Here is a 72,089-nt window from a genome sequence, read left to right as displayed (position 1 = left end):
GAGGGCTGTGTTTCCTCTCCTTTTTTCTACTTTGACACCTCTTTTCATGTCACCCTACTCCTCAAAGAGGAGGAAGAAAAAGATTAAGAGAGCAGACATGACTATAGCCTCTTAAATTCAATTAAAACCCTGAAATATTTGTAGAATTAAGCAGACAATACAGAAAAGAAACAGTGAGTTTATCTAAAACATGAGAAGAGAGCTTCTTATAAATTGCTATAACTTCAACTTATGACCAGAACAAAAGTATTTCTGAAGCAGTACCCTAAGGCTATTTACTGTCTCCTTGATCTATGAAGTTTGTGGTTTTGATTGTGTGTGATTATGTTCAGGAGAATGACCTTTAGTGGCAAAGCGTATTGTAATGTAATGAGGATGTGTCAGTCGGTAGGAGTACAGTGATGAGACAAGGCCAGGCAACTTGTGGTTAGAGCATCGATCTGCCGGCACAGTGAGCATAGGGGAGAATCTGAAATATTTCACTTCCTTCTCCGAATGCACACAAAGATGAGGGATCTGAAGACGCTGGTCTGAGGCAAACTCAAATAACGACACTAAGAATCAAAGTATACGAACCCATTATATAAACAGCAACATATCAAAATGTCTATTGTAAACCTTTTGTGCTAATAAAAACTTACTGTATATGAAGTAAACTTCTTAAGTAAACCTTAAAAAGCCCAATAAGCTTTCTTAAGGATGGAATATGACAGTTTTATACCATATCATTAATTATTAAAGAAGAAAAGATGAAAACAGTTGGAGTGGAGGTGAAAGTAGAGGTGTTGCAGATTGATATGGTGATGGATTCTCTTACCTCCGCCTTCTCATTAACTCTGGCTGAGGTAATATGACCTGGGAGAGATTTTCACCTCCTCCTTCAGCACTAACACCGGGTCTCTAAGCCCTGCTCGGTAAGCCCCTATCTCATAAAGCACAATTAACTGGACCAATCAGACAGGCTTAAAGTCACTCCTCTAGTGCCTTAACTCCTAATTAACCAAAATACATCATCAGCGATGAATCAGCCCCGTGGATTTCAATCATAATCATAGTCGCTTATAATGTAGTAATTTGCTGTGACTTTTCCTCAAGGACTACTTGGTGTAATTTGGGTAATAGGAATTAAAATCTATATTTTTTGTCAGGTTTGTTTTTTTCTGCAAGTAAGAAAGTACATACGGCAAGGAAAATAAGTATCAAGCACGGCAACCTTTTTTGAAGTAAGTACTTCTAATGAGGCATGTGACATAAAATTCATACCAGATGTCAGTAACAACCAAGTAATCCACGCATAAAAATTGATAAAAAAAAAAAAAAGTCCATAAATGAAGGTAATTGTAATAGAGAGAAATGGCACGGGGAATAAGTACTGAACACACAGACTGAGCTTCCTTCAGTAGTTTTTACAAGTATTTGTTGATGAGGACAGTTTGAAGATGTATCCTATATGGAGAATTTGACCAACTGGATTGCTTAGCTGTAATTCACACCCAAGGGTGTGAATTACCATCACTGTCTTCAAATCATAAACCTTATGTGGGTTAGTTCTTTTATCATAGTATTTTGGTTGGCTTCAGATTGAGTTGGTTGGGCCATGCTATCTTTATTTGTTAGGGCGTTTTTTTTTTTTGCTGTGTGTTTGTGATTGTTGCCTTGCAAAAAATTATCTATTTAGCCTCTTTTCATCTGTATATTCTTGTAAAGAATGTCTATCGTACATTTCTCCATTTATCCTTTCCTCATGTGCCAGTACCACGCACTGAAAAACACCCCCATGTGTGGTTGGTTGTTTAAGGGGAAGTGATGTCAGTAACGCGTTACAAAGTTACTGATGAACTTTTTTCAGTAACCACTTTTATCAGTAACGAGTAATCCAATGCGTTGCTCTTTCAAATCCAGTAGTCAGACTACAGTTACTTATCAAAATTACCTACTGCGTGTTACTGCGACAGAAATGTAAACAATGGAGAGAGATGCGCATTTGTTGGTAGAAAATCAGGGCTGTGCGCTGCGCTCTGACAACAAAACGCAGGGCTGTAAAGCAGAACCTGGAGGCTGGGGGCTTTGAAATCCTTCTTAGAGTTTTCCAGACAATAGTGGAGTACAGAAAAACACGCACAAATTACGAACTTTTTTTTGTACCGTTGTAACCATTAAAAAAATCTCCTCTTCAGTTCAACCTTATAAGTGGAGACACATTGTTGATGTTACCATTATAAAATAGCTTACAATTAAGTATTGGCAAAGATCAATGTCATTTTCGCAGGTGGCGGAGTGTTTTTGTTGTCAGCTGCTGAAAGTAATAAAAAGTTACTTTTAATGTAACTTAGTTAATTTCCAAATGAAGTAGTCAGTAATCTAACTAAGTTACTTTTTCAAGGAGTAATCAGTAATATGATTAAAGTTGCTTTTTCAAAGTAACTATGCCATCACTGTTAAGGTGTGATATACAGTGCCAATAAAATCTGCAGGATTTTAACCTTCTGTTTCATGTTGTCTTTCAGTGTTTCACTGGCTTGTTCAAATGTTTTGCATCAGACTTTAAGCAAATTGTAAAACTAATTTCTTCAGCAGTCATGTGCAGTGACTGTCAATAAAGGCCACTGTTGTTGAGTGCATTTATTGTTTTCTTGTAAAAACTGTACATTCTAATACCAAGTCATCCTAAAGCACTTTGCTAGTGTTCTTTGGCACATCTCTTCTTCTTTAGACTCCCTATGTCAGAAATCATGCTAGAAGCATCTGGTCGTGATGGCTTATGTTGAAATTATGTTTTCACTGGAGCATTTAGAAGTTATGTCTAACAGCATGATTTGCAACAATATGGAAAAAAATTTATAAGCCACCAGTTAAAACTAACCCAGCTGATATTAATTTCCCTAGAAATCGATAGTATTAATTTATCAAAATACTAAAACTTCCAGCTCTTCTTGGTCTTGTCAACAGAGACTTTTGCAGCTTCTTTTATTTGGGTGTTAAATAATTTTTTCTTTATATTTCACCTACTGAACCATAATTAATTTATTTTAAATTTGTTGCATTTTAGTTGGTTCCTACCAAGCCCCTCAAAAAATTATGTCATTAGTCCAATTAGAATTGTCTTTCTATTGAGTGGAAACATTGCTGTTTTCAATACTTAATTGACGCTCTGTATAGAATTACAATTTTAGTTGAACGTGGTATGTGGTCGTAAGAACTAGTTTATCTCTGAGGTGTATGCCTTAACTATGGACGCGTAGCAGTGAAACATTAATCACTAAAGTATTATGGCTGATATTCTTGGACAGCACATTAATTCAGGTGGCTATTAGGCTGCCTTGCAGCAAAACTTCAAAAAAAGGTCCACATTGAAATTCAGTTGACAGTGCACAGTGTGCAAAAAGCTAACTATGGCGTTACTGCAAAACAAATTGCTGATATGAGTATAACCAGTGTGAGTATGCATAGTGCAGCCGGTGCTACGAAACACAGTAGACTTTGGTGGACAGTAGGTTTAGTCATTCTGGACTGGCACCATGTCTTCAGTGTATTCCTTGTCAACAAAGACAGACACTCTACCTGTAGATGGAAATAAAGAAAAGCTGAAGAAACACCAATTAGAATGGCTCGCTCTCCTGCACTCCCTCAGAAAAGCCTGGCTCTGCTAAAGGTCAGCCTGAAATTTGAATGACAGGGCCAAAGTCTTTTACTCATAATTTTTGTGTTTGCAATAGATTTCAGAGCAATTCACAGCCTTAAAGGCCTTAAGTGGAACAGCAATTAATTGTAATGAATAATCTGACAAATCTGGTTGACATATGGCCACTAATACTCCTCCTTTCTAGAGAGAGCAGTGGAGGGATTAGATTACCTCAAATGAAATCTGGGAGCGCGGTGCCATCTGCATGTACAGAGAGAGGCAGCACACGTAGAACAGGACGTGGGTGAAACCAGGGTCTGCTCCCTGTCGCACGAGTTCCCTGAACCTCACCACCAACTGATTTGGGAATTGAGGCTACTTTCCTCCCCCACTCTCACCTTATTGAGCCAGCTGCTTCTCATGAAATGAAACGCAATAATGCCGCAGCATTGCCAAAATCGAACCCAGTGAGAAAAGCAAACAAACATGACAGAAGTGATAAGTGTTATGTAAACATATAAACAACACCACCACCGTGTCGAGCCATCTGAGCACATGGAAGTCTGAACTTTATTAAAAGCATTTAGAAGTGTGCTGAATTGTCCGACTCACATGCATGCCTCATTATTATCATACTTAGAATTTATCTGGCACAAAAAGTAGATCCATTTTTTTGTAAACTATCAAAAAGTTAACTATTGGTTGAATGAATGAATACAGCTAAAAACATTAAGTCACCTGTACAACATAAGGCAACTTATTAACTTTGAGTGATTAATAGAATATTGTAAAGCATGGTCTGTATAGTACTTTAAATAGCACCTATATGATAAAAATAGCCCAGACCTCAGTTCTGTGAAACAATGTATTAGAGGGAGTGTGCTGCTGTGTCAACAGAGCCAATGGGTGCAGTGGCGTCACAATGTAAACTCCTGCTAAAAGCCTGATAAAGAGGTGGCATTCTGCAGCGCCACTATTAGCAGCCAGCTGACATAAGCAAATGCATCAGCACATTCATTTACAGCAAGGAAATTCCATTTTTGCTACACACTTAGGCTTTTTCAATTTTTTAGCATCCAACACTTTGTCAGAAAAATTGCATAGGGATACAGAGCATTATTTGTGTCACACTCTTTCATACTTATATTACTTACCTTGGAGGACATAGGTAAGTAATATAGTTTCCTATATTTCTTTGCAAATTCATTTCTCATAGCAGCTCAGAGGTTTTTTCCTATGTTGAAGCATTTTTTTTGTCCATGCTGGAAATACTTTTCCTGCAGAAATACATCCATTTTATAACTAAAACTTGTCAAATATGGACGATTTCAGATTCCCTGCATCAATTAATAAATATTTTTTTTATTATTATTAAGAACTCCACTGAATGAACTTTATATCATAAAAAATAGATTTATCACAGGAGTGACTTAGCATTAGCATGCTACATCCGCAAACTCATCTGTATGTAAAGATGTTACTATTCCTCACTTTATGTGCAAAGGCAAGTATGAGGTTATTCCACCAAACTGGTTCCAGTGGCCAATAGTACTTCTGCTTGTTTTGCATCAGTTCGTTCTCTTTCCTTCACCACGTGCCCTGACTCCACAAAGGCCACATTAAATTGGCATTTTTTTGTGAAGTTTTGTTGAATTGAACAGCTATTTTAAAAATCTGAGTACATTTTGACCATATTTTAGTTAGCATTTCCAAATTTACTGAGTAATTAATATAAATATGATTGTATTATCAACAAGAATATTACAGTTTTTTTAATCATAATTCAAAATACATTCATTTCTAGATCCAAGAAAAACAAGCAAATTTTCTGCCTCTGTACTAATTTCAGTCTATGAAACCAAGTTTCTACAAACAGGTATAAAAGGTGGAGATAATTCAATCCTTTGTCCCTCTTTCATTGTACAAAGTTCCAGTTAAAATTAGCATCTCTGCAATAAACCTCCCCAGCTCAGTGAGACTCATGTCAGATGTGTTTTTTTATGATCCCAGACACTTTTTAGAGGTGGTAACTTGGACCCGAGAAAAAGAGCCAAATTTTAGGCACGTCACAGAAACATACTGTACACGTGTAGGCATGAGGTGTGAGAATTCACAGAGAGTAGCTGATGAGTGGAGGTGGCACTCGTAGACAGTGCTTCTGCTCACATCTGCTTAACCATCATCAGTGTGACACAAACTCACCTAGAAAACACGCACTAATCACCTAATCCCAAGTCAGCGGGTGTCAGCTCGCATTATCAGTCAACCACTGCCTGCCTTATGATCATCACTTTAGCCCCATTGTAACTCTGATACAGAACACTGGGTTGGCTCCATTAAACTCTACCTGACAGAAGGTGGAAAAAACAACAATGTGTAATCACCCTTTTCTTCCCATAAAATACATTCTGAGCGGATAGTTCAGGAGCCCGGTCCCATATTGAGTTGCGGGAATAAATAGGAATAAGGAGCCTTTTCCAAGTGGGGCTGCTGTGTGGCTAGCATAATTGCCAGGGAACAGGTCTTAATTTAAACAGGGGGTAATTATCATGCAGAGCATACCCACCCAGAATGTTTGCATAACTATCACAAGCGTTTTCATAAATGATGCTTTAATTAGTCTTAATTAGAATTTGTTTAAGTCAGCAGGGAATGCAGGGCCCGTGAAATGATGTATGTAATAAGCATCAGGGCCTGCTCTGTTTTTTTCCTTACTTGGGGAATAGAGCTGACAAAATCACATCACATTAAATTGATTCAGTCAGAATTAAAATTCTTATGGTATTAATTAAATGTGGGAAGATCTCATTAGCAGGCTGTGTGGTGAGGGAGAGACCCTCTCTGCCAGCAGATGTGACGGTGTCAGAGCTGCTGTACATGCTCGCCATTAGGGCCCCCAGACAAGGAGAAAGTGACGATGGAGAGAGGAACGAAGGAAGGAGGCGAGGAAGAAGGAGGGGAGAATGACAGTAGACAAATGAATGGAAATGGATGGAGGACAATGGCAGGGAAGGAGAAATGGATGGAGAAGAGGAAAGATAAGGGAGATAAAATGAGAATAAAAGTGAGAGAAAGAGAGAAAGAAAGCAAGAGCAAGTCTGTGCCTGGGAGTGCAGAAGAAGGAACGCACATTAATAGGCTGTAGCCTTCTGACCATCTATAGCTTTATTTAGCTTCATTTGGTCTATTTGGTTCGAGGAATTCAATAAGAGGAGAGCTAATGACTTGACCAGATACCCTGTTATCAGCACTGATGAGACACCCTCTCTGCTTGACTCTTTTTACAGCTACAGTAGTCTAATAGGCCTCGGGAAGATTGCTACCCAGAGAGCAAACCTTCCCTGTGGAAATATAGAACATGATTGTGCCACAGGGAGAGCTGCTTGGCTCTAACAGAGCTCACCTGATCCCACTGAATCATTATTGACAGTCTTTTTAAAGAGCTGAATAGTAGGCCTCAACTACACATCTCTGGTTATTTTTCAAAGATGATTTTACCTCCATTTGAAGAAATGAATCAGGCATAAAAGGGATATAATTAAATAAATAAAAAATAAAAACCCTAAAAATGTTTGCCAAAATATACATACCTTTGCTTGGTTAGTCAATTTTAATAAGATTCAAAATTATAAGAAAGGAATCATTTCTAGACATGGTTGCTTGTGAGTTTTCCAAATTGATCTTTGTGTGTTTGTTTGAGTGCTGATGATAACCCCTTTGTCATTGTGTTTTCTTGTAGCTCTGGACATTTCATAGCTCATATTTTCCTAATGTTTTGTACTGACAATGCATACAATCATACTGTCCAGGAGGATGTTGCAAATCAGTTTTCAAAACCAACATCTTAGCTCATTTTCTGTAATTTACTCATAATCCCTATTATTAAGGGAACATAGTTTTATGACACTAATATTCTCTATCCATTCAGGGGGATGGTTGTGAATCATGTATTTTCCAGGCACATGGTACTGTTTTAAACCATAATAATCAAGGAATTATGTTACCTTCAGTTGTTATGAAAATGCTGTATTTACCAAATAAAATTTAAAAAAGAAATAAACTAAAGCAACTTGTGACACGTTGAAACTGGGCCTCTGTCTCTTTAAGTACCTCCTACCCTTTCCAACACTCCACTTTCAGGAAGTCATGAGAGCAATGCTTCTTCATGATGCCATTTACAACAGTTTGTAGGAAACTTATAGCTGGTAAGATAAACTCAGCAGATGTGCAGCTCCTGCAGTTGTTTGCTAATTTCTGCTGCTGCTGGTCTGGTTGAACTGTGTGGGGCGAAAACACATCTAGGGACCGCACCTCAGCTCTCCCTGTGGCAAAATCATGTTCTATATTTCCACAGGGAAGGTTTGCTCTCTGGGTAGCAATCTTCCCGAGGCCTATTAGACTACTGTAGCTGTAAAAAGAATCAAGCAGAGAGGGAGTCTCATCAGTGCATGTGTGTAACCTGTTACATACACATGCAACAGGGTATCTGGTCAAGTCATTAGCTCTCCTCGTATTGATTGTTAAGGCATCCCTAAATGGGTGCCAGAGGGAGATTCAAGGATTTCTCAAATATGCATGTATGAGTCAAAGCAACACTCATTGGGAATGTGTTTGATGAACTATGACATCTTAACATATTAAAATGCTCAAAATAGTAGTTTTGCATGATACCTTTAACTTGTTCAGATGCTGACTGAAGTTGGTGAAATAACTTTATTATTCTTACTTAAACAGGCTCTTTACTGCGATGAGTTTAAAGGCCACTCGGAAAGGAAGAATCAAATTTCCTGAAAGCAAAATGAAGAGACAGATTACATAAAAGAGCATTTCTATATGTATGTCTTTTAGTTTTATAATGCTAAAAGTAAAGCATGTGGCCATATGGAACATTATTACATTTGGATGAAGAAAATCCTGCAAGCCTGAGTCTTCTTATGCACTTCTTTGTTCTCACTTCTTCCTACTATTTTATTTTTATATTTGTATCATGTTCGAATAAATTTCATTTCATTTCAAGGATGTCAGTGTCATGTATCGGGGTGCTTTGCTATGGGAGGAATTGGTGCATTTTACAAACTAAATGGCATAGGTAGAAAAAAATATTATGTAGAAATATTGAAAGAGTATCTCAGAACATCAGTCAGGAATTAAAGCTCTGGTACTTTGGGGAGCATTTTAACCAGCTGTCCTGCTTGGACCTTGACATAAATTTTACCGTATCATATGGTAAGCAGAAGATGTTAAGCTTTGTGGGAGGCCTGTAGAGCTAGAATCAGAAGTAGAATGAAATAAAAATAAATCATTTTAATGGTTATACACATGTAAATTGCAGATATTTTCTATAGTGTTAGTAATTATGGGTCAGAAAACAGCCTTGCTGAAATGTCAATGAGACTAAATAACACAAACCTGTGCACTTTTTATAGTCAATAAAATATACATTCCTGAAAGAAATGTCTTTATATCCAAACTGGCTCTGAAAAAAACACCTAAGGCCTACAGTATATGAGCCAAGCATTGTAAACACCGACAACCCTGCCCCAAATAGAATCCAATGAAAATGATAATGGAGGAAACAATGGCTTCGGGCAATGTAGCAGCAACCCTGCACTCCCAGTGTTACAAGGCATCACTTTCCCTTTATTAGAAGTAAGCATGACTGTTAGTAGGTCCTGCATAAATATTTGGGGTAAATACACAATATATCATTTTTCTTCACACTTGAATTGCATTATGATTTCCATGCAGACTCAGGTGAACAGGGGTCAAGGGACTAAATTAAGTGGGTCGTGGAAGCAGCTGCATTGGTTTCTCTCTTTAACCATGCTTGGCTGGTTAAGCTATCAAAAGCCGCTTGTACATGCATCATAAAAAACTGTGTGTGTGTGTTTAAAGTGGTATTAAAATGCTGTTGACCCTTAAAATTAGAAAGGGAAACGTGCAACTCTTTGCATGGCAATTATTTCATGTCCGTCCAAAGCACAGTGGAGTGGGAACGTATGACAGAGGCCTCTTGGAAATTTATTGACAGGCACAGAAGTGAGTTGTTTCGGTTATGACAATGGAGCGCGATGACATCACGCCATAAAAGCCCTCCACAGGGTCACTCAGCGTGTGCCATGCATGTTTGTTATGCATGAATATATAAAAGATGGAGTGGTTTAGGGCTTGACATTGCTTTCCTGTGATGTAATGGATTCGCTGCTATGCAAAGGGTCCTTTTTCTTTCTTTTCTTTGGTGCATTTCACAGTGTTTCTAATGGGTGCTCCAAAATTTAAAGTCTTGATTGAGCATGTTCTTAAGGAGAAATAATATATTGTCAATGGTCCTTGTGACAAAAAGCCTATTTGACTAAAAGCAGAATTCTGTTAGAAAAATTACTGTAACAATTACTGTTGTAGAGCATAATTTTTTAAGCACATCTTGATTTCAGAATTGTTAAAATCTGGATACATGTCAAAGACCAAAAATAGTTATTCTGCCTTTCTCATATTCGTATTCAGATTTTATTCAAAACTATTTCTCTTTCTTACCCATAAGCAAAACATTTTGTTCCTATGTACTTAACCATCGCAGTTTACTTATATTCATAGTTAAGTACTTTTGATGGGTTACATAGATGAATAATCATAAAAATTATACATTCTTACTTATATTTTAATAAAATTCTATGTTATGATGAAAGATTTTTATAAATCACCCAATTTCCATTAATTGTGGTTCTACTCTCCATTTGAGCCTATTAAAGTACATGTAATGTATTCAATATTAATGATTATGGTGACTAACCACACTACATGAATTCAAGAAGTTGTCCAGTTGAAGACAACTATTTTTGCAGTAGACTATCAGAAGAAAGAAAGTCTTTGGTTGTTACATCTATGAATAGTGGAGGTCGCAAATTGACAAAACATTGTTGGAAAAAGTCCCATTGCAGATGGTTCCTTTCTGTGCCTGAGAAAGTAATACAAAAAAATTTGCAAAATGGCAAAGGTACAAAATGATCAGGATGCATTTGCTTTTTGCAAAATTCAAATTTAATTTCTCATTGTGTTCTAGTTTCCGACTGAAGTCATAAAAAACTAAGTTGAGTCTTTGTTCCATTTCCAGTTTAAATGACATGAATTCAGAAATGAAAGCAAGCTGTTATGTAAGCTACAGGTCATAGCTTTTACAATTTGTTTGTGCAGCTATTGCTTCATATTGACCGCACTGATGTCTCTTCAACTGAATGATGTGTTTAATTGAACGCGGCCATTTTGATCAGAATTGAATTAACTAGCTTCTGACATCACCTCTTGTAAAGTATACTGCTGACTAACAAGGAACTTCATGGGAATGTTCCTGTACTTGTGAGATATGCCATCCTACCTGTCCTCGAGATTTTGTTGTTTCAATATCTTGACTTGTTTATAGAACTGATTGGAGCTTTGCAGCTATAGTCCCTAAATATTTTTATTTTTTTTTGTTGACAACTGCCTCTGCATATTATGCAGTCTCTAATACTTGTCTTCTTTAAATCTACTCTAATTCAGTGTGAAATTTCACAAACAATAATTTTTACTTACTTTAAACCCTATAAAGGTGTATAAAAAATTCTGACAAGCACAGTTTTGTTTATTCCAGTTTGCTTTAAAATTCACAACACTATCATACTTTTCTGTAAATATGTCATTTATTTTATTAGCGGTGTGTATCAGTTGCCCTACTCTATATGTGTACAGTCAATCATTAAACTTAGCACAGGCCATTATGATAATTTACCTTGCTTAAAATAATTAGCCGTTGTATATTCATTAGCCTTTTAATTGGTTAACTCTGGGGACTGTGAGTAATTTCAGTCAGTTAAATACACTAATCACACACCACATACACACACCAGTTCCCCACACAGAAATCCAAGTAACCTCCCCCCTGTGAACTTTTATAGAGAACTCTTCCACCAATCTTACTGGAGCTTTCAATACAGCTGTCAGTTTTGGCCAGAACAGCCAGCTTTAACTCAGAATTTGTAGCTTTGTCCTTAGCGAGAGGAAGTACCTGTGACATCTGCACTGACATGCTGGAGATAATCCTCCATGTGATTGTCAGACAAATTGAGGGTCAGCAGCGTTTCAGACGGGGGAACGAGGCGAGGGACATGGAGGAAATGTTCAATCACGGGCCAACCCATTCGGGAGCCTCCCTTTTCAGCCACTCCAGCCTTACGGTTCATCTCTCCTTTCACACTCTCGCTCTCTCTTTCCCTGCCCACAGCTGCCGGGCTTCCACAGGGAGGAAGCTGTATTATGGCTAGGTTAATTTACTGATTAATATCCAGCCACTAGATCCAGCTTTCCCCAGATGGCCAATTAAAAACTACAACTGGCAGAACGCAGCGGCCTGGCAGCAGGTTGCCATTGGGCCCAGGGCCGGAGGCTGTGACAGAAGGTGTGGGTCCTGTGTAGGCCGGAAAAAGAGTCATTGACTCGTCTTCCTCGTTGACTCTTCACATCATGATACTGAGTTGAAAAAAGTAAAAGCTGTAGGGATGTTGAGAAAACACCAGACTCTTCACTAAAACTACATCAAAACAATGTTTTGCTTACTGCAATTGTGATTTACAGTGAGTTATATGAACATGTAAATATTTATATATTATTTATTGGTATCATTACATGTATGACATATTGTCTAAAGAAAGTAGTTACATCTCTAAGCTGTTACCCTCTTACTTCTCCTACCTTTGTACATTAAGCTGGCCTGTTATTAAATTATTCCTTAGAGCGAATATCTTCTTCAGGGTTTGTCCTTTGAATTTTTGTCCTGGCCAAAGTCATATATTGCCTCCATTATCTGTGTTTGAGACTTGCAAAACTGACCCAAATGAGTCACTCCTCGAAGTCGTTTTAGTTAACTGTAGGGAATCTCAGCCAGCAAGAGGTTCATGCATGTGCAGAGAGGCTTTCAATGTAGTTGAGAGGGTCTGCAAAACCTGGAGACAAAGTTGTTCCTCCGGTCTATAAGTGTAGGACCTGGCAAAAGACGGACAGAAAGCTGCTGCACCAATGCAGTTTTTCTTTGTCATTACGAACAGTAAAAATCACATTGCCAGGAAAAAATAAATAATTTTAGAACAAAAAACTAGCACCAATGACAATTTTGCAAAACAAACACAAAATAGGCCATCATTTTAAAAAAACTTAACAAAATGTAGCAATGTGGTTTGCTAGCTGACTACGGGTGACATGACATGAATGAGATGCCGGTTGACCAACAGTGGGTGGCCTTAAAGCTGAGATTCCCCCATTAAGCATTTTAGAATCCATGAATCCAAATCTTGGGATCACTTCAAGTTATTTTATGTCAACTGTATAGCAGCTACTTTAATTGTGTGGTAGTTTGAAGTGTTTTCTAAATCCAACTGAATAGAATTGTACAATTAACGCTCATCTTAGTGTGAGAGATCAAGATGCATCTTGAATTGAATTACCTGCCAAAAACGGTTGATTTTAAATATATGATTAAGGGTTGAGTACTGAATGTACATGTCCTGTTGCAAAACGCTGCTGTGACTTGATATAAATTGCCAATTGTTTTGACTAGGTTGTTTAATGTTGTTTGATTCAATTTGTTGAGTTTTCAATGTTGCACTGCCATGCTGTTGTCTAACCCAGGACTCCCCTACAAAAGAGATTCATACATTTTAGGGATTACAACTGGTAATTCCAAAAATTGTATTGCATTACAAATAATATTGCATTGGAATAATTCAGAAATTCACAAAAAGCTTGCACTAAAGACATTTTTATCAGTATTACAGGGTAAATTATTGATGATTGATGCTTATTATCCTCTAAGATTGTGTCTTCCTATATATAAAAATGTAATCAAATTGAAACATATTGCTTCTTGACAGTGAATATTATCTGTTACCTAAGGTAATTATAAATAAATTGAAAAAGAATATTTTTAATAACTCCATACTTTTCTCTAAAAAGAATATACAGAATCAACTCATCTGCTTACCTCATTAATCAAACACATATAATTACCACTTACTGTTATCTTTGTTTAATATATAGTCGCAATTGTGTGAACATATGGTGCATATAGGTTGACACATAATATAATTTAGTTTTAATTTACACTGAGTTCAATATCCTGTATAAATATGACAAAAACTGTAACGGTGATATCTAATAAAAGATTTGAAATGTAGTTTTTGCAAATCACCGTTAGTGCGATTCAGACACAAATTTAGCTACTCGAGATTAGAGGTAATATGCAGACTAAAATGAAACAGTGCTAATTTCGCTTTAATATCCTCCACAATATGAGACAGAGCTACATGTAGGTAGAGACCATCTGAATTGAATACAGGTCTTGGTTTTCATAGATACAACGCATGGAAACACTGCAAATACAAAAGCCCCTGTTCTCCTCTCACAGGAAGGGTAATTAATAACTGAATTACAGAATGAGATAGACAGAGGCATGCAGCTTGTTAGTGCCTTTGATAAAGGAGACTTTAATACAAACAATTGTACTTCTACTGGGTCAGCTAAACCAGAGGATATCTGGGCCATCTCTGTTCAAAGAGAAAAAGGCCACGAACAGAATTGATGGCCCGTTTCATTATGTAATTGCCTCTTTAACTTCCTTGTTCTGAGCAATCGCTCTTTAAACTCAAGCTCAAGGTAATATATGCAAAGATATGAGGGTAGTCTCGCAGACAGATAATTTAGTAAATAGCTGTAATCTTTGCATCACCTTTAACCACCCCGGAGCCGGCTAATATGTCATCTTAAAACTGTGGAGCGCCAGAAATGAGGTGTGGTAAGTAAAAAAAGCTGATCTGCTACAGAAAAGAGGATGTACATCAGCACAGGATCATCTGCTATCGCACACACCAGAGACAATGGGTTTTTTGCTGCTGCTGCTGCTGCTGTGGGTGGTGAAAATGTAGTGAAGAGGTTGTACAGGACTTGAGACAGCCTTTAAGCTGCCACCCTCAGTGTCGGGGTACAAGGAGCATAAAGCTGGATATGATTACCTACAAGGGAGAGATGCTTCCTGCCCTCCAACCCTTGAACTTGAGGTGTACCCTACATAGAATCAAAGTAAACACCAAGCTACTGCTCAGGGTCTCTGAAGTGGGATAGATGTGAGAACACAACACGAGTGACCTGTTTCCTTTCATTTCCCTCTTCATAAAGGATCCCACAAATAAAAAAAAAAAATGCAAGGCAACACACAAAGCAGTGGTAAAGATGAATGCGCTCTTATTGAAGGGTCAGTAGTAGGATCACTTGGAGAAGGTCACCAAAGAGCCCAAATTCACACCCCATAATTGAGTAACAGGGGTCGCTGATTACAAGGGAAAGAGTGCAGAGGAGCGTTGGATGCTGGTTGTAGGTGCTTGGCACATACTGAACAGGAAGACAAAACAGGCCACCAAAAGAGAGCTTGACAAAGACAGGATATTGGGCGATCTTTCCTGGTCCAGCACTGCGATAAAGAATGGAGAATTAATTAACTGAACAGCCGGATCTAACAGGAGCCTGTAAATCAGAGCGACAGAGAGTGAGAATTCCTTTATGTAATTAGATCAATTGGGCATGAAGTGAAGAGGCTCCATGTAAGTGCAGTGTGTACTTCTGAAGTGGAGTCCGTGACTGAGGTTTGATTACCTTCTGATTGTTAATGCAAAATTGGATTGAGCCACAATGGTATAAATCCTTTATTTTGTGTTTATGAGTCTGGAGGATGGGTTTGTGCTTATTTTTCAAGGACCAATATGTGGGAGAAGCTTAGTTTAGAAAAAACTCCTTTCTTTATGTGCATAATAAATGTTTTTATAGCAAAAGTGTGTGTTGTGTTATAATCATGTGAGGTAATTATATACCTCTCTGATAATTCGCCTGAATAATGCCTTTTTGCTTGTTAAGTGTATAAATTCCCCTTGAAAAGATTTGTAACTTTTAAAAACACATTGACAATTCAGTCTAGAAGATGCAACCAGATAAAGATTCTGGTGTTTGCAAATTGTTCATCATTTTTTTGGAAAGAGAGTATGGATCGTCTCGGTTAGGGAGTCAGAAATAGAGGGTTGTCCCAACATGAGAGTCCCTCTGGGAAAAGATAGTGTGGCCCAGTGGAGCAGTTGAGTGCCATTGTCTTTGTCGGTCTTTGTGCAACTCCAGTTTAAGACGGAGGACATTCGTGAGGGATGGGTCTCATCGTTCAGGGGAAACGGCTTGTGTCGGCCGCCCACACCGCGCCTCCTCTGTGTGAAATTGGCTGAGAGGATGTAGACATATTCCATGCACTGATCCATGGCTGAGTATAAACAAGAGAGGATCTCGCGTTCACTCCCAGAAGGTCAGGAAGCTTCCCCGTGAAACAGTAAGTGACACTGCCTCTGCCGCGCTCACTAACAGTCTGACCGGTGGAACTTGACCCTTCCTTCCCCCCCTTTTCTCTGCTGACAATGTCTTGTGCACCAATTCATTCCCTCTCAGTGAGGTGCACTGATATTTAGTGGCTCAGTATGCCAGCTTAATCAACAAATCCATAGATTCAAAAACTCTCCCCACCTGACACCCACCTCTTCATGAAACATGGTGGCTGTTTACTGCTCTGGGAATATTTTTTTTCTCTAGGGATGGGGAAGCTGGTCAGAACAGATCAAAAGATAGTTGTATCTAAATAATACAATTGTTTAAGAAAACCTAAAACAGACTGTAAAACACTAATGTTTGGTGTAGGGGCTAATGTTTTCGGAGGTTGACACAATGCATACAGTCGGGACTATAATCCAACATGTCATTTGTGTTAAAATAGCCCCGAGGTATGAAGACTTTTTCAAGCCAGTGTAACTGGGGACACTTGTACCTTCTAATATCTAAATACCAGTCAGACTTATGTGTCATCATTTCTTCAGTTTGGAGGCTACAAAAAAAGCAAGAAAATTTAAATCCTTTTAGATTCTCATTCTCCCACTAACACTGTTCAGCGGGTTGAGACCGAGGCATAAGAAATCTGATTGCAGCAGAAATAAAATGGACTGAGGATGACATGAATGTAATTAAAGTGGCTGACACTTTTATGCTGGGTAATGGGAGTCCAGGGGCCCTGGCTATTCCCCAACGAGCTTCCCTCCACAGCATGGAGTACATTTTAATTCCATCCAGCACAATGACTTAAATGCAGGGCCTTCGCAGAGACGTAATCCTGATGTGTAAATAGGATAAATGTCAACATCCGGGTCCTTTAAGGTCCACAAGAAATAAATGCTAGCAAAATCGCAAAACCCATAAAACCACTCAAGCATTGTAAAACCGAGTAAAACAAGAGATGAATAATCTGACGGAGGTGCAGGGTTCTGTGTGCAGCTTGAGAAGACTTTAACATTAAAGAGATTAAAATCTGGAACACCGTCTTTCATTTCAGTTGCAAAATCCAAATTTTTTGCAACAACAGCAAGTCAAAGTTTAAGCATTAAAAGATGCTAGAATAGAACATAGACTTATATTGAAATTCTGCTTAGTGATTACGCAGTCTGTAGTAGGTATGAGCAAAACAGAAAAGCCATGTTCTGCATGAAGACTCTAATCCACGGAGTAGAAAAGCTGTTAGGCATTGTCCAATCTATGTATTTGTTAACACAGGTATGAAAGGGAAGAGCTTTTAGATCACAGCACGGCAGATAATGAAGAAGTTAATAAGAAGAATTGTACTTTGAAATGTTCCTCAACCACCCAGGTCCCACAATTTAATCTGTAATAAATAATCTGGCATCATTGCAAGATGGCATCTCATAATGGCAAATGAAATATGCTGGTATGATAGGTACAATAAATCTGGATTTTCCTATGGTTCCCTCAGGCTAGGACAATATGCAACTATAGTGCTCTCTGTCAGGAAGAGCAGATCTCGGAGCCGTCATAAAATCTAAATGGGCACTAATTAGGCAAGCCTTCCCTCTCACACTTACTATTTCTATTGACATTTTCGGCGTGCCCGTTCCTCCCCTCCCCTCTCCTCTTCCCCCTTGTTCTCCTATAAGTCACTGAGGAAAGAACTCCCAGGATTGCAGAGCACCAGGCTGTTAAAAGGAAGTTCAACTTAGTGGTAATGAATAAATTTGCCCTCCCATGCAGTACTGTTTCTTTTGTGCTGGACCCAAGCATATTCATGCATCTAAATGGTAATTTGCTTTGAACAACCAGTGACACCGCATCTTACATTATAGCTATAAATATACATTATAATTGCCTTTGATTGGTGAGAAACTACTATAATAGAAAATGTTTAATTACAATGAAATACCTAACCCTTTTCCCTAGTTTTATATAATGCGGCAGTAGAATTGTGGCCACTATAAAAGCAAAAGTGATAGAAATGATGATAATATTTCTTGCTGCATGCACCTGCAGAGTTCAGTTAACTTCTCTATAGGGAGCCGGTTGGCTGAGACGAGGCGAGGAGGGGTGGGATCAGGTAAATATATACGTATGCATTCCTGGCTGCCTCAAATTAATAAAAACCTAATGCGCGCTTGGCACAGGACTGCTTGTTGAACATATGCTGCAAGCACGGCTAAGCCATCTGGCTCAGAGTCAAGTATTCCCACCAACTGTAGTCTTATGCTACCTGACAGAGGAAAAGCTTTATTCCCCCGGCATTGAGGGCACAAATGGAGAAATATTATTGAAATGATTATCTGCATCAAGACTCAGATTTGGGCTGACATTTTGCTGGCTCTGTGTAATCCGAGGGGTTGTCTAGGAGAGGGCGGAGAGGGGGTTTGCCGGTAAGCCTTGGCGGGATGATTAATGAAGCAAGGATACTGGGTGGACCCAGCCCACCTCCACTCAGACCCAGGGGCCGAGCCCCGCATATGAAATTGGCCCTCTCCTGCTCATCTCCCTGGGAGAGAGCCACCGACGATCCCCCTCAACACCACAGCACCTCCAGTCACAAAACAGCACTCCAAAGCCATGCCAGATCCAGGCTTAGGGGATGCTTTCCTTGGTCTGTGTGACTGCATGGAAGGGAGATTCGATGGGCAGCATCATCTATACACCTGCTCTACTGTCAGTCAGTTTTCACTTTAACTCATCAAAAATTCAAACTTTTAATGGGCATCACATTAAAATTTTCTATAAAATCTTTTACATTGGAAAGTTTTTTTCAATGTTGTGAAATAGTATTATCGGTGTGTGACTGGAAATAGTTGTGAGTCTTGTAGTTGAACAAAACATTTAATCATGTCAAGTGAACTTTACCCTGAGCACGTTTAATAGAAAGCAAAAAACAAGCATGGATAATCAAAAACAAGAAATGCAGACACCAAAACTGGAATGAAAGAAGTAAATACATTATTTTTTTAAATTACATCCATGAAATTTATCTGGGACTAACTTCAGTGTGATTTTTATGACTGGGATAAAAAGGATGAAGGAGCTTTGTTTATTATGTATCTACTATTTTATATTGAGTCACTATTTGAGTGTACCAGAAAGTTTTACTTTTTGTGATACACTGAAAAAGGTTTCTGTTTTATTCTATTATATTTTATATAAAACCAGTGAGCCCATAAAAGCGAGGAAAGTTTGGGAAAACATACATTTTAAGATTGCTTTTAAAGCAAGACAATTCAGTAACTTATGAATGTTCCTGTTTTAGACAGGATCATTAGCACTTTAAGAACCAAGGGCTGATTTTTTTTCTAGATCCTAGACTATAAGACTTTAACCTGAAAATTTCATCATTTAAAAATGATGCCCGGTATTTTGAAATCAGTATTTTAAAATAATATATATGTATAGTCAGATGGAAGGTAACATGAATTATGTTCTGAAAGATTTTGGTTATGGTTAAAAGCTTAATAAAAGCATATTGCATCAGCTGATGTCTCAGTGAGGGAAAAAATGTGTTAAAGAAAGATGTTTTAACTTGAATGACACGGTCACAAGGTCTCATTTGTGACATCTTATCGTCACAAAAAGGTGTCACATCTTATTTGCGGCATGGTCGCAAAAACTATTTTATCCGAATCTGTGAGAAGAAATTCAGTTTTATTCTTAAAATTAATATTGACAACAAGTGTTGCTAAGTAGGATAAAACAAGGTGCGCAACGTTTTTAACTTGTTTTGATATCAAGCCAGTGGGAGCTTTAGGTTTATTGACTAAAGCCAGTTTTGGTTCCATACACATCAACTTTGAAAAAAACAACATTTATTTGTTTAGAAAACCTTCCTTGCAAGCTTTTGCTAAACTCTAAGTTCAGCATAAAAATGGTCAGATAAATTGTACAATATCAGTCACGTTGAACCTTTAAAAACAAAAAAAAGAGGCCAGAGATTTCATCCTTTTGGAACTACATCAGTATCGAAAACTTTATCCCATTCATACTCACTAATAGAGAAGAAAAACAATTCACCGTTCCGACATGAAAACAGCCAGATAAAAACAAGACGTTTTTAGCTAAGCAACATTCAAAAAACAACGCACTAAGCATAAGTATCACTAGTGTAAGTTTCTCTGTGGAAAATTACTCAGGATTATAGTAGTTTCTTCTAAAGCCAGATGGGTAATTATTAAATAAACTGTTTTGAAATAAATAAATATGTAGTTGATGATATAAAACATTTTCAAGTATTTTGTTAGAAAATAATAGCTTAGCGATTGGTAAGAACAATGTGTCAACATAAAACAGCACACACTTTTTAATAACCATTTATCCCTCTGTGCTTTACATCACTGCAGCAGCACTGCTGAGGCTCTCCCTCAAGCCTGTAGCCTTGATTGATGGCCTAGTGAAAACCTTTCAGGATGCTGGATAATCGCATAACACCAAAACCAAAATCTTTAACACAAAAGGGGGGAGAAAAGCCTCTAACAGGCAGTTCATGAGCAAACAAACGCAGACCAAGGAGAAGCAAATGAGTCCGAAAACTGAGAACCATCTTTAATCACTCTATGTCGATGATTAGTCATAGACAATGTAGCTTTGTTAGAAGTGCGCTGTAATTAATAACGGAGCCTGGGGCCGAACAATTGAGGGAGCAAGCGTCACGATTCCTACAATACCAGAGAGGTGATTTCTAAATAGTGTAAATTAGGTGTTTACCTATTGTGATCCAGCTTTTGACACTGCAGCCTCTTTGCGCTTTGAGAACCAGACTAAAGGAAAATGATTAATTGCAAGCTCACTGGTTTTACAGCTTCAAGACTAAATCAACTTCTGAGAAGTGCTAACTTGCTAAAACATAAACTAATTTTAGGCCCCAGATATTAAAATATAATCCATCTTCTTCCTCCACAGGGAAAGCTAATTAGAAAATGTGACTGGCATAAGAGGGGAGAGGTGGAGGAATGGTGGGATTAGGCTCGGGGAGCAGAAAAATCACACCCCTTTGCTAAAATCTGAGGATTTCCGAAACTTTTGAATAAACTATTTCATTTAAAAAAAGACAAAAAAAAAACAGAGATGTGGATTTTTTTGTTGGATAAACTCTATATCTCACTAAAAATCGAATTAAAAAAAAAAAAACATAAAATGGCGTTTGCACTTTTCCTTTGTTTGAAGCTACAAGTATTTGCTATACCTTCCCTGTAGGTTTTATATGAACGTCTGGGGATACGGTCACTTTGATGTAATAACCAATAATAAACTACTGCCAGGAGCAAAGACGCTATCTGACAGAGGTTCAACTAGCACTCAGCTCCTGTGTTTTTCATATTTGTTGACCTTATACACCGAAACATCCGCATGCTATTCTGTGCTGCAATTTTTGGGGCTTACAAAACAAACAAACCAGCAATATTTAAAATAAATGCAAATAACTTGATTTTGAACATAACATTTTTAATCCAATTTGCATAGTTCTGATTTTCTTATTTGCAAGTTGTCATTGCAGGTGTTTCAGGGGACAAAACCAATCATCAAAATAAGCAATATAATATTGCAGTACATGCTGCATGACACAGTGCAACAGATCCGAGTAGCCAAAGCCAGTCGGCCTCTCTCGACTCCCAGAGGACGATCCCCTGAGAGACGAAACACTCTGAGTGGTGACAGCTTAAAGGCAATAAGCCAATAATAAAGAGCAGCAAAGTGGCCATGAGAGACAGAGCTCTCTTCCTGCCGCATTCAAAACAACAGAGCAAACAAGTGTCGCTAAGTAGGATAAAACAAGGTGTGCAAAGTTTTTTATTTGTTTTTTGGGGGGGGTTTTTCACTTTTGAATTAATGGAAGTCTTGTGAAAATTGTCAGTTTTTAAATCTGTAAATGTATTGTAATGTAATTTCGAGGAGATTGACACACAGATAATTTATTTTCAGCCGACCAGTCGGTTAACCCCTTGAGCATATGACATAATTTCATAATCCATTTGCAGAGGCACATATTTTAGGACTATAATAGCTGTACAATTGCTGTCCTGCTGAGAGTCTATTTGGCTGCAACCAAATGCTTTGAAATGCCTTCCCACTGTCTGTAACTACTGAGAGACACTCAAAAGAAAATCTTCAAGATGCAAATTGCTCTTCATCTAGCTAAACTTTACTCCATAATGTATGGACCTGCCACAGGAGGTGATGGTTCCATTTTTTTCTTTTAAAGCAAGCACCATAAATGATAAAATAGAGTCTCTAATGAGAGCTATGTAAAAGGATTTATATGTAAGAAACAAATCTGAGGAAATAATTACAATAGTATATAATGTTTTAGGGAAAGCATTTCAAACCATTAAAGTGTTCCTTCTATAAAGAAAAGTTAAAAAGGTAAAGTTATTCAAGATATAAAACATATTGTAAGAGAAAGGAGTCACTTTGATGTATTATTGTCCTGTTTTCCTTCACTTGTCACACAGAACTTTGTCTTCTGCCTGTCTGCAAATGAAATCAGCTTATCTTCTACAACTTTAGCGGTTACTCCTGTACTCTGTTGCAGATGCACCCAGAGCAGCATATGTGGATGGATTTCTGGGTAAGGTTTGAGAGGAAGAATGCTGCAGAGGAGGGCAGTGACCACTCTGTAATGGGGGGCTAGCCGGAAGAAAAGCTCATTTGGAATTCAGCACTGCAACATTGCCATCTTTTGGCCAGATGGTATAATCTGAAATCTCTAAGCTGCAGCCATCTCCAGACACATGCTGAGGTATTAAAGCAGCTTGATACAAAGGCAGGTAATAAATGAATTCCTTTGTTGTAGTGAAAGAGTGCATTTCATTAAAGATCATGAGAAACAGGTTTGTTTCTGGATTGTCAGAAGTAAATGTAATTTTTTGTATACATGTGTTTAAGATTCTCGTAGTGCGATAGGCTTGAGTTTTATACTCTCACGACATTTACATTACAAAATTTATTAAAATGTAACTTAACAATTATTCCTATTGGCGCTAAAATAACATAACTCAGCAATTACTACAGCAAACATAAGCTTTGGCTTCAGCATATTCCTGTTTTTTTGGTAAATTATGGGTTTGTAAAGTAGTATTTTGTTTTTGTATTCTAATGTTAATTTACCAAAAAAAAAAAAAAGTGGAATTGTAGTGAATGTTAAATCCAACTTTTATCCATCATTCTGATTTTGATCCATGGATTAAAGCAAAAATATCAAATGAACATCAGCTAAATTTAGCTGAAATCTTTCTTTTGCCATTCTGGCCTTTTCTGCAATAGTTTATCAACAAAGATAAACTATTTTAGACCACTTTAAACCAGCTGAATCACAGTGCACAGCAACAGGTTATACTATGTGCATCAAACATCCAAAACAAACACGGTCACTCCGGTCTCTTCATTTTTATAGCTGACCTATGTTGCTCTAAAGTTAACTTTGTTACTTTAGAAATGACGGGCAGCCCTTTCTGGGTGTTTGGCGCCTCTGATGCTGATAGGCACCAGATACCTCCAGACCATGCAAGGATAAGTGGATATAGACAATGGATTAATGAATAACTACACAGGCATTTTGAGAAATGCCTGTGTAGTCCCCATAATTGAAATTAAATTGTTTTTTTAAGCCAAAGATGATCTTTTTGTAATATTTGAGAAATGTTTATTGTTTCGCAATCCAAATATATTTTAGGTTCCGTGATAGCTTTCATATTCTCACCCAAACTCTTAGGCTCTTTCTCCATCACCTAGTGTGCTTTATGACAGCAAATTTACAAACACGTGGTGAACAAGAACACTTGAGTGGGCATGCTTATCCCCTACCTGAATAAATATTTGTCTGACGTGGCTGTGCTGTCCCTGTTTTCCCACGGTGGTGTATGGGACATCATGGATAAGAGAGAGGATGGGCTCTGACAGAGAGTGACAATTCATCCCTTCATCCACCCCCCCTCTCTGCTCTAACTGACATGTCACATTCTCTGATGACTTTATTGTGCTCCCTGTCACTGCACTTAATCTGTGTGTCAGTCAAACCGGAGCAGTCCACACCAGCACCTCTAGACGGCGGAGCTAATGCCCACCCTTTTTAATGACATTAGATTTGGAGTAATGCCATTCAGCGCAGCACTGATATTATCTTCTATTTGCATCATTCAGCCGGCGACACTGCCGCAGCCCGGCCGATAGAGAGCTGGTCATTTCCCCATCCATTTCCACTCGGATGACAGATGTCAAGATGGAAACTGACTATTATTTACTCAAGCCATGTTTTTATCACTCGCAGACATGATGTCTCACTTTACTCTGGGCTGTCAGCCAATGCATCAGAGCCTGTCTTTCTGTGATGTTTGGAGCACAGTGGCACAAAGTATATATATGTTGTTTTTTGGGGGGCTTGCTCAAACTGTTCAATTAGTGAAGACTGCCTTGTTTTGAAGAAGAATTCAAACCCCCTGACCTTTTCTAAAGGTTGTCACATTACAACCAAAATTTGAAAGTAATATATTTGAATTCTTTTCTGTGCAAAACAGCTCCAGATTAGTTTGATTGCTGTGAAGAGCATATACATTTTGCCACAGATTCTGTGGGAGATTTTGACAGTAAAATGTGAATCACTAGACTCCATTCCCCTGTAGGGCTGCATGTCAGATTACTGTTGTCCTGCTGGAAGGTGACTTCCAAAGTTGCTGTTACAATTGCCCTGTACCTGCTTGAGAAAAACATCCTCAGAATATGATGCAACCACCATTATGCTTCATGTTGGTATGATGTGTTTAGGATTATGTGCGATGTTAGTCTTTTGTTTACAGCTAGATGAGAAAGTTTTGTTTTGTATAGCACATTTCAGCAGCAAGGCATTTCAAAGTGCTTCACATCAAATCAAACACAAAAACACAATGCAACACAGAATCAACAATCAAAACAGAACATTGTCAGATTCCGTCAATAAATTTGCAATTGATTACGTTTCAAATATAACTCTAAACAAGTGGGTTTTTAGTCGAGATTTAAAGGAAGTCAGTGTTTCAGCTGTTTTACAGTTTTCTGGAAGTTTGTTCCAGATTTGTGGTGCATAGATGCTAAATGCTGCTTCTCCTCATTTTGTTCGTTTGGAGCAAGCTCTGGTACATGCTTGTGGTGTCTCCCACATTCCCTAAGAACTTTAGCGTTACCATGGGCCGCTTGGTTGCTTCTTTGATAAATGATCTGAGCATAGTTGTGCCATTCTCTTTCCATTTTCAGATAATGGATCAAACAGTGCTCTGTGGTTGGTTAAAAACTTTATGCCTGACCCATCTGCTCTGTTCCCTGTAGTCATGATGCTGTTTTCAAAGTCACATTTATATAGACATTAAATTACATAGAAGTGAACTGGCTGTACTGGATTTAATTTAGAGACACAACATTAAAGGGGGTTGAAAGCAAATGCATTATACACTTTTTAAGTATATATATCTGATAAGCATTTTTAAAGCAGTGCAACATTGCTCTTCTACCTCACAATAATGCACCACTTGATGTTAGTATAGAACATGTAATCTCAATAAATTAACCACTGAAGTGTTTTTATGTGACAAACTGTGAAAATATTAAAGCGGTTTGAATACTTTTCAAGGCACTGTATAGATGAAGTATGTTACTGCAGTGAGTAGAACTAATAGGACTTACTGTATGATGTATAGGTCTAATTTCTTATAATAAACCTTTGGTGCGATGAAAATTGATTGCTAATTTTGCATCTTCCCTGCAGTGTCAGCGTCAGTGAATTAATAATACCTGTTTATGCTTGTGAAAACATTCTTCTTTTCAGCAAGCATATGTACCATCCTATTTGAGGTGCTGTGATGGCAGCGTAATGAACATGCCACAAATGATAATTCAAGTTCCCCTCCATGGTGTAGTTATTTCTCCCATCATTGAGACTGAGCATGAAGCTTTAACAGTCTATCACCATTAGAGGTAACAAAATCTTTTTTTCTTCTTCTCACTGTCAGTACATTCTCTCTCCCATCAGAACTCATGGTGCCTAATTAAATGTATTTAGCATCATAAATATTCCAGGGGGACAGGTTGACACAGCGAATTAATGTCTCGCCTCAATGCCACAGCCATTCTGTGGGCTGTAGGGGGGAAAGTTAGCCCGATGCCAGGTAAATGCTGTGGCTTTCATGTCTTGTTATAAATCTGTGTTGCTTTCAAGTACAGCGCAACAGAAGCTACACTGATACTGATTAAGTCACAGAGCAGGCCAAGAGTTACCTCTGAAGAAAGGTAAGGGCAGGAATTACAAGATGATGTTAAATTTTAGGTAAATATGGAATACTTCGAATCCTTTTAAGCTTTGTTTATTACTTTTTTTTATTGCCATCACCAAAAACTCTAGGTTTACATACATTCAAACCATAGATTGTTATACAGCCTGAATAAACATAGGAGTGTCTTTTAAAAATTGTGGAATATTATAGTAATGTAAATATTATACTCAAAGTACAAGTTTTATAATTAGTAGTTCACTAATAAACACATTGCAATCTGGTATTATAAGATGTAAAAAACACATACAAAGTTTGTTTGTTCATCCTTTTACTTCTAATTTGGTTTAATATTTAGTGCCAATTGACAAAAATACCTCCCAAAGGACCTTTACAAGGCCACTAAACCTAGTTGGAATCAAAATATGTTGAAAAAATAAATTCCTATACAATGACAGTATAAGACTCAGTTACAGACTTTTCGATTTACTTCGGTCTCTAAACTAATTTCATTGAGCCATTGACTTGGCATTAATTTCTCATCCAGAACAAGCAAGTTATTCCTGGCATGAGTGGCCAGGAATAACTCCCTTATGACAAAGAGACACGAACTATAGCTTGAGAACTTTCAATGGACAGAAAAGCACAGACAGTAGATACCATTGGTAGTCATAATAACTGCATCTCTACCGGATAAAAAATACAGCTAAACAGAGACTGTCTGGGTCAAGAAAACCTTTAAAGGAAAAAAATACAAAAGAAGCACACAAAAGCTACCTTTACACAACTGGTCTTGATGCTAAATTCTGAGCTTTTACCAAAATACATTATTTCTATGTGGTCATTTTGGCTAACTAAATGGAACTGCAATTAGACTTCTCTGTTGACAGAAGTAATAATTGATGTTTCCGTCCATGGGTAAATTTTAAAGTTGTCTTTTTATGAACTTATTGTCACAAAGTCATAAAACTACAGAGCAAGCTAAAGGAGTAAAAACCATAACTAATATCAAAGCCATTGTTTATGTCTGAATTTACCATTTGTCTTCTTCTGGGGCAGAATTATGACACATGTCTCACGTCAATGAAGCGAAAGTCGGATAAAATGTAACATGACTGTTCTGACTGCAGATACTTTGACAAATCATATTTTTCGGGGACAGGGCAATAAAAAGAATGAATAGGACTGTTCAGACTGCTATGAGAAAGACTGATATGGGCAAAAGAAATGGGATTTGAATAACATTTGCCTGCTGTTTGAACATAGCCAATGGTAATTGCAATATTGACACTCGCAATGGCTTTGTCTATCAAAGTGACACAGTTAAATACAAAACCAGTGGTACATAAAAGTATACAGTTAATTGCAACAAAGGTAAAGATGATAGCTTTGTCTAGGTGAGCACAATGGCAACGAAAGAGCACTAGGCCACTGTAGAGAGAAAAAACAAAGAGCAAACAAATGTAGTGTCGGTAACTATAGGAGCTGTGTCAATGACAGAGACACAAATATGTAAATGATTTTACAATAAGTAACAAAAAGAAATACAAAGGGTTACACAGAGTTAATGATAATAGTAGTAATGACTCCATTAATGGCTTTTTCCAAGAGAGATATAGCTAAACACTAAACCATTGACCTATGAGTACTTTCTATGAAAAAGAAAAACAGAGAATACAATGTTGACAGCAATAGTTCTGTCTATACTACGTCTGACCTCCAATTTTATGTGATAGAAAGTGGCAACCTAAGAACCTCAGCCATGAATTAATAGGATTTTAAGAGGGTGTATCCCCACCTCATGTTGCTGGGAATTGTGCCAGTGTCATCTTCTCTACAATACCTTCCACAAATCCCCACAGCAGACAGGAGGGAATTCTGCATGGTTTTGATGAGGCATCCCAAGACTTCACCCTTGCAAAGTGAAATATTTCACAGTTTATTTGCGGCCCTTTTTTAATGTGAGAAACAAGGAAAAGTGTTTGTGTCTGCCAAGCCACAATTTTCCAAACTGAGCTGAGGGGGGCTGTAGAGCATAGCGTTATTTGTTATTGTGTTCATTTTTAAATCTAGGTGGTTTTTTCCCATTTTCTCTTGCCTGTGAACATGCACTTAGCTCGCTTTTCTCCTCAACACGTGTAATTGCAATATGCAAGAGCTAAACTAATTTTACGACACTGGAACACCTGTATTCATCTCCATATTAATAGAAAACAGGAAGTATAAATCCCAATTTTCCAGCAGCCACTGTCAGTGAAGATGTTCCTTCAGGGAGAAGGCTGTCTCCTCTCCATTAAAATATTGGTGCTCTCCTCTCGTTTTCCCTTTAGAGCGTTCATTTTGAGCCTAAATCAGATATCGTAATTATGAATGGCACCAGTCTACATCACAGGGCTTGACACTTCTAATATCCGTATGTGCCAATGTGCTTTTAAGTTTCCAATGCTGGGGTGCTCTTTGTATTGAGTTATAGTGCTTTGTGGCGCCGCTGAAGAATACAGGCCCCTGTGAGTCTCATTTGGCTATGGAAAGGGGAGATTTGACAGATAGGCTCATTTGGATTTAACACAAGTGCACTGCCCTGAGACATCTTGCAGGAAAGTACAGAAACTTTTGTGGAAGTCTAGAAACTGGGAAAATCTCTCTTACACTCCATCCAAACAGGATTTTACCCTTCAGCGACCATTTAAAGATCACTGAATCCTTAAATGGTCACTGAGATCATTTGAGATCATTACTCAGGATTAATTTTGTAATCATTCCAAATAAATACTAGATAATATTTTTGGTATACATATTTAGACATAAATCTAATCTTATCAAATCAATTGTACTTACATTTTTAAAACAGCCTTGTAAAGGAATAGAAAGAGCTAAAAAGAACAGATGACCTAAGACCTCTAGAAGTAGATAAACAGCAAAGTGGCTCAGAAACACATTACACTCAGGATAAGAGCATTGTGGGACAAAACATTTCAATCTCATTGGTCTGTTTTTAAGAGGAGTATGATCCACCAAATCAATTGTTGCAGTTGAATCCTAAAAGAGTTAAATAAAATGTAACCAATTTAAGCAATACTGACTCTCTTAAAAAATGTATCCTGATACCTAACTGGAATTTGTCCATTATTGTTGTTGGTATTCAAAAACAGTGGTTGATGTGTAAGTCCTACCTCCCTGAGTAGCAATGTAAGTCATTACACTGTGGACAGAAAAGAACATAACACCTATGTCAGGTCAGGCTCTACAAAGGTATGGTGTATGTAGGTGGTCTAACTTGCCTCATTAGTAACAACACAAGCTGTGGTCTAATGAACTTAAGACAATGCTAATTAATGGAAGAGAACAAAGGCTTAACATTTCTAGAAAGTGTGAAGTGCCGAATCCGCTTGTAAGACAGGATTTAAGCCACCTTAATCCGCTCCTGACGCATTGCGTGGCGCCTCGACCACACGTCAGGTGGCAGGTCAGAAGGGGGCAGCTCCATACCTCAGCAGATATAGTCACCTGTGACAATCCTTTATGGGCTGATAAAGTAAAGGAAGTCTCTCCAGGAGCAGTGCAGTGACTTGGTGGATGGTGTCCCTGGGGACCAGGTGTCAGGGTTGTCTATCAGGAGCCTGAAAGGAGAAAAGGGACGTGTTACGGGGCTCTATTGTATCCCAGTTGTCATTGACTGATCGGGTCCATTTAGCTGGCTTTCACAGTGAATGAAACCACCTGAATAGATGAAAGCGAGACAGCCTTCCTGACAAACAAGGAGCCCTGGAATATTCATGGAGGATCTGTGAGGAAAAGATTAATGTATTAGAAATTAAAATGGGGCCTGGACGTATGATCTTGCTCTAACACTTGGCCAGACCTGTGTCACCCGCCGCTAGCGCCTGAAGTCGGCACATGCCGCTGCCAAGGTGGAGAGGAATCATTAAGCACCCTGCCATTGTGTGAGCAGAATAATCAAACTTCACCCCCTCCGTCGCCACTGCCACACACACACACACCTCCACAGCCCCTTCCTCATCCTTTCCCACAGCACTGACAATGAATAATTCTGGACCCATTTGCAATGTTAACGGCACCTATCTGGGCCATCCATGCCTTTATGATAAGAGCTCCAAATATGCATTTCAACAGTCTGAACAGAAGCTGCTTCACCGGCATTTCAAAGGACACCTGTCAGTCATCTGAAAGAGCTGTCAGTCTCTGTCACGCAACGGTGCCAGTGAAATGGCCCAAAAGATAATCTTTACTCTTCCTCTTTCTGTCTCTCCACCTCTCTCTTTCAGATCACAGCAGTTACATTTGCAATAGAGTGACAAGTGATTTACACTGGAAAATGGATTGTGTTTAAACTGAAAAAAAGAGGGCAGGTGGAAGGGGGGGTATTCTTTTAGGCTGTGTTATTCTTCACTGGAGTACAGCTGTATCAAATATGCTATCATAAATGTGATCTGAGCTACACTGAATGTCATTATTCGTGATACTATGTGCAGTAGATGGGCGACTGAGCTCAAAGGTGACTTTGATGAATCCTATCTCACTAAACAGAGCTGTGTGTGTGTGTGTGTGATGAGTTGCGGTAAAAAACGCAGAGGATCAAACAGGTTTCCAAAAAGTTTGACCTTCTTTTGCTTTTTTGGTGGGAATTTATCCTCAAAGATAGGTTACTTGTATGTGATTAAGTACCTGCCTGGCAATAGATTTTTTTTCTTAGCAATCCCTTTTCTTTGACTTGACATGCTGATGTAATTTCTCAGATTGTAGCTACAGTATATGGGTGCTTTGTCGAAAGGAAAGCAAAAGAAGCCCTTTCCTTCTCCACATGTATGCCAGGAATTTGTTTAAGCATGACCAGCTTGTGTGCCACCAGCTGTTGGTGATATTTACAGCTGAGTGCAGAGGATGTGTTTGGACCGGGGCTCGCAGGGCCGCAGCGGCGCTGGGCTCGGTCCCACTCCCCTCTTGGCCACTCCGAGGGCAAAGGCAGCCTGCATTTGCGGCACAGACTGTGTGGCAACGCAGAATCACAGCGCAGAGGTGCACAGAATGACACATAACTCGGTTTTGCATACATGACAAGCTGCTGGCTCAGCAGAGTTGGGAGCAAATTATGCACTTTGAACACACTGAATGTGAATCTAAAGAATGACCTTTCTGACAACTCCCTTCCCTATCCAGCTAAGTAAAGAATATGCTTAGCGAGTGTGGTCAAGTTGTTTCGCTGTAGAAGATCTTTTTCCCTATTATTGTAAAGAGATGGCAGCTAAAAATCAAGAAAAAGGACTTCAGTAGCTCTTTTCAGTCACCGAGGTTCTCAAGAACTGTCTAAAATAGGCATGAACTATTATAAAAGATATGATAGTCTTGAAGAAAAACTATGTTTTTAAAGTAATGTATTTACACCAAAATTTTAAAAACAGATGTAAAACATTAATTATTTGCTTGTATTTAAAACAGAATAGCCACAATTAATATCATTATAATTAGTTAAAAAGCTAAATTGTCAATATATTACATCTATTTGTTATTTTACCCCAGACAACAACAAACTTTAATGTATTACATAAAAACACAAAGTAGCCCGTGAATGTCAAATGGAAGTTATACATATAAAGTAATTTTTTAGGCAATGAATCCTTTTTGCCCCTTAACCAATAAATCAAATCCAGTGCAACCTGTTGTCTTCAGAAGTTCACTTATTAGTAAGTAGAGACCACCTGTATAACTAAATTTCAACATAATTCCAGTTTTTGCTTGAATGTTATAAATATTTTTTGAAAAAACAGTATCATGAAGACCACAAAAAACAGCCAGTAAAAAGTTGTAGAGACATTTAAAAAAGAGTTACTGTAATGATGATTCTATAAGATGAATCATAGATTACCAAAATACTAGGCTTTGATTGAGAGAAAGTATGACTGAGCTCAGGATGAACAAACAATTTAAACGTCTCAGACATTTAAATTGTTTAAGACAGTTTCAGCTGCTTTATGTACTAAGCTTGCATATGTGGTTACTTTGGAGGAGCTACAGAGATCCACAGCTGTGATTAGCACATCTATCAACAGGAAAAGTAGAAGGCATTCACAAATCAGGCCTACAATTAACCTGATTAAATCAACGAATAAATGTAAAGATGAATAAGGCTAAATGTAGATCAATCCTGGAAGAAAACTGTTGCAAAATGCTGTAAAAATGATATGCAGCAAATCACTTAAGGCTGTGAAAGGTGTGTTGCTTTAGTTTCCCCACCACTACATGTTTTTTTGTGACTGAAAATATTTCCAAACACCAGAGTCTGTCCTTTCTGCAAACAAGAGGGAAGTGTAGGAGTTTTTTCAACCAGCTGGCAGGCAGTTGACTGTAGCAGGATGGAAAGGGGCAGCACTGCACTACTTGATGCTTTGCACAGCTGCATGGAATTGTGATTCCTTTGGCATTGTGGCGGGCATCCCATTGAAAGGACATTTGCATGATAGATCATTTTAGTAGTTGTGTAACTTTTTTTAAACCTTGCCATACCTTGATGTTGGTTACCGACCCACATGGGCTGTGAAACTGTCCTCAGTGTGTTCCTTGGATTTCTGCCCAAACCCAAAGTCACCTAAGTTCATCCAGAAAGCTCTAAACGGCACTCTCTGGAAATTCTCATGCTTATACAGCCAAATTTCTTTGTTTTCCAGCAAAACATCCCCCATTTTCAGGCAGAACAAACAGCAATTTGACAAGCCATTTGACTTTTGGGCACTGCTCTTTGTCACATAGTTTCCACACCATGCCCCGCTCTGCAACAATCTTCTCATTGTGGCTCTGGGAGAATATAGTTCAAGGCGTGAGTCACCCGATGAATGTTCACGTTCATTTCGAGGCACAGTGGGCCGGCATAATCCCTGTTACTGAACCGTGACTCACTAGGTCTTCTTTGGATTGAGTGTTCTGTCCTCCCTTCGTTGCAAAAAAAAGAACATACGCTTGCGCTTTTGACTACATGAAGTGCAGTGAGACTCTTGCTGACAATATTATGCATGTCAGAAAGACAACAAGGTCATTGTGAACAAAAACATTACAAGGATTCAAATAATTCATGACTGACAGAAACATTGTTAGTTAATCAAATGAAGTGGATAAAGGAACAAAAGCTGGGAGTTATCTTCTCTGCAGTTTCTTTCCCCCCAGTTTGAAATTCTCACAAATGATGCTTGTAAAACAGCTTTCTTACAAATTATTCAGCAGCTCTGGTTCCGCAGTAGAAAAAGTCACACATAGACAGCCATTTACCTGAGTCACAAATGACTATGTAATTGAGTCCTGAGGGAAAATAACTCAGCTTAACTACTGGAAATAATGTGTAAATTCAATACATTTTCTAATGAGCTCATTTGAGTTTGCTGCAATTATCTTTGCTAGTCTAGGTGCAGATAGGATTCTGCAGCTGAGCTGAGGTGAACAAAAAAAAAACATTTCCCCCTTGCATTCATTAAAATTAGCATATGGACCTGTCAACACTTCCTAGAGACGCGTTGTAACAATGCCATTTAGCCCTGCATCGAGCTATGCCGTTGGAATGAATGCATGCGGTGGGTAAATGCCTCCCCACCCTCAGCGACGGGGCGGAATGGGACTGGCAGTGCTGGCTCTGACGCACAAAAGAGGCTGCGTTTTAACAGCCAGGCCCTGGCCTGTGACCAGGGGCCATCCACATCAACACTGTTCACTCTCCACCATACCTCCCAGCTAGAGGCCCAGCCAACCGGCTCTTTGCGCACAGAGACTGACAGCGAGAGGGATAAAGGAGGAGGAACTGTCTGTGAGTGTGGGTTTGAGGAAAGAGGAAATGACAGATGTGAAGGCAGGTAGATCTCTCACTGTGGTGGCTGTGAGGAACTTCAAAAGGATCTCTTTCCATAAATCCTTTTAATATTCTTATCAAAATGTACCAGGATTGAAAGGCTGATGAGCAAAAACAGATCCTTTATTGTTGTTTGTCATCGTTACACTGGAGCTGCCAGTGAGGAAAGGTATTGTTGCTCAGCGGAGCGGTCAAGGCTCCTCTTGCATTGTTGTGCCAAGATTTTAAAGCAGGCGCAAGTTATCAATAGACCACAGACTATTCGAGTCACTCAGCTGTGCCGCTCGATACACTTCAGAACCTCACACAATTGGCCTGTTTATTGACAAACACTTCTCTAGATACATCCAGGTTCATGTCTATTTTTTAATACATAAACAGAGCTTTCACTTTCCCTTTTAAGCACTAAGATGACATGTTTGCAATTGCAAAAATCTCCATAGCCATTTGAAAATGTGAAGAAATAAACCTTGTAATTTGCTTTAGGTGGCAGATCTGGATGTAGTGAATTAAAGCTCCATGAAAGTGAACAGAGGAATGAAAGGCAGAGAGCACAAGGCCTCAGCTGTGCACTGCACTGATCTGCACACTGTGATTACCTCGAGCAGGAAAACTGAATGCAAAGGCCTTGGGCTGGCTTTGATATTTCCATCCTCCTTGTGTCTGCCATGACCTGGACTACATCTAACAGACCTAGACTGGAGGTCAGTAGGAATCAAGAGGAGAAGATAGGAGATGAGATCAGAGAATAGGAGAGGAAATAAAAAGGACATAAATTCTAAAATTATTGCATCTGGTTGCGTTACAACATATTTTTCTATATATTTTCACAAAACATCTAAAATGTGTGGCATGCATTTTATTCCACCTGTTTTACTTCAATAACCTTAAAAATGTATTAACACCAACTGCCTTTGGACTCACCAATTAGAAGTTTTCCACTAAATGCTTTGTTAACATGAATCATATAGGGACCTAACGGCCTGCATCCAGTGTGTAATTAAATGGAGAATATCTGATCAACTAAAGTGTTGTCTTTGACAAGAATGAGAACATTTAAAAACATGTCATTGAAAGTTAATGTAGGATTAAGCTGAATCAAATTCTAGATATGTATAGTTGATCTGTTGAGACAAATAAATTGTTTTTTATCTGTTTAAAAAAGTGATTCAGCTGAACAAACAACCAACCTTTTATGGTTGTGTTGCATCTTAGGAAAAAATAATATGAATTGACCAAAGTAAGTGAGAAAACCTTCCACTATAGCTCTATGGGAATTAAACTGCCTTTCCTAAATCTTCCACATAGCTTTCCAGCAACAGCTCACAACCGTTTCTCAAAACATGTTTTTGTGTGTGTGTGTGTGCGTGTGTGGGAGGGGGCGTGCGTGTGTGTGCAGGCGTGCGCGCGTGTGTGCGTGTGTGTGTGAGTGAGTAGAGTAATACAGCCCAGCTCAAATTTCTCTCATCCCTTCAAGCGCAAAATACAAAAAGGCCCCGGCTGCCAGTACCTGATTCAATCAAGTGTGTTACACTGTATACCCATGGGCAACAAGGCGACTTATATTTTAATTAATAATGTAACACTGTGGTCTCAAAGGCCTGGCCTTTGGCGTTCTGCTGCTTTCCTTTCCCTTTTTCTGGCTGTAGGTAAAAACTAATAAAGTAGCAAGCAAATATTTTGGAAGCATCTTTTAGTCACACAAAATCAGATTAGCTGCTTGAAACACTATTTAAGGCACTGCATGATTCAAAGAAATACATTTTATAACATTAGGTGATAGAGAAAGATTAATCAGAACAAAATGCCATAAAAATAAACATGTAGGGAATATTCAATATATTCTGATAAGGCAAAGCTAATAATGTGAATGAAAACTAATGATAAAAGGTTTTAAAGAGAGATGTGGCCTTGGGTGCTATGTTGTGAGGTATAACAAGCACAGTCAAGGATGAAAGCACGCTTCTTTGGAGACTGTGTGCTGGGAAAGAAGCCTGAGGGAGCTCAGGGGCTTTGGGTTACAGGCAGTATTCAACCTTTCTCTGCAGCCATGCATACTATAACAACAGTGGCTTTTTTTACAGTAGGCCAAGAGAGGAACGAAATATTTTGTTTATATATAGCTAAGTGTTAATTAAATAAGTTTGAGTAACCCCAAACCACGTAAAATACCAGCTGATGCCTTGTTTTTGTTTGGCCACAGTGGTCAAAAAAGCAACTGTTGCAAATGTAATTAAATTTTTTTTTTTAAATAAGGTCATAACTAATAAAAGATCTGGTTTAGATTAGTTTACATTTGTAGGAACCCATACAATTTAATTAGTCAACATGAGCACAACCAAAAAGTAAATGTAAAATGATTATTTTTGCCCTTAGAGAAAGACTGTCTCCCTGTGCTCTGTCAAAAGGTCAATTATGGCCTCAAACCGGCATGCAGTGACAGTGACCTGGAAGCGCTACTGATGACCCCACATCCAGGGGCCCAAAAGAGTTGATCATCTAACATGTAGGCTGCCTGGAGCCATGGAAATCTGACATTTGTCCTTATTCAAATGAACACAAACAATATGCATCTCATGCCTCACCCTAAACCTGTGCCAAATCTAAGACAGAGGAACGGACACTCTCAGCGCATTGTCCTCCAAGTATTTGCTTTTCCCTGCAAATGCAGCCCCACAGCAAACACACAGAGAGCCAGCCACTAGTGCAAGTGGGCTGCAAAAGGCAACACTATCACCAGAAGGTTTGGTCACTGTGGCTGTAATCTATAGGGCGGAGTTCTCAAATTGTAATGTGTAGTGAGATAAATTCATGTCATATAATCTGCATGGGAAGTTTAGTATATATATTTAACACATCCCATGCTGATTGCAATTATTTATTTATTTGCTTGTTTCTTTGGGAACAAATTTGAATCTTCAAATGTCTCCAAAAAAAATTCCAACAACATTGTTTGATCGCGTTGTGTATCAGCTGACAGTGTTCAGAAGAAGTGTTCGTTCCCTTTCAGATTTCTTCCATTTTTACTTTTTTTGTCATACTTAAAGACACAAACAGACATTCTCCTGCATATTTTTTTCAGCTAGAGAGCAGAAGCTGTGGTTCAACTTAGGTACAGCAAGCTGTCTTGGTTTTACGACAAAAAAGCAGCACCAGATCATTACAATACCGCCACATTTAACTGAGGCAAGTGAGGTCGACAGTGCTTAAGCTGTTGCCCTGGGTTCTTCTGCAAAGAGTCTTAGATGAGTCTTGGATGTGCTCTTGCTGGGATGCCCACTCTTGGGAATGTTCAACACTACTTTATGCTTTTGCACTTGTAGATAATGACTTACTATGGTTGTCTATAGACACAAAGCCTCAGAAATGGCTTTGTAATCCTTTCCAAAGTGATTTCAACAAGTGATTTTATTTATAATTAGTTCTTGAATTTTTTTAGAATGGGTACTAATGTGGTGGTTTTTAAATACTTTTACCTACTTCATGATGTCAGACTGGTTCTTGTTTGCAGTTAATTACAATGGATTCATGATTTGACAAGGGGGTGGAAGGATTGGGAACAGCTGCTTTTTCATAAAAAGCCAAGGCAGCTTTATTTCCCCCAGTCTATGAAATAATGTGATTATTATTATTATTATTATTATTATTATTATTATTATTATTATTATCTTGCTTATACTCAGGTTATCTATTTCTGATATTAACTTTTGAGATTTTAAAAGCTTAAATATGCAAAAATAAAATCAGTGAGGGGACAAATACTTCTATATAACACTATAGCAACAGCCTAAATGACTTGTTCGACTTACAAGTCAAAGAATATTTCATAGTAATGTCTATAAGTAATCTTTAGAACCTGTCCTTAGTGTTTGCTGACTCATCAATCTCCAATTAGAGATATTTATTGTAAAAAAAAAAAAAAAAAATCTGGCATTTTATGCTTAATCAACGGATATTTGAGGAAAACCATTGCACTTAACATTTAAACAACCGGAATTAATTTACATCTCTAATTTGATCTATTTGAACATCAATGTAGTTTTTACTTAACTCAGAGTCACATGTTTGAAATTGTGTTTTTATGTATTTATAAATATGTAAAATTTGACATTTTCATTCTTGACCCATCTTAGCAAGGATTTTTTTTAGCCCCGTTTTAAACCACTTGGGAGTTTAAAACCTCAAAAACACCTAAAGAAGTCTGTTTTAAGATATATTAAAATATAAGCCCTACATAATGCTAATTAGCCTTAATACTCTAAAAGCAGAAATGGCTGCCACACCATCACTAGTGACCTTTCACTGTATGTTCTTTTTACCTATTTTTGGCTGCATTTATCTGACAAAAAGTATTCCACACAGACCAGTCTACAGACCAAGTATCTTTCTATCCCCACAGGCAAGATGGTAGCTACACAACTTATATTTAAAAAGACTGAATTTGCTCAGACACTTACAAAGACAATAAAATCAGTAAAAATAAAAAAGAAAAATCTAACATAATATCTCTTTTATACAAATATTTTAATCCACACTTGATTCACATTGGTCATTACAGGACAATTAGGCTAACTTTTTTAATGCAATAAGACACACAATGATTAGAAATAAACTTCACAGAAAATGACTGCCTTTATGTACATTGAAAAAACAACTTTGATATTCTTGCGGTAAGAAACTACAGAAAATATGAGTTCAAACTGGATGGAGAACAATAAAGAAAGCCATGAAAAGGAAAAATGTTGCATTTCCCAGTGAGTTGTGAACTTTCTCCACATTTTGTTATGTTAAACCCTTATTCTAAACTGAATAAATTAAATCTGTTTCCTAAAATACTGTTTAAAGACACTCCTTAGAGATCTTAGCAACATGTTTTCGGTCGCTGTTCCTCTGAAAACTAAACTGTGTCCCAAGTCTGAGGTCAAGATTGCTGTGGTGCAACTTTCCATCCAGGGTGTCTTTGCACACTGCTGCTGCATCCATCTTTTTCTATATCCTGACTGGTCTGCCAGTTACTGCTCCAGCAAACCATCTCTATAGCATGATGCTGCCACTACCATGCTTCGCTGTGGGGATGGTATTGGCCTGCTGAGGAGCTGTGCCTGGTTTCCTCCTAGAATTCATACAAAGAGTTCAATATTTGTCACATCAGACCGGAGAATTTTACTTATCTTGGTTTGAGAGTTGAGAGAGCTTATACTGATATTAGCATTCTAATCAGAAGTAAAAAATGTTTCACTTAGAAGATTTTTTTTTCTGCTTAAAAGATAGAAGTACAGGAATACCAAATTCAAGCACTGCATATTGTATATTTCTTGCCACTTCAACAATCTTTCAAAATTATGCATGTCTGAATTATTCTAATATATTAGTTGGTGAAATAAAGTCAAAATATTTTCTGAGTTATGTTGAAAAAAACTACATCCCATCCAGTCAATGACATGTACAACACCGAAACAAATATATATTTTTCTTTTTACAAATTTTGTAAACAAACTGTTTTAAACTGTGTTTAATATGAACCCACTTACTGTTCTGAAGGAGAAAGGCTTGGGTAAGCCCCTTTATAAGAAGGTTATTGCCGTAACACCAGTGTACACACAGTAAATTCCCCCTGAATAGAACTTGCCTGAAGCAACACCTATCGTAGTAAATGGTTATCCATGTGGACTTCCCATCTCATGCTGTTTTGTCTGTGTGTGCAGAAGGTAGCAGCCGGGCCAGGAACCATATGACACAGAGCAAAGGCTCCATGTCTGCAGGGTGTTCCACGGAGCATGATCATGAAAAGCAGAAACATGAAGAAAACTGCAAAAGGTTGAGCCTCAGAAACGTCTTTCTCCTGCACATCAGTTAATTTCCTCGTTTTCCCTTTGGTTTCACATCACTTTTCTATTATGTTTCGAACATGGCGAAAACGTAATACGAAAAAGAAATCTAATCATTACACCCTCAAATGAAAAAATGGATAGCTGTGAAAAATGTACGGGAATTGTTATTTTTCACATTCTAATTCCCATCACAAAAAACCGAAAACAAACACATGCTGTATAGCAGATTGGTTTGGTGCTTTTCGCCCCGAGCCATGCAGCACACACTGATATTAGTTTTAAATACAGATTGCAGGCAATAATAGAACAGAAGAGTCCATGCCTGCCACATGGGCCTGGTCTGCAGTGACTCACTCTGCCGGCTCAGCAAGACAACTTCAATCAAAAAGCACAAATAAAACTAGTTCTTTGAGCTCTGTCAACTAGAAACTGTTATTGATCCCAGCAAAATGAAATATGTTCATATTGATCGATCAAACATATTATCTGTGTTTTCCAGTCTATTACCAGCATGTGGAAACTCAAGAAGTGTCGGTAAATACAGTTGGGTCACCCCGGGTAGATTCCTTTCAGGCTCTAACGGCTGTAAAAAAAAAAAAAAAAAAAAAAAAAGGTGACCAAACATAAGCACTTATACTTAAAAGTAATGGACCCGCATCATGGCAAAAATCTAAGAGCCTGGGGTGTGTACTAATGTGAAAAAAACACTTCTGTTGCACGTTCAAGGTCTAGTGGCACTTCCGTTTGTACTGTATATCTCTTCAGCCCTTGCTAATACCCCCCCGTTTCCATTCCCCACCCTCGCTCTCGTCTACATGCAAAAGCCTTCCAGCTGGCATGGAGTGCCTGTTCTTGGCAGGTTGCAGGGAACATGAGAATTAAACCTATATCACCCCCGTAACCAGTTCTCAAATATCAGTGGAGTCCAGCACTTCACCAGGGACCGGTGAAAGGAAAGCATGTCAGTGGAACAAAAACCGTCTTCTGGCAGAGCTCCACTCAACTATTCTGCTTGCTGCCACTACAGGAGAGAAGTTTTTTTTATGAAGAATTACTGAATGTGCAAATGATTGGAGGAGGGATTCATGTGGAAGTTGGATAACAAAGTAAAGGATTGGTGCTTCATCTTAGACCCCACTTTTGAGGGCAAATTGCACTTGAAAAATTATAGGAGCAATAATAAAACTTTCTGACTTTATTATTTGAGGTTATTTGCTGAAATACAGTTAATCCTATCTATGGTCAAAATAAAAAGCAAAGTGCCTGGCTAAAGTAAACTGTTTCCTTTAAACAAACCACCTTAGCCCAAAATCTGACCTGTCCAGCATGGACAGGTCATGCTGGACCTGTAACCCTTGAAGGATTAATACCTAGTCAGAATACTGCAAGAGGGAATTGGTTGTTATTGTGGGTTGTTCAATTTGTATTCAAACATAAGAGTCATGATTAAAAAAAAATGTCTAGAATGGAAAAAGGATGGATGGATGGATGGATGGATGGATGGATGGATGGATGGATGGATGGATGGATGGATGGATGGATGGATGGATGGATGGATGGATGGATGGATGGATGGATGGATGGATGGATGGATGGATGGATGGATGGATGGATAGATAGATGGATGGATGGATGGATGGATGGATGGATGGATGGATGGATGGATGGATGGATGGATGGATGACAGAAAAATGAAAGGCAGAACGAGGTTGGTAAAGCTGAATTAGCCATAAAAAAAATATATCTATTGATGTTGAGTCTATTAGGCAAGATGCCTCAAATGCATTTCTAAAGCAACAGAAACAAACATCTGAATAAAATGTCAAATTACTTAATAAATTGGAGGTATTATGTAAAATCAACATTTTTGTGCATTATATCATACTTTTATCTTCTCATCAAAACCATACATGAAGTTTTGCTTTGATTATTTTATGTATCCCAATCAATTTCTTTAAACCTCCAAAACCAGATACTGTCAAAGCACAAACCTGGAGGAGGGATGGAACAAAATATTCACTACCATGAACATTCTAAAGTCAACCATTTCCTCCATTGTTCTGAATGGAAGATGTTTGGAACGTGACTAAATTTAGGTAATTAAGAACCCAATCTTCTCTAAGAGAGAGCCACTTGTCCCATGTAGAAATAGGAGAGTCTTCCAGAAGTTTAACTACTGTTATTGCAATCAAACAAATGGGCCATAGTGGTAAAGGAGTCAGACACACATGGCAGCCTGCTTGGATTTTTAGAAAATAAACCCTGGAGATTGTCAGACCAATTTCTGGAAAACCACAAGAACACTGAAAACAAAACAGATTTTCTTCTCCTGAACCTCAATTGTAATTTCTAATGAGTAAATGGCACTGTTCATTACCTGGCTAACACCAATTGAACATTTCTGGTTATCTATCATTTCTGTCCATCCAACCTGACTAAGTTTAAAAGGTTCCCCAAAGAACAATAGTAGGAAACACTGAAACCAAATTAAGCTGTGATTGCGATCAAACGCATTTCAAGAAAGTGTTGAGTAAAGACTATGAATATTTGCATACGTGATATTTTTTTTCCACTTTCCATTTTTAATACATTTACAAAAAAAACTCCAAATGTTTTTTGTACATTTGTCATTAGAAATCTGAGTGAAAAACATTTTTAGATAAGGCTAAATGTTACTAAATATGAAGTGAAGTTCTGCTGTGGTGCACTTTACGTGGTGTAAAAAGGAGTTTAAACATAAAGTTAAACTCCATTTTGTATTATACTGCTACAGCGATTAAAATGGGATTATTAACAGCATCAAACACCTAACAGCCTACATATCTGTGTAGAGTATTTGTGTATAGGAAATAAAGTGTAAAAACTTCTTATCACCTTGAGTAAGTTCCATCTGGTTATTTATGCTGTGTGAAATTCATACCCTGAACATCACAAAAACAATTTCGGTCTGTCCTTTTACATTTCTGTAGACAAACAGGAGAGTGACAGCTTGTCCACAAACCAACAGCAGCCTCATCAGCAGCAGGAACATCCACCTCCACTACAGTGATGGAGCGACTCTGATAGCTCCTTTATTATGGAAAATTATTTTAAACAGCAGAAAACGGCTGAGGCTCATTTTTCTCGTGTTTCTGCCACTATCACTCCAGCTATTGATAAGATGTCTAAATTTATTGCAGAATAATTCTGCGGGAAAAGAGATAAAAGGTTGCTGAATAAAATATGAGGCAAAGGCTGTAAATTGTAGCAATGCATATCATTTCATTCAAATGTAGGACGCAATTACCATCTGCTACACTCATCAGTCCCCTCCTTTATGACTTAATTATATGTTTAATGCTATCAGATCAAGGAAAGGGCAAAACAGATGAATGAGAGAGAAAGAGAAAAGATTCCGCAACAAGACAAAAGGCAGATGAAAAGTAACATAAAAGGATGGAATTGATTTCATTCACCGGGAAATAGAAAAAGTTAATTTAGATACAACGTTCCCTCATCTCCTGCGTCTTTGTAAGATAATAAACGCAGTGTGTCGCCAATAGGTCCCAAAGCAGTCAAACAAAAGAAGTCAAGTTCCTCAAAACTGAAAGTCTTCCTGCTTCCATCTAGGAAGATAGCCTCTTGGTGAATAATTCTGAGTGTTATGTGGTCACTACAATTTTTCAGCTCATGAAGATCTCAGTCATCCCCCTCAGCTTAAGACATGAGGAGGATTTTAATGGTGAATCACAAAAGCATGAAACTACAGTTTATATCTGCATGCATCATCTTTCTCAGATCTTGGGTTGATCTGTAAATCTGTTTGTAGTATTTTTTTTATCCTAGTAATTGTGATGTGTAGTTCAAAATTTTCTGCATTGCTTTTGTGCAACAATATATTCTTGCCTCTGCATGATTCGATTGGTAAAGTGAAAATAAAACTTGACAACACTGAAACTTTTTGTTTGGATGCAAATCATGTACGTCAGTGTGCACAAAGGAAACTGGGGTTGTCCAAATGGCTGTGGGGTAAAAAACCCGCCAGTGGGCATCACAGGTGCCAGCGGGCGCTGTCCTAACTGTGTACCTTTGGCCAGATCTCATTACAGGGTGACATTTAGGACGGTAGCCGTCCATGCCAAGTCAGCCCTCTGGATTGAGACAAATTATGTAGTTATTTTTTATGTCAGACATTAAGTCATATCCACTGGGAGCCAAATACGTATCACCTTCATGTCACCTGGAAAAAAAGGAAAAAAAGAAAGGTGCAGCTGTACAGAGTTACATAGATGCTATGTTCAATCTGATGAAATTACTGGCTTAATGTGCAGAACTTTTTAAAGCTTAAAAAAACATGAATTAGCTATTTATTTTCATCCAAGATTCTTATTTAAGTCTAGAATTACAGATGCAATGAGAGAAGCTTTTTCTATTCAATACCAATTTTAATTTGTCCTTCAGCTCAGAGCTGCTGTTTCCTTTTTTTTGTTAGGACAATAACACTGAAAGGAGAAATAGCATTGTGTAAGGATTTTGGACAATAGGAAAGGTAAGTAATAACTAAATCATCCACAATAATACCTCAAAATATATGTCAACAATAAAACTGTTTTTAAATCAAATTAAAGGAAAATAAAAACAGCATCAATGTACATATTGTTGGTTTTTGCATTTATAAACCTGAAATCCTAGGAGTTTAGAAGTTTGCTTGAATTTAAGGAATAGGAGAAAATCTATAAAATATCATTTAGTATTTGACCTGAGTATCAAGAAGGAAATTAGAGATTTCAATGTCTAATTTTTCATGGTTTTTCCTTTCCATCAACAAATAGATTTTATTTTCCTCTGTCGTGATTTCTTAAATAATGTCTTCAAATTTAAAAAAATGTGGAAAATAAGTATCTTAAATTTCTGTAATCAACAACTTATTAAACATTCAAATGCAAACTCTGCAAGATTGTCCCCATATATGCATCAAGGCATACATACCTAAATTCAGCTTTTATGAAGCCCCTGCAAAGTGCATTTAATTATGCACTGTTGGTTCATGTGCTAAAAGACCCAAAATAACAGGAGGTCTTCGTTTTAATGCATTTAATGAACAGGAGAACATAATTAGATTTTTCAATATTTAACCTGCCATCCCCTTTCAGTGTCAATCAAGGGAAATTGGAAGATTCTGATTTCTCTATACAACTGTCATTGTTGTCAATGTGTGCTTTTAGCCCTTTATACAGTACATATAAACAGCACCTTGAACAAAATACTGTGCTGTTTCTCTATTTTCTTTCTCTGAGCACTGGCAAACACTGTTTTGGCTTTATAATTATATGCCAATAGACACTATAATGATTTCTATAACAGGTCCCTGTGGGTTTAAATAAAAAAACAGAACAAAAATTAGGATGAGTGAAAATAATAATCTTAAATTTGCTAAATCCAGCAGTAAAGAGCAATAAGGATTCATAAAACATCCTGGATGTAACCACAGGGGCTTCATGCAATATTATGAAACAATGCACCTGCACCCCTGTTATATAATCACAGAGTTTGATACAAAACTTGAACCCAGATAGAAATATAACAATATCAGGTAATACACAGATGTTGAGGATTGATTTAAATTCCACATTTTTATTTTAAATAGCATAAATGCTTTCTCAAAATAAGGTAAAATCTTTTAATCCTTCTTTCTTTAACTTAAAGATTTTCCTTTGTGTTAGACGTTATTATATGAACAGAGATAAAGCGCCATCTTGTGGACAAACGCTACCATATCAACGTTTATTCCAAACAGGCTTTACCTCATTACAAATCAAAGCTAAATGAATGCATGGGATTTTAAAGAGGGCATCAAATAACATAATAATAATTTTTTAAAAATACCAGAAATTAATTAGGTGAATTTATCAGTGGGTAAAATAATTAAGTGGAAAAAAAAATTTGAGAAGCAATCAGAAAAGATTTTATAGGTCTCTTGTTTTCTGAAGAAGAGTAATAATATGAGGATGTAATTATTATATCTATTAGCTACAATTAACCAGCATCACTAAGTGGGGAAACTAGCAGAGACAGCATGCAATGAATCCAATGTGTTTGGATGTTTTCTTTTATTGGTTAAATTGCAATAATTGTTCTTTGTGTGAAGCTTTTAATTGTGCTGCATATTTTCTACCCCAACTTTAGCACATAACCTCAACCTTTGCACAATTTAATTGTGCAAATGTCTCACTGATGGGGACCATCTGTCAAAACAAGCTGCACATCCACTAATTCTAATCACAATTAATTAAACGGCTAACAAATTACATACATCACAGTTAATACAGGGTGGGCGACTAACCTCAGGAAGTGTTATGAAACAAATTATTATTAACAATGAAAGAAAATTACATCACATAACTAAATATTACACTCATTTCCGCGAGCCATATTTCTTAATGAATTTCCTAATTAATTTAATTCGCACAATGTGCATAATTTGGTGCTGAAATGTCAGTGGGTCAGACCAAACCATATTGTTGCAGGCCGGCTGTTTCTACGTGCGCCATATTAGCACAACATGACCTCTATGTAAATTGCACCGACCGAATGATGTAATTTTAATTAGCATGTCCCAAAGATAGCATGTTACTACATTCAACTCATTTTACACATCCTAATAATCAACAGAATGTGTGCATGGGATTTCATTTTGAGTAATTATTTTTGATTGCAGAGCTCATGATAGTTTTTAATGTACCTTTTATTAACTTTTTTAGCCAAGATGACTCACTGATAACTGAAAGTTGAAGCTGGGAGCAGTTAGTATGACAGAGCCTATTAGGCAAGCATTTACATGCAAACCACTAGAGTATTTTAAATACAAGAAGGGATTTCCTCTGCCTAACAACCTTTTAAACACTCATCCCAAATAGTCAAACTGTTGCTCTGAGGTCAACAATCACAATCAAACCTTTCAGTACTAACTTAGTTGAACAATAATCACTGTCAGTAGGTTTTTAAACCTCATCTCATTGGCACCCATAGCTTGATTAATGGTGTTAAGCAGATATCAATTTTAGGTTTGTTTGAAGAGATAAGTATTTTTCCCTGTATTAAAGAACTAGCAATGGGAGAGATGGTATTTAAATTAAGATCAATGTATAAGATTAAAGGATTGGAGAACAAAAATAGTTTGGAAGTTTTGAACTGAGCTTCTGTTAAAAGGTTACAAAAATTTAACATTTTACCATAACTAGATAACTTTCTTAGCAGCTTTATTCAGTTTGAATACAAATTAGTTGGTTCAATAGGATGAAGCTAATGTCTAGTCCAACAGGGACCAATACCAAAGGAGACTACTACCACTATCTTAGAAAATAAAATATAATTTCAGAAATGTTAAAGTAGTGGGTGCCAATATTATGCAATGAGTTATTTGCTGCTTATTACTTCCTAAGAAAAACTGAACTATCTCCTTAAAATATAACAAATACATTAAATGAATTATAAAACCTTAGCCTAATTGCAAAAACAAAAAAGCACAATCAACTGTATGTTTTAAAAAATATAAGGCTTTTTGAAAATTCTGTAAGATGTTAAAAAAAATTGGAAGTAAGACAAGAGTTGGTATTAGAATTGTCCATTTTACTTAAATTACCAAAAATCTTCCTCACACCCATTGTTTACACCTATTTTGCATGTATTGGTTTGTTTCACTAATTTTTCTTTTAATGTATAATCCCTATGAAAGGAGCCTGGTGTTCATTCTAATATCACCTCGATATTAGTCTGTGTTTCCAACACAAACACTCCATTCAGTTTGCTGTGTAAAAAAACCCAGCCAAATCTACCATATTATACCACGAAGAGTGTGAATGCTGAAATCAGTGAATAAATGAATAAATTGACAAGGAAGCCTGTGGGTACATTACAGGGCTTGGGGGCTATCCTGAGGCCAATCATTTAGCTAACACGCTAATGAAAGTGTGTGTAGTGTGGTTAAGGGCAGGCACCATGGGAGGTACCACTCCCCTCCCTCCTCATGTTGGGGACTATTAATAGGTTGGATGGAGCCACTGGTTCTCCCAAGAGAGGCCTGCTGATGAAGAGGAAAACCTGTCGTTGCCTCCACTAATCACTGCCTAATGGCTGCAGTAACACAGGTTTTACTAATGGGACTCTACGTGGGAATCTGCACATTGCAGAACTGGTGTAGTCACAGAATTCTAATCAACCTAAATGCTTATCCAAGGAGTATATGAAGTTGATTGACCTATATTTTGCACTGGAATGTGTTTAACAAAAATGGGAACCAAGAGTTGTTATTTTCCCTGACTTGAATTACTTTAAAATCATAGTATTAAAAAAAAGACATACTTTCCTCCTAATTTTACATAATTAAATTGGTAAATGGCTAAAAGAAGCTTAAAAACATCTTTTTATTATTTTTTATAAATCTGGTAAACTATTTACCACTTCTGTGTTGTTGCATGCTTTTCAATAGTGTTGATTATGTGTAGAGTTTGAACTGATGGCAGGTCACACACTTTGTACAGACTACACCTTTAAATTCTCACGGTATAAGCAACACAACCTGAAACTGATTGAAATACCTTTCTGGAGGCGCTGGATCCTTCTAGTCCTAGATCCTTCCAGTTAGATCTGGCGTGTCTCACGGTTCTGTCCTAGAGCTGATATTGCTTTTAAACTCCCTCCTTGGTTTTCATCACATCTACAGTGTTCCTTTTCATTGCTGACACCCAAATGTCTGTTTTTAATTCATTTATGTCCACTCTTTCCCTCCCCAACACCTTTTGCATCTGCAATAATAATAGAAATTCAAACGTGAATATCCCCTATAAAATATGACAGCCAATAAAATATGAAGGCTTTTCAAATAACACTGACCACATAATTTTAAGAGTTTGGGTGTGATCCTCAACATACAGCACAAATAACACAAAATGGTAAGGTAATGGTATTTCTATCTCTGTAACAACAGTCATTTCTGCTCATCCCTCACAGCTATTTTATTCTATGTTCAGGTCACACCAAGTTATAATTCCCTTTTCTTTCTTCACCTACAAAAAATTATTCAGAAACTTTTGCTGGATCAGAATTTGCTTTATGTTTTCTAACAACAATTCTCTTCAGCAATAACACCTCCTACTTCAAAAACCTAAATGATCCCCAGTTCAATTTTATATTGCAAACTGAATTTAGATGGTTCCCTACGATCCCAGTATTTACATTGTTCCTTGTATGTCTCTGATCTTTTGCACATCAACACACCTACATGCAGATTTAGATCTTAATCTTCTATTCATCTTACTTTTCCCATTTTGTGTCTTGTTACCATGGGGGCAAGAGTCTCCAGCCAATCTGCCCCCATCTCTGGATTCATTTCCATCTAAAACACATACATCTCCAACTCTCTCTCTTAAAATAGCAGTTTTGCTATCATGATTGTTAGTACTATAAGTCATATTTTAAGACTTGAAGTACTTTGTTACTTTTAAAACGTTTGTATTGCTCTTGTTTTTTCCCAGTTGTTTGTAATATTAACTTTTGGAGCTTCACTCTTCTGAAATGTGCTTATGTAAATATGAATAAATCCATACAAGACAATAATTAGTTTTTCTGTTATAAAGACCATGCTGTTGTTGTTACACAATATACCATCCCAACATGTAATTTCATTTATTTCTTTTTGTTGACATTTTTTTCTACTGCCTTTTTATTTGATAGTTTATTTTTCTTTAGTAATATTTTTGAAGCTATTCCTTTGCTTTCACTTAATATGGTGGAGAAATTGCTGTGTGTTTAGATGCTTAACAGTATTTATTAATCAAGGCCTAAACTATTTATTATTTAAAAATGTTTCAGATCATTTGTAAAATAATAATTAAAATTTGATGAAATAAATGGAATTTAGGTGTTAAACTATCAGTGAAAAGTCTGCAGTGTTTGAAAACTACTTTTATTATTTTATTTATTTGTTAATACTTCACATAGTGTACCATAATATAATCCCAGTGGTTCTTCTGGTTATTCTACATCTTGAGTAGTTTACTTGTTTGAGCAGGTTCAACCTGTTCTATAGAAAAGAATGAACACTCAACTACCATTGTCACGTGTACAACAAAATTGAAAAAAATAAAATAAAATCAGCCAATACATCATGCTCACAATACAATAACTAAAAAATGTTTTAAACGTATTATGCACATCCACACACATTCATGTCAGGTAAAGTCTACAGGCATTGTTTTCAATTGCATAAAGTCTGGTTAATTAAGTGACTCACGAGAGACCTTTCCTTTGTAAATACTCCACCTAGACCAGTATGTGTTAAGCTCCATGGCCAACCTACTATAAAAATTTACACTGACGGTTTATGGCTGGTGGGTTGTTCTAAATGTGAAGGTGAGGCAAAAGTTTGAAATATCAAAGTGCTTCCGGTTAAGACTTTCAAATTAAGATAATTTTAAGATTAAAAAAAATAAAAATATATCCAACCTCTATTCCATCACACTTGATAAATGAGCATTAAAAGTGTGGTGTATAGAAAATGACTTTGCTGCAAACCAGTGAATGGTTTTAAGTTAAATAAGGTGCATTTGATTGCATTCTCCTTCTTTTTTCCTTTTTCGTAGTTTATATCAGTTAATATTTTGAAAACCAGAAATAAAGCAGGTATAAGATATAGTTAAGTGGCATAACAAAATATGTTTAAGTTGTAAGTGCAGCAACAGAACATTTCTAAATGTAAAACATGCAAAATTGTATTCAAATAAATACTTTAAATGCCTTCGATTTTAATAAATTAATTTTCCTTTTGTTTTTGTACTTTTTATAGTTCAAAAGTTACAACAGAAAAAAGTATGAGTAACAGTAGAAGAGCAGAACAGAGCCTGTAATTGTTCACATGTGGTGTAGGACAATAGCAGATTCATGTCTTCTACAATAAAAACATTACTTCCTTCTGTTTCTGCTTCTGGCAGAAAAAATATATATTTCTGACCAAATCAATTTAAATGTATTACAAATTTTAATTAAACATGAGCTATGTATACTGACTGAATAATGTTACCTGTGCACTTTGACATGAAGGTTTTACAGCTGTTGCTTAATTCTGACTCCTCTTCACCAGGAAGTTGTCATATTTATTAATTCTCCTGAAAAGCAGAATTGCTGTATTAGGTCATTAAATATGAGCTACGTACAGTGATAGAGTAAACGAGTTAACAAAACAAAATTTTTTACAGGGAGTTCTGTGTAAAAATACCAATTGTTAAAATAACAGTGGTATTAGCGCTTTTAAATCAGGAGTGATTACGGTTTTGGAAGTGGTGGTTTGCTAAACTGAGCAGCTAAACTTACCTGCAGTAGTCTTGGCATCTGTTATTTCAAAACGATGTAGTTAATTGCTTGTTTAAGAGGAACGAAGAAAGCTGCAATATGAAAAATGTCAAAGAAGTTTATGCAAACATGTTTTTATGAAACCAATGCCATTTTGATACAGGTTAGTTTGATTTTTACACTGTGATTCTGGTGTAACTCATATTAAAAGGAAAAAGATGTCAAAATAAAAAAGAAAATGGTTAAAGTATTTACCAGTTAAATGCTTTAACAGTCATTGTCTTTCAAACATTTTGAAGGACAGTTATTGGTGTGCACCACCTCCAACCTGCATTTCCTATAGGCCTATAAGTAATCATTCATTTGTTTGTAAGTAACCGCCAAATGCCAACCTCACACCAGTTTAAAGGTTGAAAAACTGTTTTCATTATGTTTTTGAGATTGAAGCTGTGTTTAAACAGCAGAGGTCCACATTAGTCTTGAGTTAGCTATTAGCTTCAGCCTCCGGGTCAAACAAATCTGGAAGACACCAAGATAGTTATCGACTGTAGCTAATATATTAATGCATTTCATAGAAACTCACCTCAGCAATTATAAACTGTTCCTTTATCTTCTTCTTCTTCTTCTTGATTTTATTGGCGGTTGGCAACAAACTTTAAGTAGCATTACCGCCACTTACTGGTATGGAGTGTGGTTCGAGATGGACTATCAATTTATATAAATACATTTATACTCCTACACATACCATTAATAGATAAATTTAAATAAATAAATGTCATAATTATATATGCATACATACTCTCATCCATTTTTATACATATCTTTATAATCCATCCCTCTAGATCATGCACATATTCACACACACACCTACTATAATCAAATTCTTTGAAATAATTTAGTTTTCTTTAAATATTTAATAATTATTTGTATATGTTTACTCCCCAAATTCTTCCTCAAAATATCTAACAAATTAATCTTTTCCTTAATACATTCAAACTCTCTTCTCATACATCTTCTTTCTCTTTCATACTTATGGCATTCTAACATAACATGTTCTATTGTTTCATATTTGTCACAGTAATCACATTTTCCATTAATATGCTTTTGTATTTTAAAAAGTGTATAATTAAGTCCTGTATGCCCAAATCTTAATCTTGTTATCACCCTTCCCTCCTTTCTATTTCTTCTTCCATTTCTTTTCTCTCCTACTATTTTCTGAATTCAACTGTTCCTTTAAGTTAAACATGGTGAGTTTTATGCTGAAGGAGCAACACCGCGCTTCCTGTATCCTTCCACCTTTCTCCGGATATTTTCCAGGATTGTGGAGGCCAGACTTCCCCGATATCCCGTCCAATCAGAGCACTGACAAAGTAAAACTCAGTTGTTACGTCCTCATACAAAAAATATGTGTCTGTGAAAGAAGTTGTGAGTTGGCAAGACGTCGCTACAGAAGAGCTTTTCGGTGAGTTTTTTACTAACTTGGACCGATTTGTTGAATATTTCGTCTTGGATATGACGTTTCCGGGTGGCTGGACGTGACAGGAGCGGGACGGTATGGAGGAATTAAACCCACTTTGTGTCGCCTGACTCTTGTCAGACTCTGCTGGATGTCTTGGCTGATAGCTATGGCTACTGCTGGTTCTCCGTGAAATACATGCCACGCAGGCACGTAACTTCCTCAAAGTTTGCACAGAAGTGTTTCATTTCAAGAATGACACTTTAACACATGTAGTTTTGTTTTCAAATACCTGAAAATGATGAAGGTTAGAAGATACCTGCGGGGCAGTGGGAGGGTGCTCGCCTTCGTGTTTGTTGCTTCAGTGATTTGGCTGCTGTTTGACATGGCAGCTCTTCGCATGTCCATAAACGACGTGAACAGCCAGTTAGTCAGAGAGAGGGTGATCCGAGAGAAGGAGATTATGATGATGAAAATACAGAAGCATCAACAGCAACATGTTGGGGTCACACAGGCAAAGAGGAGGGGGTTCAAACACCCAGTGCAGAGGGTGACACGTCCTGGGAATATACAGCAGAGCCCCATCGTCAATCTGGACCACATCTATAGACATAAACTGAATCCAAAGTTTGAGGTCAAGCAATCTAATCAGAGCCAGGAAGGTCACAATTTCAAAAGTGACCACTCTAAATCTGCTTTATCTAACCAAAACAATGGAGACAGCTTTCCTAAGAAGAAGGCAGTGAATTTGGATTTAAACGTAGCAGTGACTAGTGTAACTCAAGTTCAACCAGCTGTTAAGACAAACAAGCCAGTTTTAAAGACAGAACTTAATAAATCTGTTCAATTTGCACACAAACCTTTAAAAGACAAGGAATTAAAGACAGATCAAAAGGTTGAGAAGGATCTTATTAAGAATGGAATAAAAGTGAGTCATCCTACGGCAGAGGAGCCACACCCTGTTAAGACAATATCTCAGCAAAGACCCATCGAGGATGTTAACAGAAAGGAGGATGTGAAGCCAAAACTCAACCTGCGAGCAGGAGACAACTCCAGCGCCGTCAGGAAACCAGGCGTCCACAAAGTGCTTTCTCTGGACACAACCCACGCCCCCAGAGACCGTAATGCCGTCGGCCAGTTCGGCCAGCCGGTGATCCTTTCAGGTAGTAAAAACGCAGAGGTGATGAAGAGATGGAACGAGGGCTACTTCAACGTCTACCTCAGCGACCAGATCCCAGTGGACCGTGCCGTTCCCGACACCAGGCCGGAAACGTGAGTACTCTGTTCTGTTCGGTGTTAAAACTCAAATACGGCTCTGGCGGCTCTATTTGAGTCCTTTGTTATGTTTTCAGGTGTGCACAGAATCTGGTCCATAACGATTTGCCCACCACCACTGTGATTTTCTGCTTTGTGGACGAAGTATGGTCCACGCTCCTTCGCTCTGTCCATAGTGTTCTCAACAGATCTCCACCGCACCTCCTCAAGGAGATTATCCTGGTTGATGATGCCAGTACTAAAGGTAAGACCCTCACTGCTAAGTATAATCTGTCAAATTTTCTCTCACAAATAAAAGCATTTCAGCACTTTGTAAAATACATTTCCTGCATTTAGTGTAATGTTCACCCTTGGATGTTACTTCACACTGAATTTTTTTTTAGAGTATCTGAAGGAGCAGCTGGATGAGTACATGTCACAGTTTCCCAAAGTGCGAATAATTCGACTAAAGGAGCGTCAGGGCCTGATCCGAGCGAGACTGGCTGGAGCAGCAGTTGCCAAAGGTAAGGATGCTACGTCGTTCATGAGAATAATTTTTCTAACTTCAAGGTTTAATCAAAACAGTTACGCGTCATTATCACAACTAAGGGAAGTATGACTTTAAATTGTTCATAATCCTAGACTTTTTGCCACATTAAAACCAAAAACTTCAGCACATTTTACCAGCATCTTATGTGACAAAATAGAGCAGAACTGTGTACAATCTGAAAAAGTGTGACATGCATCCTCCTGAGTACCGGCTTTGCATATCTAAAGGCTTAAATTTTTGCATAAACTTTGCAAAACAGCTCAGCCTAATTGAGATTGAAAAAATTGCAACATCAGATTAGACTGCATTAAGATCATTGTCCTGCAGGAAGGAGAGTCTCACATCTCAAGTCTTTTGACGCCTGAAACGGGTTTTCTTTGTGGCTTGTCCTGTTTATTTTCATTCCAATCAACTCTGAGCAGCATCCTCTTCACCCTGCTTTAATAAAGCTTCACCACATCATCATGGTGCCACTGCTCTGTTTCACAGTCGGGGATGGTGCCTTTAGAAGGTTCTCACCCCACTTCTCTGCCACAAAGTTCTAATTTGGTCTAATGTTTGATCTCATTTAACCACATCTGACAGACTCTCTGGCAAATGTAGGCTGTGTTCTCTGCATGGCTTTGGTCAAACTGCAAACAAAACCTCTTTTTAGCTTTCTTTCAACAATGGCTTTTTTTTTTTTTTTTACCATTCTTTCATAAAGACCAAATTTTTGGCATGCACAACAAATAGTTGTCCTGTCAACTGATTCTCTTACCTGGGGTATGCATTGCTGCTGCTCCTCCAGAGTTACCATTGACTCCTTGGCTGCTGATTGCTTCTCTCTTGTTGGTTTTAGGTGAACAGTCCTGCATTGTCATGTAAGACATTTTCAAGATGATGTATCATTTTTCTTTAATTATGCACTACTTTGGGTTGATCTGTCACATAAAATCCCAATAAAATACATTGAGGCTTTAATTGAATTGCCATCTGATCATAAATTCTATGCAGTTACACAACCATATGTTTGCAGGAAGAGAATACCCACACATCTCTCATGTGCTAAAATTGGATAGGAGCATATAAGTAAATATCACAAGGTGACATGCCTTATGGCTCGAAGGCACAAGGCGTGTCACCTTGTCAAAGCAGACTTGCTTATTTGTCCAAGCTACCTCTGCATAGTTGTAAGATGTGGGCATGAGTGGTAGATTCAGAAAATCGACAATATCAGTACTACAGTAAAATCTTAAAATACATGTATTACATAGAGGTCAATATTAGCTTTAACTGAAAATAAGTGTTTGTTTCCGTCTAATGCAGGCGAGGTTCTTACCTTTCTTGACTCCCATATTGAATGTAATGTGGGCTGGTTGGAGCCACTACTGGAGAGAGTCTACCTGGATCGCAAGAAGGTGCCTTGTCCGGTTATCGAAGTCATCAGCGATAAGGACATGAGGTAACTAAATTACCATCAATTGTATTCGAGATTAGCAATACTCTGCATTTAAATAAAAAATATATTTAGAATTTGACCCAGTAAAAAGTGTGACTTTGTGTTTATTATTCACAGTTACATGCTCGTCGACAACTTCCAAAGAGGGATTTTTAAATGGCCTTTGGTGTTTGGCTGGAGCCCAGTACCAAAGGATGTCATTAAAAAGAACAACATGAAAGTTACAGATCCAATCAGGTATTGTCTTCACCAACACCTTTCTGTTATATTTCGCATTTAGTTTTGGCCCCGTTAGGCATGTTGAACTTTTATCAGAGAAACAGAACTCTGCATCTCTTCTGCTTTTTATTGGATGCTTCTTGATTTTCATAGAGAACCATCACCAGTAAATGCCTTCTTCAGTATTTCTGCTCTGAAAAGAAAAGTATTTACAAGGTGCACAACAATAGCTTTCTAGTATGTAAATCTTCAAAATTTCTTTTTAACCGTAATATTGGTTGAAATTTACAAACCCAACCACTGGACAACTTTATATATTGCAACAAAGGAAGAACTCATCTGAAAACAGTAAAATCATAATTGTAATGAAAAGTGTAATAATCAGTTTACTATTTAAGCTGATTATTTGCAGCAGCACAATTATAACCAGCAACTGATTTACAGCACCATCACTCTATGATTTATTTAACATCATTCTAAACTATTATAGAGATGCAATGTGAAACAAAATAAAGATCTCTCCATGCTTACATATTTATGGAGACGTACTCTGTTTTTATACTTTTATAAAGGTGTTTGAAACTTGGGGGGAGTAACAAATACCTCCAGAAAATTCCTCTGTTTTCTTGAAAAGATTTCTGCAGGAAAACCATTTGGCCCCATTTCATCTTGCAGGTGTCCGGTTATGGCAGGTGGCCTTTTTTCCATTGACAAAAAGTATTTCTTTGAGCTTGGCGCTTATGATCCTGGTCTGGATGTGTGGGGTGGAGAGAACATGGAGATTTCATTCAAGGTGAAAATCCTTTTTGTTTTTGGCTCTCTGAACTGTGGTCACACTATTTCTGTCGACTTGGCTCCAGATGCTTGAACGTGTTGCTATTTTAAAACAGATCTGGATGTGTGGAGGAGAGATCGAGATCATCCCCTGCTCTCGCGTGGGACACATTTTCCGAGGACAGAATCCCTACAAATTCCCGAAGGACAGGCAGAAAACAGTGGAGCGTAACCTGGCAAGGGTGGCTGAGGTTTGGCTGGACGAGTACAAAGACCTTTTCTATGGCCACGGGTACCAGCACCTGCTGGATAAAAAGGTCATTGACATTGGCAACCTCACAGAACAGATTGAGCTGAGGAAGAAACTCAAATGCAAGAGCTTCAAGTGGTACCTGGATAACGTGTTTCCGGACATGGATACTCCCGCAGTCAAAGCTGAGGGCCTGGTATGTATGTTTTTATCAGATAAAGCTCTTTATGCGGCTTTGCTTCATGAAGGTTCTGTTGACCTTTTCATCAAAATAATCAAAATATCTTTCCAGCACAGCAGTTTTATATCTATAAAAGTTTTGATTTTATTTTCTAGGTATTCAATCGGGGCTTGAGAAAATGTCTCGCCCTGCAGAAAGATTCTTTGTCCTTTGAGATCTGTGATCTTAGTAATCAGGTAAGAGTTGTTCTTCTTTGCTCTTTATATTATTGCAGATTTTAGAAAATCTTTTACAGTTTTTACTCATAATCTTTCTGACGGGAAGATATTTTTGGATTAAATGCAAGTTTGTGGCCATAGCAAAACAAAAAGAGAATCCAGGCTTACACAAATGCATTCAGAGTCAGAGCTTGGACCAAAGCCATGACAAACATGGGTGGGGTTCAAGACAGAGGCTTTCTAAATGTGATGCTTTTGGATTCAGAGCGCCCTCATCGAGCCATTTCTCAGTAACCAATTGTCTTCATGGTGTACAGCACTGGGATTGTGCAATAATGGCAGTGGCTTGCAAAAGTATTCATACCCATTGAACCTTTTCATTTATTAATTCACAACATATGAGATAAAACAACACAAAATAGTTGCATGATTGTGAAAGATGAGAAAATTATACTTTTTTGTTACATTTCTTACAGAAAAACATTGTGTCATGCATTTATGTTTAGCCTTCTTCCCTTATGTTTGTTAATACGCACTGTGGAAACCATGTTAGCACTATCTATCCTTATTTCTGATCTTGGGGCCACAGCCAATTCAGTGCCAAAGAAAATAAATGCTGCTCCTGGATTTTCTGCTTTGCAAAAAGCATCCAATAGCATGTGAAGTAGCCCTGCTCTTTCAGCTACAGCGACAAACTACATTTTCTTTCAAACATTCTAGATAAACAGTGCAAAAAATAGGCAAGTAGGTGAATTTCTGTGAATAATTTGCAGTTGAAAAACCACCTATATTTCAATACTGAACCACAAACACTGTAATCCTGGAAGAAAACAAAAAGACTTGAATCTGCAGCAGAAGATCATCTTCGAGCAGGACAACAAACTTAAACATGGAGTGAGAGCTGCAGTCTAATGATTTGAATCAAAGCGTTTTCATGTGTTAGAATGACCTAGTCAAAGCACAGACCTAATCAAATTAAGAGTCTGTGGCAAGACTTGAATTTTAATGTTCAATGACACTCAATCCAGTCTGAGTTTCAACCATTTCCAATGAACCCAAGGAACTGTTGATTTAATCATAATAAAAAGCAGTTTTACTAAATGCAATTAGATTTAATTGTAAATCATTTAAATAATGTTTTCTAATCCAAATTACAATTATTTCTGTGAGTTTGTAGTCACTTCTTACATAAAATACACTGAAGTTGTAACGTGACAAAAATTTGAGATGCTATGAAAACTTTTCCAAGATGTTTTAAGTGCTTTAATTACACACTGTACTAACTCTTCCCTTTTTATTCCTTGTATTTCAGAATCAACAATTTAATTACACCTGGATGAAGAGCATTCGACACCAGGACCTCTGTGTTGCTGCCCAAAGCACAGGAAGTGGCTTCGCTTTAGTGCCATGTGACAACACCAAACGTGAACTCCGCTGGTTCTACAAAACTTCCAACTCAGTTCTAGTAAGTTCTCTATGCACATTGTTGCTGTAGTGGAATTAAAGGCTTACTTGCTGCTTTGTTTATTAATTGTGCTTCCTCTTTTGTGCTTGCAAAGACGGAACATCTTATCTCGGAGTTTGTTCCCAACCACATGTGCCTAGAAGCAGAGCCTCAGGATGACTCTGTCCGTCTACGTCCATGTCAGCCCAGCAGTGTCTTCCAAAAGTGGCAGTTTACACGTTATCACCTCCAATGATGAGCTTAACAACACTTTGTGGAAACATCCAGTGGCTTTACTGCGTAAACTGTGGTCCAGCCGCCACACCTGGACTAACTGGAAGAAACGGTTCTGTGGAAGAAATTTGCATGAATATCCATCAGCTGGTGTGGGTTGGTTGCTAGAGGATAACAATCTTATTTAATACACTGGAAGTGTTTTTAAGAAACTGGGATTAAAATTGATATTTGTGGAATGGTTTAATAGTGCCTCAGATTTTGCTTCTTCACAGACTGAATAACAAGATGTGGTGTAATTTTTGCTGCTTCTCTGGGTTTAAGTGCTTTATCCTTTTGATTTGATTTAAAACTCTCAATGGTATGATTTATTTTCCTAACACTAGGGGGGAGTGTTGGTTCAGATGCCTAAATAAACCTGTGTTGTGATACAAACATTTTAACCAACTGTTGGACTCTTTTTGGCCAAACCAATGGAAGAAGCATCTTATAATGAATAGAAAACAGTCATAAAAATCTTGCTAGAGTTCTTTATTCTGTTTAGTCTTTAGCCATGATGATGGCTAGAACAGATTTTACTCCTAAAAATGTCACAATGCAACTCTTGTACGTTATTGAAGCTGTACTTTAAAAAACTTCCAATTCATATTTTACTTTCATTCTATATACTTACAAAATCTAAAAATTAAAACCTTAAGTTTTATTATGACGTGTTATTCAAGTCTTAGTAAGACAACTGTAATGTAATTGTCATTCTACCCGGATACTTAACTCAAATATTTGAACTGGTTGTTTGACTTCCTTTAGCTTGTAAGCCCAGCTCATAACTTTCTACAAGGCCATTGCAGAAGCTAAAACTGCTTAAGATTTTTGTTTTTGTGGGATACACATCTACATCCAGATTTTAACTAGCTTACCTGAACTGCTTCCTCTAGTGAAAGAAAGTTGGCTTGGATATTCACGAGCCACCATGGCTCAAACTTACAACTTAATTGTCCAGAGTAAAGCCAGTTTAACAATAGAATGGTCTGAGGTGGTGAAAGAGAGAACCGTTGGCTCCAAAATCAGCCCCAAACACCTTCTGGAGAATAGTTTCATGATCAAAAATTGAGTAATTTTTCCACAAAGGTAGGTTTGGAGGAGTCGAGGTGAGACTTTCAGCCGATACTAATCCATTCACTGGCTAGTATGATGTTGGCAGTATCATATCATAAGCTTGTTTGTATAAAACGTTGATGAATAATGAAGAAGTGTGGCTCCAATATCCTTAATTCCTGATGAAATCAACACACAGCTGAAACTGGAACACAACTTAATGTCCCAGAAGAACGACAATCCTAACCGCATCTGAACTGGTTAAAAGAGGCTGACTACCACGTCTGCCAAAATGCCACACTGATCCCACAAGTTTCTGAATGTAGCACAAAAAGCATGTAGCATGTGAACATGAAATGTATATGCCATGCATATGCATATTTGAGCATCTGCTTATAAATGTGACCCTGAAAATCCTAAGTAAATTCAAACTTGTTTGCCCAGTACTTGTTAAGTTTTTGATTTTTGATTTTTTTTTAATCATTGCATTTTGTTGTACAATCATCTCTTTGGTTCAAATAAATAATTCAAATCCCCAAATTAGTATAACATACATATCCACAATAAATACCTGTAAAGTTAACAGCAAAGTTAGGCATTTCTCAAACATAATGTCATTAAATAGATTTAGGAGTGTCACAGATGTAAGTATATTGTGAACATCATCAGAGATTTCTGAAACTACTGACATACATTTCAGAGCTGGAACATTTGTAAGCTTGTAGTCATGTGTTTGGCCCGTCATCTTTTTCTTAATAGATTTGAAAGGCAGGTTATTTTTTATTCGTCAGCAAGAACTCAAACTCCTCTATCCTCTGTCGTGTGTTGCCTCTGCGGATCCTGCGGTAGGACACGGTGCTGTATTTGGAGGAGGAGAGGTGGTTGAAGGCGCTGCAGTCAGATTTCGTTGGCCCTGGCAGGTTCAAATGACCTTGGCTGGGGTTTTGCAGGAACTCTGCTTCCACATCTCCCGCAGACTGCATGTCAGTTGATTTCTGGGTGTCAGCACCAGACAGTTTTTGAGGAAATTCTGCATCTCCATTCAGCTTTATATATCCGTCATTGTTGAGTAAGTCAAACAGGTGTTGATTTGAGGTGTCAGCTTCTGTCATCACTTCCTCTTTTCTAACTTGGTCCGCTGAGAAAAGAATCAAAAGTAGGCATTTGTAAATGTAAATGTGAAAACATTTGTTTTTCCTAGAGTTTAAGAATATCATACCATTTGTTGCTTTATTTTTCTGCACAAACTCTCCAGACGTTTTCCCAAACTTTCCAGGAGTGACATAAGACTCTGCAGATGATTCCCAAGGGTCTGAAACATGCATTCTTTTAGTAGTAAATATCTCAAGCTTCTGCTTGTCCTCTTCAGTCCAGATGATGCACTGGTTCAATTTCTTATTCATCTCCAGGTTTCCCTTCTCAGCTGGATTATGTTGGTTGCCTTCACCGTCTGCCACACTGTTAACAGGATTTTTGCACCTTTTGCCACTGAAGCCAGTTAAGTAGGCAGATTCCTTGTCAAACTGAGCGTGCTCATCATCGCTGTAGAACACCGAGTCATCTCCCATCTCCATTGACCAAACTTCTCTGTCCACAGACTCTTCTGTCACTTTTGAGGCGTCAACAGTTCTCCCATTAAGAATCTCCAGTATCTTTGAAGCTTGCGCATCTTCTTCTTCATCAGCTCTGAGTTTTGATTCGTTTGAAAGAGCTGTAATTGTTGCCATCTTCTATGATTCTGTTTGATTAATCTAAAACTAAACAAAAACAGTCACGTCTTCCTCCAGCATGTTGCTGTCCCTCATTAAAGAGCGAGGAAAGCGTCCAGCCCACAGTTGATTCGGGAGGGGTCTCTAGCGTTTGTACCATGGAAATCTGTGTGTTTGTTGACTCACTGAAGAACAAGGGTTTTGTTGTGGCTCAACAAAGGTTCATTGTGGTGACACCAGCTGCATATGGAGCAATTGTTCTCGTTCTTAAATCTTTGCTTTCTGTAAAACTTCAAAGTCTAACTTAGTATGTTTCCTAATGTTCTGTACATATTATTATGCATCCCCAAACATGACTGTTACTTAATGTATACATTTTTACATTGCAATGTTTCTTCTGCTTTTAATAAGGTTGGGGGCTTAAGTTTTTTTAACTTGTCGTTCAGTAGACTCACAATCAGAATAAATTCCGAAATAATTTCATACAGTAGAACAAGAGAAACAGGCAAAAAAAAAAAAAAAAATCCCACATGCCATTCTTCCAATACTAAAGGACAGGATTACCTAGCAGGGCTAATTAGCAATAAAGCTAACAGGCCCATAAAACTGCATAGCAAGCTAGAAGGCCAATTAGGTAAGACTAACCAGTTCATTTAACCATACCAACATGGGGCGGCTAAGCTAGCACGGAAGCCAACAACATGATCAATGACCCACCAATTCCGTTTCAGAGGAAAGTCCTCTCACCTCATACTGTCGCTGTCTATGATAATTCGCTCGTGCAATCAACTTTCGCCATATTCAGTTTTAAGGACACCTCATAAAAATAGAGCGATGATCATTTTGAGAGCCACTGTGAGCCACTCAATATCAAGCACAGCGTGATGTAGTCCAAAACTACTTCAATGACGAGAAACAAGTTTCTTGTTTGTGGAGAGGTACGTCTCTCCAGAAAACAATTTTCTACATTTCTTGACTGATTTGCCTTTGCAAAACTTCTGCTTTTTCCTCACATTTCCCTAGAACACGTCTGAAATCAGGCAAGGTTTCAAGGTGAACTGTATTTTTATTTGTTCACTTCTTTGTTGCTTTGGTGGTATTTGCTTGATCCCAGTCATGCTAGTGTCCACTTTTTGTGTCTGAAGGTAGTTGTTCGATGGCCTTGTCTGTTAGCCACATAATGCGGTGAAATCATTGTGCACACTGTTTGGAAAGTTATCCCCAAAGCATAATGCTTTCTCTTCTATGATGATTGCTCTTTTGATCAACTTCAGCATTTCTCTTCCTCCAAACATTGTGGGTCAAGTCGACATTCAAGAGCTCTATTTTGGTTTTATTTGACCACAGAGCTTCATTTCTTCCTTTCTCTGAGTGATTTCGCAAGCGCTGGTAAGCAGAAGACAATTGTACGTGTGCCTTCTACAACCAGGGCTTCCAGATTTTGAGTCATTACAGGATCATACATGGCCAGTGGTGTTCTTGGTTACTGAAAGTTGCTGTGTTACTTCAGATAATTAACATCTTGTAAAGTTTCAGGCTTACCATCTTATTTTCAATATTCATCATCATTACCATGGGAGACAAGATCTTGCATTGACGTTTAGAATTAGGACAAGTGTAGTCAATGCTATACCTTTTTAAACAATGGATTAATAAAAATATCAATATAGCAGGCTTGTGTAGATATAAGTGTTGCCCCTGACATCCCTTGTTAGCTCTTTGGTGGAGAAATTTGAAAACCAGAAGATGGAGGCAGACATGCTTGGTGCACTAAAGGTGAGTTCAGGAACATCTTTAGTTGACTGAATGATGAATCTGTGTGTCATATGGGCACATAAACAATGTGTGAAACCAGAATTCTGGTAGGGCAGTGTTGGCGTCAAATGCTTACATCACTAAATTAAATGCAAATAAATTGTATTTTATGTGTTTGTTTGTTTGTTTTCAGTATGTTTCTATTCGGTTTTTCAGCTCTAAGATTAAAATGCAATGAAAAATAGATTTTGTAAGTTTGTTTTTAACTTTGCAAACTTACAAAATCAGCAAGGGATTAGATTCTTATCTCTATTGCTGCATCATCATGAACTTCAAGAAAAAAATGACTCAGATTGGGTTATCATGGTTTCCTGGTCCCCAGTAGCAGTTAGTCTTTCTTTATCTGTTCAACTGCAGCAGAAAACAGGTAAGAAGTCTGCTCCTAATTTTAAAGAACCGTTATTGGCTGCTTCTAAGTAACCAAAATGATTTGCATATTATTCTTGCACAGACGTAATTTGTCTGCGTCTTTTCTTCCTGTTCAGTGCGTAAGCAGTAAAAATAATTGTGGTACATCAAACAGTGCATGACAACAAAGTTTATTGATTAAAAGCCTTTTTACATATATACAATCTTGAGTGAACAAAAATAAACCATATGTCAAAAACAAAATATTTGCAGTTGCTTTCATATCCATACAGTTTTTCAGAATATGAAGAAATTAGGAAAGCAGTTGCTGTGGCCCGAAAGTAAGTCACATCCTTTTGGGTCTGAGAGTAATTTTGGAAATGGAAAAGAAAAAAAGCTAAGTAGTACGCTCATGCCCACATCCTGTTATGAACTTAACAGACATACATGGTTTACAGATTTGGTTTTGGTTTCAAGCACCTGAAAGTCTTGTAAGTGCTGCCTAACTGTGTCCTTTTAAAATCCAAAGTAAGGATTATGTCTGGAATTTAAACTTCCATTAATGCTGCTCTGTGTAAGATGCACACAGAAAGAAATATTCAAGTTAGTAGGATATATGTTAATCTATTATACATTGCAGCCTGTTACATTCACTTAACATGCATTCGTTTTTGTAATGCTTTTGCACTGGAGTTTTAGTCCAAAGGTTGAGCTCAGCTCACATTAAGGCTCAGAAAACACTGGAGTAAACTTGTATCATCACTTGAAGTGTGAGAAAACACTTCATCAGAGTGTCTATTGCTACAACCTTCAACCAGCTCTTAATATCAAGGGATCTCATGAGAAACCTTTCAAGCTGTTCCCATCTCTTCCTCTTCAACTGATCGCTGAAGTCCAGGAATTAACTTAAAGATCTGTTTGCGCACACTGGCTCTCCTGCTTTTCCTTGGCAGAGTCCCAAACAGGGATGAGATCCTTGTTTCTTCCCAGGATGGAGACAGAGAGGTGCTGCTGCCGGCCAGACTGGAGCTGCTGGAGCGGCATAAGGCCTGGTGATGGAGGCTGGATGACGACATCCTCCTTGGCCCGTCCTGCAGGGGGAAGTCTTTTGAGAAGAAGCAGCCATCATCCGTGGTGCTGGCTGCGCTGTAGGGACTGGGTGAGCTCACATCCCCAAACACACTGGCCTGGTCGCTGTCGTCTGTCATCCCACTCCTGTAGCTGCTGTCGCTGGAAAAACGCCGACCCCGGCGCCCCATGGGGGAGCCCAGAATACCCGAAGGGTCCATCAACAGGTTGAGGCTGCTGTCATTTAAATTATCTGGAAACACAACAGTCTTTGTCACTCAAACGTCCAACTGCCAAGAAATAGTGTATGCAACAGGAAGTTTGAAAGCTGTCGGTGCATTTCTCAGGGGAACACCTTAATCTAAATTATCTGAAGTTGACACCCTGCAGTAATTCACAATAAAAAAATACAGGCCTGCTTAGGAGAAATGACAGACGTAGTGTGAAAGGAAGTGCTGTGGTCTGACAGCTGAGCTCTCACCTCGCATCAGACGTCTTTCCTGTAATGAGAGCGCTTGAAACTCCTTCAACTTCTCACGCAAGGACTGCTGCATGGGCAGAAAAAAATCCAGGTTAATTCTTTTTAAATGCATCACAACATTTATAAACTCAGATTGACCCATTTGATTTAAAGAGTCGCTCCCATTGAGAAGATTGATGACTGCAGGTTGAGCCACAGCCCAGCATGTAATAGAAAAAAATAGTGTGGATGGTTTTAGCTTGCAGGTGATTCAGTGTGTTGACAGCAAAATGGGACAGTTTATATTTTGATGGTGTAGTGCAGAGAACACCTCTGAGTTGATGTCTCACGTGCATTTATCCGCTTTTACAAAGCTCCCATAAAAGTGTCATTGCAGGACTTCTTAGATTTAGCAAGAAAACACTTTCATCTACAAAATAGTTTTCAATGTTTTTGAGTTCTCTAAGAGTTATGCTGAGAATATGTTTTATCTAAATGGCTGTCATTACATGTAAATGTTCTGCCATCTTATTTTTGCTAATTTAGAAATTTAGTAACCTTTGAAATAATACATGATTATTTGTTGATAAGTTAACTTTAAATATTTAATGTGTTAAGTATGTGATTGTCCTTTTGTTCAGGAGTAAGATTACACCTAAAAGCTTGAGTATCAAAACCTCTCCAGTCAGGATACAGTTTAATCTACCAGGATGGATTGTTTATATTCTTGCTTTCTGTCCCAGTCTAAGGAATCTATTTTCAATCAATAAACTGCATTCTTGCTGGCTTTTTAATGTGACAAAGCAAGGATCTTTACCAAAGTCAGCTTCTAATTGGCTGATCAACTTCTAGCCAGGAGGTTCTGGAACTTCGATAGAAACTTTAAGACAATCAGATCAAGTGACAGGTTGTTCAACTTTGAACAATAGTTTGGATTCAGTTGTGATAAATGATTTTTGCACCATGTGTTTTGCAACTTTCATCAAATTTTAAAAAAAAACTTCAACAAAACGTTTTATTTTGTTATTTAGTCATGCTTTAGGCATTCTGAGTGTTATTGCTATTTTCCTTTGGCACATTTTTATTTGTGAATCCACTGAAATCATCTGCCTTTAGAGTGGCTTTCTGTCTGGAACCACAGCTGTTACAACAGCTGTGGTTCTGTCAACTTTACTGGAAATAGGTCGGCAGAACTTGCATGAACTGAATGACAAGTCATGACTGGGCCTAAAGCCTTGTTACGGACAACAATTTCTGTTGTGCAATTCTGGTGTTTGAAGCTGATGAGTCTAAGGGAATTCTTCAACTTTAATTTCCTTCTTTCCCTTTTTTCTCTTTACCTTCTGATGTTGGGTATTGTAACCCATAATTGTAATTGTCGCCAGTAGTGTAGTATAGTATAACTTAATGTATAACTTAAAGGAACACACCTGGAGCTGACTGAGTTTCTTCTCAAGCTCTATCTTCTTCACAACGTTACCACACACAGTCTCCAACCTGGAACCAGATGAAATCCTGTTATGAAACTGCTTCTTTACGGTGATTTATGTTTTGTTCCAGCAAAACCATGAGATATTTACTTACTTTAGAATATTGGTTGATTGTCTGATAAGGTCAAGAATGTGTTGGTGTGACAATCCTTCTATGCTGACCGCATTGATGGTGACAATGACATCTCCTGTGACAACAACAAAATAAAAACAACTTTGAGAAGATGCATGCCACTCGACCATCAGTTGTCAGTGTGCATGGGCGTGCTCAGCTGACATGTGGTGAGTGATGTTTCCATCATTTTTTTAGGTAACAGTCTTGATGTGTGCTTGTGTAGGGTCTATAGGGTAGCAAGGAAGTGGGTGGACTACCTGCGGTCAAGCCAGCACTTTCAGCTACACTGTCTTCCTTTATGTTGCACACGAAGGTGCACATCTCCACTTCAGACGTGCTCTTTAACTGCAAACCATACGTCTGCAAACGAGACGCAGGATATTGAGACAAAAGCCTGACAGAAAACTGTTTTTAACTTTAACACTTTAAATGCATCATTTATAATTTTAGCAAAAGGTGAAATGGCATACCTGAATTTCAAAACCAAATGTTTCGTTGTCTTGTTTTTCCAACACCACGGTGGTTCTGCATTAGAACATAAATGCAACACTGATTATTTTCTGACATATTGTTGTTTCTCAATGGCATTTTTCAATGACTACCAGGGTAAATTTTGAATGTTTTTTTAAAATTGCACATAAAGCCTAACTTTTTTACCTTTGTGGGTCCATGTAATCAACCAGAGAGTTGGTGGGGGTAAGCTTTGTCTGCAGAGGGAGAATGCACAGTTCCTCTTTAATTTGTAGCAGCTTTGAACTTCTCAAAATAATTAAAGCAATTCATACTGATGTAGCTTTAATTGCATGTTGTAAACCTCTAAACAGTAATAAAATATTACATTTATTTAGGCAGTTTGTGACACCATGTTCTAAATACTTTGGTGACTTATCTTTTACATAAAAATCTCAGTACTGCTTCATTCAACATACAGCATGTCACATTTTCCAGATGTTAAAATATGAAATATTCAGCTTTTATGCTTGCAAGCTGCTCTTGAGCTGTAGTCTCACCTTGTAACCTCTGGGCAGGGTGCTGGTGTTCTGTCGGTGTCGGTCACTGTTTCCCCTCAGTGAGCGCCGGTACCACAGAGCAGCCTTCTTCTTCAAAGTGTTATCCAGATTGCAGTTCTCTTGGCTGCTTTGTCGCTGAAGTCCATTGATATTCATTGTGGACTGCATGGTGGAGTAGGTCTCAAAGCACCATAACCTCCTCCTGCAGGAGCAGTTTAATTGTGTGGCACAGCCCTGCGTGTGTAGCCGAAAGCATAATGTGTCAAAGAGGAAATCCGTGTCATGTGATGGTTGTGGTGGACCTGCATCTGCAGATTTCAGACTTGCATACCTTCTTTCCTGTTAACCCCTGTTCACCTTTTTTTTCAGTTTCTTGAGAAGAGCATTGAAAAGAAAAGGAGATAAAATGCTGAGGGTATTGTGTATAATTCCCCTTCAAACAGTCCCCTCACTTTTTGCAGTCCTGGCAATTTAATTTATGGTGTGTCAGAAATCAGTAGCACACAAGAAAACTGCCACCTCACTGCTTCTGCAGCACCTGCTTCTCCCCTTCTTCCTCTCTCAGTTTCTCAATGGGCTAAAGTCTCAGTCCTGTGCTCTGCCAAGCAGGGAGACGTGTCTGATGGGGACAGACAAAAGGCAGATTTTGTTCTGGGTCGGTTCAACACTGCTGAGACAGACAGCATGGCTCATTGGGCTGAAGGCATCAGACACGGTTGGATCCAAAGACGAATCACACAGAGGAGCAGCTCAAAAGTCAGGAGGACAAGGACTGACAAGAAGCTGAAGACTGGTGCATTTTGTCCCACTGCAACACTCATGTTTTCAAACATATGAATTGAATCTCGAAAAAATATTCACCCCTCAATATTGTTGTTACATTACAACAACAAAGTACACTATTAAAGTATGTTTTATTAGGATTTTATGTGATAGATGTACACAAAGTGTTACTTTTAGGGTAGAAGGAAAGTGATACAGTTTAAAACATCTCTCAGATATCTGAAGTGTGGACAAGCTGCAAACCTACCAAGTCATGACTATCCACTTAAATTGAAGAGGTTTAATCAGGGTAGCAGCCAAGAGACCCCCGGTAACTCTGGAAGAGCTGCAGAGATCCACAGCTCTGGTGAGCCCTATAGCTTCATACTTTCACTTTTCTAGCAGATTTGATTTGAAACAGTAGAAAATGCTGCTGCATGTATTCAATAACTTGTAGAAGAGGAGTAAGTAAGAGACACATTACTAATACAAGTGTCAACAAAGACTGGCCTCATAGCTATATACTATTTTTACAATGCCATGAACATTTATTTTGTTATTCCCTCTGTTTTCATAGTAAATTGTACATATGATTGTAAAATGAACATACTTTTAAGATATTGCCTTGCTGCTTTGCCTATTTGGTGAGTGCTACTCAAATTGCGTGTGAACTGTCACACAATAGGAGGATGTGTACAAATGACCAAAATGGCAGGACATTCCCCTAAAAAGTGTATAAGCCTTGTGTCAGATATAGTTTAAGCAATAAAACTGGTCTTTATAAAAGATTATCAAAAAGGAGGCGATAGTGAACCACATTTAAAGTCTTTCATGAGCCAGATAGGGAACACTGCTGTAGAAGAAGGTGGTCAGATCAGAGTGAACAGTTGCCGTTTTGGCTTTTATGCGAAAAACAACATCACACATATATTGACATGTGGTGGAAGGTTCATGTAGGGATACACAACAATCATTAAGCATACTTGTTCCAGTAGGTATAATGGTCAGCAATGGGGCTGAGGCTCATTTTCCAGCATGTCAGTAACCTTTAACAAACATCTAAAGCTACAACAGAAGGGCTTGCATCAAATAATATTCATTTGTTGTACTGAATAGAAATTTGTGACGCTTTTTTTTTTCTAAAAAATTCTTAAATTGTCCACAAATTCCTCAAATTTACAGTTATGCCCTCCTTCTATTAGCTATCATAAAATCTAAACAAAATGATATATCAGAGTTTGTGGGTGTAATGGCCCAGACTTCCCTCTCCCAGCCACTTCCACCAGCTCCTCCGGAGGAATCCCAAGGCGTTCCCAGGCCAGCCGAGAGACATAGTGCCTCCAGCGTGTCCTGGGTCTTCCCCGGGGTCTCCTCCCGGTGGGACGTGCCTGGAACACCTCACCAGGGAGGCGTCCAGGAGGCATCCTGACCAGATGCCCGAGCCACCTCAACTGGCCCCTCTCGACGTGAAGGAGCAGCGGCTCTACTCTGAGTCCCTCCCGGATGACTGAGCTTCTCACCCTATCTCTAAGGGAGAGCCCAGCCACCCTACGGAGAAAACCCATTTCGGCCGCTTGTATCCATGATCTCGTTCTTTCGGTCATGACCCAAAGCTCATGACCATAGATGAGGTGGGAACGCCGATCAACGGTAAATCAAGAGCTTCGCTTTTGGCTCAGCTCTCTCTTCACCACGACGGACCGGTACAGCGCCCGCTTGACGGCAGACGCTGCACCAATCCGCCTGTCGATCTCCCGCTCCCTTCTTCCCCCATTCGTGAACAAGATCCCGAGATACTTGAACTCCTCCTCTTGGGGCAGGACACCCTCCCTGACCCGGAGAAGGCACTCTACCCTTGTAATGTGGCAATATGTGAAAAAGTTCACATGCATTAATCTTCATGCTCCACAGCAACCAGCAAACCTTTTCACCTCAGTGCAAACAGATTAAAGATTCCTCATCTGGCAGATTGCATCACAGCAATCCACTCTGCCCCACTGATCCTGAACAGCAACACTGGCCAGCTACCCACGAGACTGTCTGGAGCACAGATGTCCCATTTCAGAGGACACACTAAATCTCTAACCGTGTTCCAGTTACATGATTTCTTTTCTCCTGTGAGACCATGCGTTTCGCTGATATATCAGAAAGACTTAACAGAACCAGGCTTTGAAAACCTTGCAAAAGGCATTTTCAATAAATCAGAATATGCATCGCAATAATACTTCTTTGTGTAACAACTTTTAAGTATTATTAAACATACTTTTTGCTAAGTGCAGATTAAAAATCTTTTCTTTTTTTAATGGTGATGTAATATTGTTTAATAACATATAAAACAATTTAGGTGAAAAAAACAAATTACCATAAAAGAAATGAAGGCTTGGAAACTGCAGTCTATGTGCAATAAATGTATGTTATGTGTTGATTTACTATAATAAATAACAAACATTTCAATAATGTAGCTCATTAAATGATTGTTGTAAACCGCTATTGTTTTTATCAGATCTGGACAGGAAAGCAAGAGTGGCGGCCGATAAGGATGAAAATCGTACCTTTACTTTATCAACTGAAGTAAACATCACATGTTATAAATATAGATGTCATAGATCTATATTTATAGACATGGAACCTCTGTTTGGAGAAGTAGCTTCTTGTATTTGCATATTTATCCACCATGGTTTTCTCACATGTACTGATGGATTTTCAAATCCCCCAACGGCAGTTCAGTAGGTTTCAATTCTAAGCTGTTCAGTGAAGCTTTGTTCCTTCTTTCTGAGCATTTCCTTGTTGGATTTATTAGTGCACATATGAATGTTACCTAGATTAACAGCTGAATTTCCATTCAGCTTTAAAACAAATGGTCTTTGAATGTTTCATTGGTTATTTTTTCTCCCAGTTATTTTATGCTGCACAGCAACAA

General features: G+C 38.0%; 3 protein-coding genes and 1 long non-coding RNA gene across 6 annotated transcripts; 1 reads left to right on the top strand and 3 right to left on the bottom strand.

Moving 5' to 3' along the window:
* Positions 1-26,386: 26,386 nt before the first annotated feature.
* Positions 26,387-51,893, bottom strand: LOC122840038. Of its 3 annotated transcripts, XR_006372160.1 has the most exons (6): positions 51,860-51,893; positions 51,298-51,368; positions 51,008-51,092; positions 29,992-30,056; positions 29,779-29,891; positions 26,387-28,185 (listed from the first exon to the last, which is right to left on the bottom strand). It is a non-coding gene; the product is annotated as an uncharacterized LOC122840038 (long non-coding RNA). The 3 variants fall into 3 exon arrangements; XR_006372158.1 differs by lacking the exons at positions 26,387-28,185; positions 29,779-29,891; positions 29,992-30,056 and adding an exon at positions 38,630-39,233; XR_006372159.1 differs by lacking the exons at positions 26,387-28,185; positions 29,779-29,891; positions 29,992-30,056; positions 51,860-51,893 and adding exons at positions 38,630-39,233; positions 51,532-51,814.
* A 670-nt stretch (positions 51,894-52,563) lies between these two features.
* Positions 52,564-59,740, top strand: LOC122840036 (polypeptide N-acetylgalactosaminyltransferase 5). Its single transcript, XM_044132152.1, has 10 exons — positions 52,564-54,004; positions 54,085-54,251; positions 54,391-54,510; positions 55,845-55,980; positions 56,095-56,214; positions 56,872-56,989; positions 57,087-57,416; positions 57,557-57,637; positions 58,932-59,084; positions 59,179-59,740. The coding sequence occupies exons 1-10, from the start codon at positions 53,031-53,033 to the stop codon at positions 59,317-59,319; spliced, it is 2,340 nt and encodes a 779-aa protein (XP_043988087.1). The 5' UTR covers positions 52,564-53,030; the 3' UTR covers positions 59,320-59,740.
* Positions 59,741-59,820: 80 nt separating this feature from the next.
* On the bottom strand, positions 59,821-62,211 carry LOC122840037 (ermin-like). Its single transcript, XM_044132153.1, has 2 exons — positions 61,612-62,211; positions 59,821-61,530 (listed from the first exon to the last, which is right to left on the bottom strand). Exons 1-2 carry the CDS (start codon positions 62,117-62,119, stop codon positions 61,166-61,168), a joined length of 873 nt encoding a protein of 290 aa, XP_043988088.1. The 5' UTR covers positions 62,120-62,211; the 3' UTR covers positions 59,821-61,165.
* A 2,223-nt stretch (positions 62,212-64,434) lies between these two features.
* Positions 64,435-68,643, bottom strand: LOC122840035 (cytohesin-interacting protein-like). Its single transcript, XM_044132150.1, has 8 exons — positions 68,408-68,643; positions 68,055-68,104; positions 67,868-67,922; positions 67,655-67,757; positions 67,377-67,470; positions 67,223-67,289; positions 65,814-65,880; positions 64,435-65,585 (listed from the first exon to the last, which is right to left on the bottom strand). Exons 1-8 carry the CDS (start codon positions 68,573-68,575, stop codon positions 65,116-65,118), a joined length of 1,074 nt encoding a protein of 357 aa, XP_043988085.1. The 5' UTR covers positions 68,576-68,643; the 3' UTR covers positions 64,435-65,115.
* Between the last annotated feature and the right edge of the window lie 3,446 nt (positions 68,644-72,089).

The sequence above is a fragment of the Gambusia affinis genome, linkage group LG11 (assembly GCF_019740435.1).
Source record: "Gambusia affinis linkage group LG11, SWU_Gaff_1.0, whole genome shotgun sequence".
Lineage (NCBI taxonomy): Eukaryota > Metazoa > Chordata > Actinopteri > Cyprinodontiformes > Poeciliidae > Gambusia > Gambusia affinis.
This window is presented reverse-complemented; position numbering and strand designations above follow the sequence as displayed.

What these genes read in the sequence shown, in the direction of transcription:
- LOC122840036 (XM_044132152.1), top strand. Translation starts at nt 53,031, where the DNA reads ATGATGAAGGTTAGAAGATACCTGCGGGGCAGTGGGAGGGTGCTCGCC. An exon ending in CCCGACACCAGGCCGGAAAC is followed by an intron (nt 54,005 to 54,084) that starts GTGAGTACTCTG and finishes TTATGTTTTCAG; the next exon opens with GTGTGCACAGAATCTGGTCC. An exon ending in CAGTCAAAGCTGAGGGCCTG is followed by an intron (nt 57,417 to 57,556) that starts GTATGTATGTTT and finishes TTTATTTTCTAG; the next exon opens with GTATTCAATCGGGGCTTGAG.
- LOC122840037 (XM_044132153.1), bottom strand. Translation starts at nt 62,119, where the DNA reads ATGGCAACAATTACAGCTCTTTCAAACGAATCAAAACTCAGAGCTGAT. An exon ending in GAAAAATAAAGCAACAAATG is followed by an intron (nt 61,531 to 61,611) that starts GTATGATATTCT and finishes TTCTTTTCTCAG; the next exon opens with CGGACCAAGTTAGAAAAGAG.
- LOC122840035 (XM_044132150.1), bottom strand. Translation starts at nt 68,575, where the DNA reads ATGCAGTCCACAATGAATATCAATGGACTTCAGCGACAAAGCAGCCAA. An exon ending in AAGTGCTGGCTTGACCGCAG is followed by an intron (nt 67,471 to 67,654) that starts GTAGTCCACCCA and finishes TTGTTGTCACAG; the next exon opens with GAGATGTCATTGTCACCATC. An exon ending in CAATCAACCAATATTCTAAA is followed by an intron (nt 67,290 to 67,376) that starts GTAAGTAAATAT and finishes ATCTGGTTCCAG; the next exon opens with GTTGGAGACTGTGTGTGGTA.